A 72,089-nucleotide genomic window follows, 5' to 3' on the forward strand; every position below is an offset into this window, starting at 1 on the left:
CTTGTATGCGTTATCCCTAGGCTCTATTGCTTGCAACACTTTAGCACTTGTGTCTTTGTTTACAAAGATTGCCTGTTGCCAGTGTTGTTGCCGGTGCTGTTGCAACTGCAGCTCGGAGCGTTGGGGTAGGCCCGGTGCGTTGCCCGCTGGTAGCCAACTGAACAGTTGGCGTGGCTAACACTGGCGTATCTACGTCCATGGTAATCTACTATGTATAAGGAGAATGTTAATTATAAATCTGTCATACCATTAGATATGGGCAATCGTGCCACGATATGTGGCATAAATGGGTCGTCGTAATGATCGACCATTTGTATTGGTTTTCTTTGTTAATTGTTTACGGACTGATATTTTTAACGGTTGGTGTTAGCGTGTTTCTCTTTTTTATCGTTTTATTTAATTAGTTAAATGTATCGCGAGAACATCGGCTTATTGCTTGCGGTTTGCGGTTTCGCGATCATCGGAGGTTGGCAGAAAGCACAGCTTTACGAGCGGTCTGGTTAGCGTTCCGTTTTGCGTACGGAGATCAACGACTCGTATGGAGCCGTAATGTAATAGCTGCCATTCGGTAGGAGGAAGACAGTCATCATGGAAGTGAACGCTGTCTCCAAGTTTGGGCGCTTGTTCGGGACTTTTCCAACGATATCTTTTGTGGAGATCCTTTATGTATTCTTCTTTCCATTGACGGCTGAAGTTATAATGGAGAATTTTAATTCTTTCCCATCGATTTAATAGGGATAGCGACTCCACGCCTGGCTCAGGAATGGCCAGAATGGGTGCTCCTTTTAAAAAATGCCCTGGAGTTAAGGTGGTGAAATCTGATGGGTCTTGCAAAAGTACTGTGAGTGGCCGTGAATTGAGAACGGCTTCAATTCGATTTAACAACGTCATGAACTCTTCATAATTGAATTTGTAATTTCCAGCTACCCGTTTTAAGTGGGATTTGAAGCTTTTTACAGCTGATTCCCATAAACTACCCATATGAGGAGCGCTTGGGGGTATAAATTGCCAATTGATACCTTGAGGGGCGTACTTTTGTACGATGTCGGGTGACACTTATTTGAGAAAATCCACAAACTGCTTTTCCGTGGCTCGTTGAGCTCCAATGAAGGTTTTGCCATTATCGCTCATGATTTTTGATAGGTAGCCACGTCGAGCGACAAAGCGAGCAAATGCCACCAGTAAAGCCTCCGTCGTCAGATTACTACATAACTCAAAATGTACTGATTTTGTGGTGAAACATACAAAGACAGCCACATAGCCTTTCATGAGTGTGGGAGACCTTAACATGGACGCCTTTACCTGGAAAGGCTCAGCAAAATCAACACCTATTGTGGTAAAATGCAGAGCGAAATTGCAGCGTTCTGGTGGAAGTGCTGCCATAATCTGCATTCGCATCTTCTGTGTGTGCATAGTGCAAATCTTGCACGTGAAGATGCACTTCTTGATTTGCGGCTTAAGACGGGGGATATAATACTCCTTGCGTACCATATGTTGCATGAGGCGATGTTCGGCGTGCAGCATTAAGATGTGGATATAATTGAGGAATAATGTGGCAAATGGTGAGCACTCTGGAATTATTATGGGGTGGCGTTCATTGTATGTTAGGCTTGAATTAGCAAGCCGACCATTAGCTGAAGTAGCGCGGTTGCGTATATTGTTTTGGTGGCATAAAGAACTCAACTTCTTCTTGGCTCTTTATGTCAACTCTACAGTTAAAAATGAAAACACTGAGCTTCTTTGCTTAGGTCTAATCTTCGACTCCACCAATCTTTATTTCAATCTCTGCGACTTACTTTCTAACTTGATGTGCGCGCAGGCGCTTATACATTTGTTTATACTTACATACATACACACATCTGCATGCATGCTAAAAAAATTTGTTTTATCAGCAGAAAATGTGTAAGCAGGCTTCTCTTATTTCAAGAAAGAGTTCAGGTTTCGAAATCTTTCTTGGAGTGGATAATGTTTATTTATTTATTATTGGGTTTATGTATGTCAATATGTGACTCCTCCATCCCTAGATTCAATGGTCTCTATTGAATATCTAATATTGAATGTTGCCAAATTTTCTTATTATTACTAGTGATTATAAGACTTATTTATGATTATAAAATTATAGTTATTGTTTTGAGCTTGACATTGTACCAATTACTTTTCTTGTGTTTTCCTCATTTGAAAGAGGTTGAATTTGTAACTCTACATTTCAATTCGTATTTTTATTTCTCTTGCATATTATACATTTTACCAGTATTCCTATTGCTATTAATAATATTATTAGTATGCTTATTCCATAATTTACATTTTTGTGTATTTTTAATTCTTCCAATTTGTTATTATTTTTTTCTTAATTTATTATTATCTCTGAGAAATGTATTACTTTTATAAATACTGTAATAAATCAGTTTCTTATTCAGGGAAAATATATCTTTCTTCTACAATAACTTTTTGGTTTTGGAATGATTTATTTTTTATCTCAACTTTACAATTATAAAAATTTATTAATGCATTTCCTTCGAGTACAATTTCTCTATTGTCACAGTTTTGTTTCATTTTTATTTTATATGAATTTTTAATCAGGATAGTATCATTTTCGATCATTGTGTCAATGTTATATTCGTATTTACATTGCAGTAAATTCGATACGCTTAAGAGATACAAGATTACCGACACTCACCTTTCTTGCGAAATTGAAGCGAACGTGTACCAATTATGATATGGGATGCGTGTATGCGCGCGGATGAAGAACAAAAGAGACCTGGCGCCGTCCGTCGGTCCCTTTTGTTGATTATGTGTGGTGTCATCATTCGTATGGTGTGTTAAGGATGAGATGAAACGGATGGGGCGCATGATGCCGATGTGTTGAGTTGATGTGTTTTATTTAGAGGGGCCGCAGAAGATCATTTAACCATCCAGGGCCCCGTTGCTACAACGCTGCTCAGCCCCGTAGATCGACGAGGTGGTGGTCCAGCCTGCCGGGGTATGCGGCCGCGATGGATGGGTGGCCGATTCACTTCGCGAGCCGCGCTGCGATTTAGCAGCGTGTGATGCGGCCTGTGGCATATTTGACACAGCCCTCGTGACTCACACCCCGGAGTCACATGTGTATGTGACAGGCAATTGTGGCAATGCCCGTGTGCCTGGGCAACTTGTTGCCGTTGCATGGGTCGCATACCCCTAAAAATCCCACAATGATGCAGGCGATGTGGGCGCCGACAGATGGGGCACCTTAGAGACTCCGAAATCTGTGATGAGTGTGGTGGTGGTCGAGTGCCACCACGAGGTGCGGATGGGAGGACCGCTGCAGGCGCGGTTGCCGGTGCAGTTGCCGGCGTTGTTGCCAGTGCAGTTGCCGGCGTTGTTGCAACCACAGTTCGGGGCGCTGGTGTGGGCCCGGTACGTGGCGCATTGGTAGCCCGGGCGGTTGGCGTAGTTGGGAATGATGTATCTACATCCATGGTGATCTGTGGTAAAGGAGATGGTTAATTATACATATCTGTCATATAAGTTGATATGAGCAATCGCGCCACGATATGTGGCAGGAATGGGTCGTCGTATTGATCGATTTTCTTTGTTGGTTTTCGACCCTTTATTATCTTTTAGCGGTTTGTTATTAGCGTATTTCTCGTTTTAGTGTTTCTCGTTTAGTGTTTAATTTAGTGTGTTATTACTACGCGATATTATCAGTTCGGTTTTTTCGGTTTTCGGATTTGCGGTCGTCGGTGGTTGGTAAAAAGCACAGCTTCATGAGCGGTCTGGTTAGTGTTCCGTTTTGCGTACGGAGGTCCACGACCCGTATGTGACCGTCGGAGCCATAATGTAGCTTTTCTATGCGGCCTAGTCGCCACTCGGTAGGGGGTAGACAATCATCATAAATGAGGACACAGTCTCCAAGTATAGGCGCTTGTTCAGGAGTCTTCCAGCGGTATCTTTCGTGGAGATTCTTTATGTATTCGTCCTTCCATCGGCGGCTGAAATCATGATGGAGAATTTTAATTCGTTCCCATCGATTTAATAGAGATAGCGACTCCACGCCTGGCTCAGGAATGGCCAGGATCGGTGCTCCTTTTAGAAAATGCCCTGGAGTTAAGGCGGTGAAATCTGAGGGGTCTTGCGATAGTACTGTGAGTGGCCGTGAATTGAGAACGGCTTCGATTCGATTTAATAACGTCGTGAACTCTTCGTCATTGAATTTATAATTTCCAGCTACCCGTTTGAAATGGGATTTGAAGCTTTTTACAGCTGATTCCCATAAACCGCCCATATGAGGAGCGCTTGGGGTATAAATTGCCAATTGATACCTTGAGGGGCGTACTTTTGTACGATGTCGGGTGACACTTGCTTTAGGAAATCCACAAATTGCTTTTCTGTGGCTCGCCGGGCTCCAATGAAAGTTTTGCCATTATCGCTCATGATTTTGGATGGGTAGCCACGTTGAGCGACGAAGCGAGCAAATGCCGCCAGGAAAGCCTCCGTCGTCAGATTACTACATAGTGCAAGATGTTCCGCCTTTGTCGTGAAACATACAACAGTGAGCTCTTTTTATCAATCGGCTTCGATTCTCTTAGTAGTGATATATCGCGGCTGAAGTAGCGCGCTATTAGTGCGAGCTTTGCCTTTAGTAACTCTAGGTGCGTCACCGTGTGGCATGGAAAATTATGTGATCCCGTGACTTTGCTTTTGAGTTGTTCTATAAATTTGAACATGTAAGCAACTACTCTGAGAGCTCTTGGAAACGATGAAAATCGTTCGAGGATGTTGGTATCATCCAATAATGGGTGAAAGGTGACGATTTTTCGCCCTTCTGGGGCGATAATTTTGCGCATGGGGGAGTGTGGCCAAGAATCAGGAGATTCTTTCAACCATCGGGGGCAATTCCGCCAGAGGGTGGTAGTGGCAAGGTGCAGTGGCTTGCACTCTCTTGTACCTAGATCGGCAGGATTGTCAGCACTGGCTACGAGACGCCAAGTGTCTGATCCCACTAGGTCAAGCATTTGAGACGTTCGGTTAGAAACATACGTCTTCCATACTTGTGGTGGTTTTTCCAACCAGGCTATAGTTTGCATTTGTCATATTTAAATGCATTTGCACCATAGTTACTAATTTTGAAAGTAGTAGTGCTGCACATAATTCAAGTCGTGGGAGACTTATAGTTTTTAAAGGTGCCACCTTTGCTTTTGCTACTAATAAGTGGCTTGTGGTCGTGGTGTCACTTTGCGTGCGCACATAGATAGTAGCGCAGTATGCCTTTTCTGAGGCGTCACAGAAGCCATGTAATTCGACTTTGTGATCGGGGGAGTAATTTTCCCATCGCGGAATTCGAATCTGAGAAATGTCATTGCGAACTGGGACCATTTTTCAAAGCGAAGAGGTTTCACTTGTTCGTCCCAGTCGGTTCCATCTAGCCATAATTCTTGGATTAAGATTTTAGCTTGGATCATAATTGGCGAAAGCCATCCTGCGGGGTCGAAAAGTTTTGCCACCGAGGATAAAATCTGTCTTTTTGTTATGGCTGATAATGCGGATATGGATTCAGTCGTGTATGATAACTGGTCCGATATCGCATTCCATTGGATGCCTAGTGTTTCTGTTGTACTTTCCTTTTCGAATATAAGGAAATTAGTGTCCAACAAATTTTTGTTTGGAATATTTTTGAGTATATTTGGGTGATTTGCCGTAATCTGTTTTAATGGAAACCCTGCGGATTTGAGGGCTTTTATTACCTGTGACAAGGCCTCGCATGCTTGTGGCAGAGTGTGACTTCCAGACAGAATATCGTCTGCATACGTTTGAGTTTTCAACACTTCAGTTGCCAGAGGAAATTCTGACTTTGTGTTGTCTGCCAATTCGTGGAGGGTTCGAATGGCTAGATATGGTGCACAGTTAACGCCAAAGGTAACTGTTTTTAATTTGAAGTCGCGTAGAGGACTGGTGGGGGATCTTCGGAACATAAAACGTTGAAAATCTTGGTCGTCTTTATGTACGACTATTTGCCGATACATTTTTGCAACGTCCCCATTGAATACGTTTTTGAATATACGCCAATTTAATATCAGAAGCATTAAATCTGGTTGGAGTGTGGGATGTCATTTAGGGAATACCCTGAACTAGTGGTTTTCGAGGCATTAAAAACAACTCTTACTTTTGTTGTTTTTTTGTCTGGCTTCACTACTGCGTGATGTGGCAGATAAAAGGAGTAGTATTTGACGATTTTCTCCCCTGGAGTTACTTCCTCCATGTGATCTAAATGGAGGTATTCTTCTAACACACCATCATACTCTGATTTGAGTTCACCTTTTTTAAGTAGGTTTCTTTCCATACTTAGAAACTGCTGTATTGCAGAGGTGCGAGAGTGACCTAAGGCGAGTGTGTCAGGAAATTGTTGCTTTAGTGGGAGTCGTACGACGTGTACCGACCGTTTTCTGATCTAGTAGTTGTGGCTTTGTAAAACTCCTCACAATACTGATCTTCAGGGGTTGTAACTGATATGGGGCGGGAGTTCTTCTAATTCCCAAATTTTTTCAATTGTGAATTGAGGTACTCGTTTGAAACTTCCTCAACTCGAGTTTTCAATGTTGTGACTGGTTCCGCAACTAGTCCACTTAGGACCCATCCGAAAATAGTATTTTCGCCAGAAGCGTATTAGTAATTTTCTCAATACCTTCGAGTATTATCTATGGTATGAGATCGCTGCCTAATAGAATATCTATTTGAGCGGAGTTGTTGCAGTTTGGGTTTGCTAGCTATAGGTGGGAAACCTTTTGCCAATGCTTGCTATTTATATGATAGCTTGGTAGCATATTGGTTAATTGCGGTAAGACAATAGCTTCTGCTTGTATGCGTTTATCCGCTTTGGGGGAAAAGAGGGTAATCAGGCAGATTTTATTTGAGTTTTGAACAACTCTTCCGCCCATTCCCGTGATTTCAAAATTGGCCAATTTTGTTGGCAACTGTAGTCTGTTTTGTGCCCTATTCGCTATAAATGATCGTTGTGATCCTTGGTCTATTAAGGTTCTGAGTTTAAAAAGTTCTCCTCGGTGTTCGATGGAGACAACTGCTGTGGGTAATAGTGCCCTACTGTGATTTTCGCTATGTAGCGTTTGGGTTTTCAACGCCCTTGAGCAGCTTGATGCTTCTTGGCAGTTTTCAGAATTTGTTGTTGCAACTAGTCCTGTTGCTCTTTTTACATTTGCGCTGTTTGGGGGTGAGCTGGAATAATTTGTCATATGTGACATGAAATGATGTCTTTTATAGCAGTAAACGCAATTAAATTTGCTTTCGCAATCTTTAAGCGTATGCGCATGTGACAAGCAGTTGGTATATAATTTTTTCATTCTTACGAAATTGTTTTGATCGCTAATATTCATTTTTTTAATTTTTCGCACGATTTGAGCTTGTGTTCTCCTCTACAAAGTTCGCATGACGTTTGTTTATATTGTTCGGAAGTGAACAATTGATTCTTAAAAAAGCTTCTATTTAAATTATTGTGACTACTTGCTTGGGCTCTATTGAAGCTTCTATTGAGGTCGTTTTGAATGTTTTAAGAAATTCTTTCATTTGCTGCCACGTTGGGCACTTTCTTCGCGATGAGATTTTAACGATTTAACGATTTTTCTGGTAATGCAGCTGTGCATATATTTACCAGAGTGGGGTCCCAGTTATCTGTGGGAATATTCTGTGTCGATAAAATGGACAAACAATTTGAAACAGTGGATTGAGCTTTATAAATTCTTCACTGGTTTCTTTCTAAATTTTTGGCAAATTCATTAATATCTACAGCTTTTTGTCGACCAATATTCTCTCGTTTTCATAACGTGCTTTAAGAGCTTCCCAAGCAAAATTGAAATTTTCGTCATTGAGAGCGAACCTGATGGACCTTTGGTTTTGTATCTGAGGTGATACAATTTCTGCGCTTGAGATAATTTAGGATGGTTTATGTACACAGCTGTAAACATGTCCCGGAAGGACGGCCACTGTTCATAACCACCATGAAATACTTATATCTGTGTCGCATACTGGCACTTTAAGGTGAATGCCTAAACTTGCCTCTTGGGTTTGGCTTTGTGGCAGCTCTACCCTCGGTTGTGGAGTAGGTGCAATTGCTCTTAATAGCTTTAGTTGATCAGAAATCATTGCTTTTGTGTATTCGAACTGGTTTAGGCAGTGTTCATACTTGGTGTAAGCCGAGGATTTAAAATTCTCTGGTAGATCTGAATCATCGGATTCTACGATTGCGTCATATGCCGCTTGGAGCCCGTCCAAAATTTGTCTAAATTGTCTTTTTTGATTTCTATTTTAGTGAAGATGAAAATCGAGTGCAGTATCGTATCAAACTGTCACTCTCAGCAATGAATTTTGTATAAGAAATATCTTTACCCCTCTTTTGTTTTGTAGCACCTTGCTTTGAGCGTGTAGCTTCTGCCGGTGTACATGGACTTTTTTCGTCTGCAATCATTTTTGGAACTTTTAGCAACTGAATTGTTTTAGATTCCTTTGAGTCTGAGCTCATTTGAAATATGTATAGAATAAATTAAAACGTCTTAGTGAAAACGAGACGTGTAGATGTTTAGAAAAAGTTTCGTATATGAAGTGTTGAATAGAAGACTCTTTTGTGTGTAAGAGTTTCAAAAAGAAAAAAAATTAATAAAATCAATGACTTTTTGGTAAACCGAGATTTCAAAAATATTTTCGTATATATAAGTATATGTATTTATTTCATTTGACGAGAACTCTTTTATGTAAATAAGAGTTTTGAACGAAATTGATATAAAAATAAAACTTTACGTATTTGATAATATATGTAATCGCGAACTCTGTTAACTTAATAAGAGTTCTAAAATGTGATAAATAATTAATTGTTTAAATTTGATTTAATTATTTTTAATGACCGGAAATATTTTATATATTTTATTTATTTTATTATTCTATGTATATATTTTTTTTTATGTATATTTGATGTTCAAATGTCATTAGGGTATACCTATAAGTGGATATATTATTTATTATGTGCTAAAGAGCGCTTGTTTTAGAGATCACTGCACTTTGTACATACGCATGTATGTACATATGTATTACGCTTTGGTTTTTTACACAATCCTGCTTGGTTTTGTTAGCCAAAAACCAAGGGGTATCGCGGAATATATGCCAATGTGGACTTTGAAGTAGTGACACTACACTTACATATGTACAAATATTTTAGAATGTTATAAAACGTTGTATGTTATATACATTATATTGCTGTATATGATTTGTACCCGATGTCGATCGGGTATATTTTTCAGTATATATGGTATATATTTGTATGCGCCCGCATGCGCATATATATATAAATAATTGAGAAAAGTACCGGCGGTCGATTATTTCTCTTTTCGTGGTTTTTCTTACGAATATACATATACATGTACGAAAAGAGAATTAATCGACCGCCGGTACTTTTCTCAATTTCACTCGTTTTTATGTATGCATATATATTTTTATACTTGCGCCGCATATGTGTATGTATATACATATGTTCGCAGTGTTAAGAAGCCGCGAAAAGAGAATTTAATAATTTTTTAATTTTAGATATATGTATGTACATATATGTATTTAAAATATATTGATGTGAATATGATTAAACATACGTATAAATTTGGTTAGAATAATAAGTGAGCAAGTTATGCTCTCTATATGTAATATAAACATGCGATATGGGACATACATATATGTATGTATTTATAATAAAAAGGATGTTAATTGACATACATATGCTTTTGTTTTGGTTTTTTTATGATTGCCGTAGCTTATTTTAAGCAATCCTGATTATACTTGATTAAGTATGAGGGGTATTGCTGGAACTTTCTGCAAGTAAATACTTGAATATTTTATAGTTTTTGGGATAGATTTGTGTTATAACACAACGGTAAGCATTTACCGGTAATCGATAATCCGCTATATACAGTACCAAACTGCTTTGTTAGCGGTTTTTCGGTTTTTCCCGGAAAATAAACCGATTTTTTTCTTTTTTGATCGGTATTTTGGTCAGAATTGCAAATTTCATTTTGTGATTTTATACCATACGTACATATATGCATATAGAAAGTAAATATTTAACGGAAACGATACACTCACATTGATTTCCGCCAGGGGCTTTTGGGGATAATAATTGTATGAGTATATGTTTGAATTGGTGGGTGCCTGTCCCAGTTAGAACAGTGACCGCATGCCGGTTTAATTGCAACTTTTTCCTATCACGTTCTTAAGGGCGAATCAAAAAAGCTCCCAAAACTTTTGTATACATGTGATCTTGTATCACCTTCTCGCTCACATATTTTCTGCTGTAATAAAACTATATCCTTCTTTCTCACACTTTCATTAAATTTGGGATAATTCAACAAAATTGCTTTCAGGAAAACGTGACGGTGCATTCTACAATAGCCTAGTGGGTAAACCACTCGCTTGTCATTCCTTCAACCTAAAGTTCGAAACTCAAAAATATAAAATTTTTGTTTTTATAAAATATTTTTTTTTTTTATTAATTTTAATAATAAAATAATTTTATTTAGATTTACATTAATGCCCCTATTGCGGTTTTCAACCCAACTGTATTTCAGTCGAAGTTTAAAAATTCAGTATTGCCAATTTCAACTCAATCCGTCAAAAAAAAATTGCGGTTGAAGTATGATCGAACTTCAACTTTTTTTGGTATTGCGGTTTTCAACTCTGTACAAGTGGGATTGACTAGTATATATGTCAATAAACTTCAACTGCTTAATAGAAAATATTAAAGAAAAATATAGGACGGGTAAAATAACTATTTTAATTAATGTTGAATTAATTTTAATTAATATTTTTTATAAATTTTCAGAAAAAATAAAGTTACACCAAAAAAGCAATTCGAAAAATTGGTGGAGTTAATGGAGAAGTTTCCAGAAGTAGGAAGAGGAAAGCCACAATTTGGAAACAATAAATTCAAATTGAGGTGCAGCGCCTCAAAATTGCTAAATTAAAATCTTCGCAAAGATTTTAATTTTTTTTTTGGTTATTTAAAACACAAAGTAATATATTTTTTATTTTATTTTTAATTATTCTGGAATGAAGTGATGTTTTATATTTTTGTATCATAGTTTAAGTTTACAATAAAAAAATAAAGTGATATTGTTATTTAATGAATTTATTTAAATAAAATTTAAATTAATACCTGAATAAATAGCACATTAAAAATAATAAATGAAATTTAGTATTTTAATTATTTATAGGGAAGTAATAATATTATTGCGAATTATTCGAGCCGTATCCTCTTCTTCCCTTTCTATGTCCAAAATACCATTGGTCATTGTAGTATTTGAAGTAGATGGTATTTCTTCCGGAGATTCCAAATATTCCGGAAAGTGTTGGCAAATATTGTGCAATGCGCAACAAGCATTCACAATTTGCGTAGCCTTTTCGGGAGTGTAATGTAAACCTCGTACAGATCAAAGACATCGAAATCACCTCTTGAGTACACCAATTGTCCGCTCTACAATATTCCGGGCCTTTGAGTGTACTGCATTGTAGCGTGCTTGGGGTGAAGAAGCTTCCGCCAAGCGATAAGGCGTCATTAAAAATTTGTGCAGAGGATAGCCAGCATCGCCTAAGAAATTACATTACTCCAATTATTTAGCAATAAATACGATAAAGTCTTACCCAAGATCCAAGTGTTATTCTGTATGGTGTTCTGTAAATGCACTTTCAAATCGCTAACATTGAAAACAAAAGAGTCATGATTTGCGCCTGTATGCCTAGCATCCACATATCGAATAGACATTTTATAATCACAAAGCTAAAAATTTTAAGAAATTATACCATTTTGTTTCTAATATAATTCAGATTTTATACATTCAATCATCACGTTTAAACTGTAGTAGCCCTTTCTGTTAAGATCTTCTTTTCTTGGTGAAATTATGCGAACATGAGTCCCGTCGATGCAACCAACTGCTCCCGGGAAAGCACTCTTTGAATAAAATGAAACTTTTGAAGCGTTTTGCTTCTCCTCAGTCATTTGAATGTTAATCCATTGGGCACAAATACGTTGTTCAATTATATTTAGAACCTCTTTAATTACTAAACATATCGTAGATTGCGCCAACCCAATGTTAAAATCATTTCCATTGCATTTTTGATACCCATAGTCAGCAAGGAAACGCAGAGTTGCGCATAATTTTAATATAGGAGGTATGGCCGTTCCTCGCACACGTTTGTGGAAGTGTTCCTTCATCTCATTCAGTGAAAAACAAAATGCTTCTTTATTTAATCGAACATAACTTATGAATCTGCAACAAATATTATTAAAAAGCCACTCAATTGTGAAACAACTATGGCTTACTTTGCATTTGGAAGCTCCAATGGATTTGAGTGATCACGAAGGCTTTTTCGTGTACGTAGCACATCAATTTTGCCCCCAATATTTTCGTCATTGTAACATAAATCAAAACTTATATCCATTTTTTATTTATTTTAATGTTTATTCACTTTTTCGCGAGCGACAACTGAATTCAATTGTTTAAATATGTCGTCTAAAAAATTTAAGCTGTTTCACTATCTGTCAAATTTCCCTTTCTTAGGTTGGCAACGCCAATCATACTTCGACTGAACTAAGTTGAAGTTCGCAATACCGAAAAAGAGTTTTGTTGATCTGAAGTTGAATTGCCTTAACTTCAATTTGACCAAGTCGAGTTGAAAATCGCAATAGGGGCATAAATTAATATCATTCATCTTCACATTTTTTTTAATAATTTAAAAATTATTTCAATAAATTATTACATAGATACAAAAATAATATATACATATACATATGAACATACGTACATATGTATGTCTAAAAAAATATTACAATGTTATCATTTTTCAGCTTTTCGCTTTCTATATTTTTTTTTGCTTAAATCTATGGTGGGTCATTTCGATGGACTTCCGCATTTCTTGCTCGAAATTTGCAAGTCCACAAGTGATGAAAGAATCTATAAAAAATGTAATGAAAAATAAATTTAAAATACATATTTTTAGGTAAATATGTATGTATAAAATTAACCATATAATATGTTGGACAACAGAAACTTTGATAGCGGTTGCTTGCCTCCCCTACCGTCCCAGTTACACAAAGTCAGGACACCGTCGGGAGAATGCAATAATTACAGTGAAAAATACACTTAGGTTAAAAGCCTTTTTTTTCCTGGCTCATATATGCACTAAATGTATTTTTTTCATATTGAATTATTATTTTCTCTACTCACCTTTTTTTCCAAATATTATAGACACAAATAGTTCACAAATTTAACGAAACACAATTAGAATAGATTTAAATATTTATTTTAAATAATTTTGCATAAATATGCACAAGCACAAATCTGCACAATTCTCAATATCAACGCGTTTGTAACCGAATTTTTGGTTTCTTCGAATTCAATTTGTCACAACGAACAAGCAAACGTCAAATTCACGGTATTATGCTGTACGCTTTCACATCCATCGTTTTCAATAAGCGGTGACAGCTAAAAAATTTGTTTGTCTTCTTTTGTTTTATTTTTGCTTAACATCTGTTGAGTGAAGAGCTTATAATATAAAACAAACAAAAGACACAATAGATTGACTTCTTACTCATTTCAAAGATTTGTGAGGGAGTGCTAGTGACAAGTAAAAATTGTGCCAAAGTATTGGAGTTTCGGTCACGCAAGTTTTGCTGGGCGTGCTTGTGCTTGCGCCTGCGCTTGTGACTGTGCCCGTTCCTTGTTTTCCTTTCCCCCAGTTCTTCTGCTGCCGGTCTATTTATACTAACTAGTATGTTTACTTATTACTAGTTGATAGTTTGTCTAAATACAGATTGTATTATTTGTTTAGGTTTGTTTACACACTATATTTATTGTTTGCCTAGATATATTTGCTTTGTTTTAAGATAAGGTTGTTGTGGAATTAAACTCAATGTTGTTTTGATACTTGTTTGTTTAGGATTGTTTGTTGTAGTGATAGTGTATTTCAGTTGTTCCAACTCAAGGTTGTTTCTGCATTCTGTTTACTGAAAAAGGGTTGATTTGATGTTTGTTACTATTATAAGGAATACATTCCTTAACTCGCGATTTTGTCACTTCACTCTCTTCTGATGTAAACCTTTTTTTTTTGGTTTTGGTCACTCCACTGGCACTGTACCCATATACATACTTATGTGTATACCGTATAAGAATTATTGTTGCACTTGCGTTCACCTCACTTTTATTTTTGTAACTTTTTTCGTTCACTTGTTATGTTACATATGTATATAAAATTTTATGTACATATATATACGTATATGTATATACATATATACATATATGCATATATACATATATATATATATTTTTTTCTTCAGATTTGTTACCACCGTTTTTCTTACTTTTCACCATCGCTTAAGCAAGATTTTTGCCACAATATTAATATTTCACTTTTTTTTTGTTTTTGGTTCTTACGGTTTTGTCACCAACGGTTCTTCCCACTTTTCACAATTTTTCAACGTGTTTTTTTCTTTGTTAAATTATACTGTGTGTACATATGATTTGCTTGTTTCCGTATATGTACAAGTATATTATTTCACTTCACAACAATTTTTTGTAATTGATGATATTTTGAAATTTACCGCGTCGTCGCGTTACCGTGATTAATTTAAAAAGATTTTTTTTTTTGTTATCACTAGTGCCGTCCGGTACGGCTTTGAAGGACCATAGTAAATTCGATACGCTTAAGAGATACAAGATTACCGACACTCACCTTTCTTGCGAAATTGCAGCGAACGTGTACCGATTATGATATGGGATGCGTGTATGCGCGCGGATGAAGAACAAAAGAGACCTGGCGCCGTCCGCCCGTCCCTTTTGTAAATTATGTGTGTTGAGGATGAGATGAAACGGATGGGGCGCATGATGCCGATGTGTTGAGTTGATGTGTGTAGTGTGGTGTGTATGTGTGGGGTGTAGCTATGTTTTATTTAGAGGGGGGCGCAGAAGCTCATTTAACCACATTGGTTGAACGGACAAACTTTAATTTCGTTTAAGTTTTTGAAATGTGCTCCTTTTGTATATTTATATACTTTGTTTTCTATTGTAATTGCATATTTCTGTTCTCCTATCATTTCAAAATGTTGCCTATTAGGTAATGTCGTTATTAGTATTAGATCTGCTTTAACGTGTGTAAATGGTATTTTTATAGCTAAAAGTAATGCGTCATCTTTATATGAAAGGAGTCCTGTCTCTACGTGTTTTAATTTAAAAATGTCAATATTGAATTTTTCAATTTCTTCTGTTGATAATATACTAGGGTGTAGTAGATTATGCTTTGCTGAAGCTATGTTTTCTTGAATTTATTCAATTTTACTTTGTAAGTGCTTAAGTTTAAGCATTTGATCTGTATAAAACATGGGCTTTATAATTTTTTCGTTTGATTTATTTATTTTTTCAAAGGTATTTAGTGTTTCTGTCCTATCGTCTTCTATGATTCCTTTTAATGTATTAATGGATTTATTGAAGTTGTCATTTATATATATTTGTTGATTTACCGCTCCTATTATCTTATGATTGTTTTTATCTATTGTTTCTAATGTTGTGGTATGTTTTCCCTATCTTCATTGTCCATTTTTCCGAAGAGCCATTTGTATGTAGTTCCTACAATATTAAATAGTCCTCTGCGTTTTCTATTATTTCCTATAGGCATTAATGTGTTTATTTTTGCTTTAATAGACTTTATTTCTTCATATAATATTTCCCTGTCATTCCTGTTATATTGGTTGAAATTATTTTCTAAGTTATTTTCAATTTTATTATAATCTGCATAAATTCCTTGGGGTGTATTATAGGGATTACCGTTGTGATTTGATTCACTATCTCTAACTCTCTGATCCTTATTCTAGTGTATCCCGATTGATTTTCAAGCTTGTTTATTTGTAGAAGTCCATTGATTGCTGTTATTATCATTAAAAGTATTGTAATTTTCGCCATCCTGAAATTTAAATTTTCGTTTAACTTGAATCTTATATGCTTTTTTAAACTTTGAATCTTTAGATATTAAGTGATTTCCCTCTGCTTAAAGTTGTTTACTCCCTTGTATCTTGGTTGTGTTTTGTTAACTCTATGATTCTTTATATATTTATTCTGAAAATCTTGTACGTTTACCCTGTTTTCTTTTTTATTAATATTATTTATTATATTTTCTTTTTGCTTTTGTAATTTTTCCGCGAGTTTGTTTAGTTCTTGTCCGGAAAGTACATAAGTTATTTATGAAATCAATGGCCTCTTTTTTGTCGTAGAATGTATAGTATTATTATAAGCAGTTATTGCTTTGAATACTTTCTCTTTCAGATTGTCGTTGTTATTTGCATCGGCATAAAAAGTCTTATTTAAGTGTTCATTCAAAGTTAAGTGTAATCTTTCAACATCTGCGTTTCTTGTTTTATTATAAGTGGTAGTTAGGTGTAGGTTTATTTTATTATCTTTTAAGAATTGTTTTATTGGTACTGTAGCTAATTCATTGTCTGTTACTAAAGTTTCTTCTTCTTCTTAATTGGCGTAGACACCGCTTACGCGATTATAGCCGAGTTAACAACAGCGCGCCAGTCGTTTCCTCTTTTCGCTACTTGGCGCCAATTGGATATTCCAAGCGTAGCCAGATCATTCTCCACCTGGTCCTTCCAACGGAGTGGAGGTCTTCCTCTTCCTCTGCTTCCCCGGGCGGGTACAGCGTCGAATGCTTTCAGAGCTGGGGTGTTTCCGTCCATTCGGACAACATGACCTAGCCAGCGTAGCCGCTGTCTTTTAATTCATTGAACTATGTCAATGTCGTCATATATCTCGTACAGCTCATCGTTCCATCGAATGCGATATTCGCCGTGGCCAACGCGCAAAGGACCATAAATCTTTCGCAGAACTTTTCTCTCGAAAACTCGCAACGTCGACTCATCAGTTGTTGACATCGTCCAAGCCTCTGCATATAGCAGGACGGGAATTATGAGTGACTTATAGAGTTTGGTTTTTGTTTGTCGAGAGAGGACTTTGCTTCTGGCATTGCCTACTCAGTCCGAAGTAGCACCTGTTGGCAAGAGTTATCCTGCGTTTGATTTCTAGGCTAACGTTGTTGGTGGTGTTAATACTGGTTCCTAAATAGACGAAATTATCTACGACTTCAAAGTTATGACTGTCAACAGTGACGTGAGTTCCAAGTCGCGAGTTCGACGACTGTTTGTTTGATGACAGGAGATATTTCGTTTTGCCCTCGTTCACTGCCAGACCCATTTGTTTTGCTTCTTTGTCCAGTCTGGAGAAAGAGGACTAACGGCGCGGGTGTTAAGGCCGATGATATCAATATCATCGGCATACGCCAGCAGCTGTACACTCTTATAAAAGATGGTACCTTCTCTATTAAGTTCTGCAGCTCGAACTATTTTCTCCAGAAGCAGGTTGAAAAAGTCACACGATAGGGAATCGCATTGTCTGAAACCTCGTTTGGTATCGAACGACTCGGAGAGGTCCTTCCCGATTCTGACGGAGCTTTTGGTGTTGCTCAACGTCAGTTTACACGGCCGTATTAGTTTTGCGGGGATACCAAATTTAGACATCGCGATATAAAGGCAGCTCCTTTTCGTGCTGTCGAAAGCAGCTTTGAATTCGACGAAGAGGTGGTGTGTGTCGATTCTTCTTTCACGGGTCTTTTCCAAGATTTGGCGCATGGTGAATATCTGGTCGGTTGTTGATTTTCCAGGTCTGAAGCCACACTGATAAGGTCCAATCAGTTTGTTGACGGTGGGCTTTAATCTTTCACACAATACGCTTGATAGAACCTTATATGCGATGTTGAGGGGACTAATCCCACGGTAGTTGGCGCAGATTGTGGACCTTTCTTATGGAGTGGGCATAGCACACTTAAATTCCAATCGTTGGGCATGCTTTCGTCCGACCATATTTTACAAAGAAGCTGATGCATGCTCCTTATCAGTTCTTCGCCGCCGTGTTGGAATAGCTCGGCTGGCAATCCGTCGGGAAAAGCTGTACGTAAGGAGTTTGAAATGCCGTCCCACAGTCCCCTTATACCGAGTTGTTGACGAGTGCTCTCAGAGAGCAGGAGTGCAAGCCCAGTAGAAAATCGTTCGGCTGTCTGTTGTGATTGCAGCTTCTCGACGTCGAACCTTCCTTGTCTTTGGTGGCGCGCGTTGTTTGCTGCAAACAAGATAGTGGTCCGAGTCGATGTTAGGACCTCGGAGCGCACGCACATCTAAAACACTGGGGACGTGTCTTCCGCCTATCACAACATGATCGATCTGGTTGGTAGTTTTTCGATCCGGGGACAGCCAGGTAGCTTGATGAATCTTCTTATGCTGGAATCTAGTACTACAGATAACCATATTTCGGGCCCCGCCGAAGTCGATCAGCCTCAACCCATTTGGGGATGTTTCGTCGTGGAGGCTGAATTTACCGACCGTAGTGCCAAATATACCTTCTTTGCCCACCCTGGCGTAAAAGTCGCCAAGCACGATTTTGACATCGTGGCGGGGGCAGCCGAGTTCTGTCCTTTAATGATTTGGCTGTTGCGTATTTTGTTAATTTGTCGATTCTTGTGAGGTACATTATACCTCTTTGTGGGTACCAAATATCAAAATGAACAATTTCATTATGTTTTTTAGAAGTTTCCGTAATATTTAAACTATGTTTGATAGGGTTTCTGTCGAACTTCGCCTTATTGCATATTTCACAATTATTGATGTATTTCTGTATTTCTTTTTGTGATTTGGGATAGTAGTGTGTTTTTTTTATTTCCTCAAATATTTCATTTATTCCCCTGTGATTATTTTCCAGATGTTTCTCTTCTATCAATGCTAAGAGTTCTCCTTTATCTGTTACATCATTTAAAATTATTTTTGATTTCATTATTTTTAGTTTTGCATTATTTGCGAAAAATTTTATATATAACTCTTGAATTTGTAGAAATAATTTGTCATCTGGGCAGTAAATTACGATTAATCCATTTTCCGGTAGGTTCTCTTGCATTATTTTTAAAATGTCGCTTTCAAGTGTTACATTTATTATGTTTCTTATTTTCCTTTGATGTATTATTTTCTTTGTTATTGATTGCCTTTGCGCTCTTTGAATTATAAGTTGATTATTATATATAATATATTAATTGCATTTTCTGTTATTTTTGTGAAATATATACTATCCGTTTCTGCACTATGTACAGTATCTATGTCGTCATCATTGATTATTTCATTTAAATTTAATTCTACCATATTAGTATTTTCATAATTTAGTTTGCTTAGACCATCTGCAATTACATTTTCTTTACTTTTAATGTATAAAATGTCGAAATCAAATTCATTAAGTTTAATTTTCCACCTTTGTAATTTTGAATTAGGTTTCTTTATATTATTTAACCAAACCAGTGGGCGATGATCTGTTTTAATGGTGAATCTACGACCAAAAAAATATGGGCGAAAATATTTAGTGGCCCACACTATGGCTATTGTTATCTTGCATAAGGGCGGCTCCTAGAGCAAAATTACTCGCATCTGTCACAAGAGTAAAAATTTTTTGTGAAATCTGGGTGGATTCAAATGGGGTAATTTTTTATCAACATTTTTAATTTAAAGAAAGAATCTTTGTAATTTTGGTCATTAATGTTTATTTTTGAGCCTTTTTTTAAATATTTTATTAAATGGTATGCTATTTTAGAGTAATCTTTAATAAATCTCCTATAGTATCCCGTAATACCTAAAAATGCTTTTATTTCCTTAACTTTTCTTTTCTATTGCTTCCACTTTTTGAGGGTTTGGTTTAATACCATCTTTTGTAATCAAGTGACCTAGGAATTTTGTTTCTTGTCTTAGGAAATCGCATTTATTTAATTGGATCTTTAGATTTTTTTCTTATATTCTCATTAAAATTTGTCCCAATGATTCTAGGTGCTCTTCTACGCTTGTAGAAAATACTAGAATATCGTCCATGTACACAATGCAAATTTTGCGAAATATTCTTTTAATATATCGTTCATTAACCTTTAACGTTGCCGGCGCAATCCGAAGGGCATTCTTAGAAATTCATAATGTCCATTTGCAGTGGAGAAAGCTGTTTTGTGTATGTCGCGTTCGTCCATTTCAATTTGATGAAAACCTTTGGCTAAGTCGAGAGTGGAAAAATATTGGCATCTTTCCAATTTGTCAAATATATCATCTATATTTGGAATTGAAAATCTGTCTTCTGTAGTTACGCTGTTCAACTTCCTGTAGTCGATCACAAGACGACATCTTTGTTCATTGGTTGCGTCCAGTTTCTTTGATACCAGCCAAATAGGGCTGTTGCAAAGTCTAGAAGAGGCTCTGAATATACCTTGGGTTAACATTTGGTGTATTTGTTTTTCTATTTCCGGTTTGTGTATTTCTGGGTATCGGTAGATTTTAGAGTTAACCAGAATATCATTTTTGGTTATTATTCTATGTTTTGTTGAACTTGTAAATGTTAAATTATCATCTTCGTTGTAAAATACGCTTTTATATCTTTTTAGTATATTTATAAGTCTATTTTTGTCTATACCGTCAACGAATTCTGTGACACATTTATCTTTTATGTCATTACAGAAGATTTCCACCTCATTGTCTTTAAAGCTTTTGGGTAGTCTATTATCGCATTTATCTTCGTTAAGATATTGTTGCCAATGAGTCCGTCAAAGTTCTTGTTAAAATTACATTCCATGAATTCACATATAATTTCTTTTTCATTAAATTCTTTACATATTGGGAATCTGCAAAGTTTCTTAACTTCCGTTTTTCTTCCCATTGCTGTGACTTGTACATCTACTTCCATCTTCCATTTCGGGTTACAAACATTTTCGTTGATCAAACTGAACTCTGCTCCAGTGTCAATGATGAAATATAACTTTCTTATGTGTGTATCTATTATTATATATGGTAATTGTTTTTGGATCCCACTAAAAATTTGTATTTGCATTGCCAATATCCATAGGCTCTGGTTTATTGCGATTTGATATTGCGGACCGATTATAATTTCCTGATTGGTTGTAATTCCGCGTTTGATTCCCGTCTCTTTGTTGATTAAAGTTTATTTGTGGGTTGAAATTTCCCTGTTGGTTATAATTTGTGTTTGTTGTCTGGTTTGACATTCTAGTTTGGTTTGATCCGTTGCCACTGTTATAATTATTACCTACATTCCTTGGGATATAGCCACCGTTATAATTGTTGTTATTGTTATTTTTGTTTCTTGGGACATAGCCACCGTTATACCTGTTTTGAGACATATAATTATTATGTCTATTATAACCAGTGTTTAAAAAACTGCAGTCGAATTAGCAGAAGTCGCAATATTGTTGCTATTCGCTACTTCAACTGCGAGAGATATCGAAAAGTATGCAAGTGCTTTTGCTTCTGCTTCTGAAAAAATCAGAAGTCGCATGCTTTGACTGTCGCAAAAATCAAACAGCTACGAAAATCAGAAATCAGCATAAGTCGCCGTTATTCGTTTTTCTGCTTTGCTGTAGCTTTCGATCGTATACATAAGTTGCCGCAGCAGCTATCGACAATTTTCGACAATCGTCGGCCGTCACAGTCGCGAAAAGTAATGCATTCGACTTTTTACTACTTTTGATTTTTGTCGCTGTTGCTTTCGATCAGCAGCGTAAGTCAAAAAAAGCAAGAAGCGTCCGATTCGTGGAAGTCGGCCGTTGCGACCGTTTTTAATTAGCTACGACTTTAAAGAAATGTTTGGCAATTACTTATAGTGTACTTAATTTTTTTTATTATGTTGTTCATTTTCAACTTTTTTAATTTTTCTTAAGTTTGCAAAAATAAAAAACTAAATCAAAATTCGTTGGAATAAATAACATAAAAACATAACAGCAAATTAATTTTTCATTGCTTTACAAAGTTGCTCTTGTTCAAAAAGTGGCAACGTATCAATGGCCATGTCCAGAAAGCTAGGCTTTAATTTTACTAGCAATATGTTCTCAAGAACATCGTGGCTAAATCGATTGCGAGAGTCCGTAAGCACCAGTCTTAAAGTAGAGAAAGCTCGTTCAATCGACACCTGTTATAAAAATAATAAATAAATGAGAAAACTTTCCACGCTGCACTTGACACCATAGCTGAACACGTGTGAGTCTAGCAGCGTTCTAATTGCAAGTAAAAGCAAAAGAGCAAAAAGAACAAGACGGGGACTGCTGGTGACTTCCACGAATCGGACGCTTCTTGCTTTTTTCGACTTACGCTGCTGATCGAAAGCAACAGCGACAAAAATCAAAAGTAGCAAAAAGTCGAATGCATTACTTTTCGCGACTGTGACTGCCGACGACAGTCGAAAATTGTCGATAGCTGCTGCGGCAACTTATGTATACGATCGAAAGCCACAGCAAAGCAGAAAGCAGAAAAACGAATAAAGGCGACTTATGCTGATTTCTGATTTTCGTAGCTGTTTGATTTTTGCGCCAGTCAAAGCATGCGACTTCTGATTTTTTCAGAAGCAGTAGCAGAAGCAAAATCATATGATCTGAAACTTGCCGCAGTTTTTTAAACGCTGATTATAACTACTATTATAAGTGGTGATATTATTTATATTTTGGTTGGGTCTATCACTAAAATTAGTCCTACAATAGCTATTAGGGTTAGGATCTTTCCTTTGTTGCCCTAGCGCTGTGAAGCCTTGATGTCTAGCTTCTAATATTGTTTTGTATGCCTTTTCTAGACTATCCGAGTCTCTTGCTATAATTACATTTTTAGTGAGTTCTGGGCGATGTTCCTTAAATGATTTCAGTGCTAAACTATTAACTTTATTCGTTAAGAAATTTAGATCATTATGCGCTAATATTCTATTATGTAGTTTATTCCTAATTTTATTTATTTTAAAATAGTAATTTTCTATTGTTGAGTCGAGGCTGATGGTTTTCAACTCATCCATAAGTTCCGCTGAACTTCTCTTCTCCCCGAAATTGCTCAGAAGTATTTGTTTCAATGTTTCCCAATCACTAACTTGTCCATATTTGTGAATTATTTCTCTAGTTTTTCCTACGCATTTTCCTTTCAGAAAATTGAATAAAATTTTTTCATTACATACATCAAAAGTTAGTATTGTGGGTAATATGTCTTCAATTTGCTTAATAAAGTCTGTTAATATGTTCGGATCTCGTCCATCAAATTCTGCAGTTCCATTAATACAGTTCAAAGTGAGTTGAAAAAATGGTATGGTGGATGCTTCCATTTTGAGAAAAATTTATTTCAAGTGAAAATTATATAAAAAAAAATGTTCGTATTTATTTTGATTCAACTTAGATTTATGTAATAAGTTCCTACTGGGTATTTTAATTGCTTTTGTACAGTTTGAGAGGTACTGTCTACTCTTGTAGTGAAGCCGCCTATCTAACAGTTTCAAAGAAATCTAGTCCAGACAAATTAATAATTTTATTAATTTTGGAGTCACTGTTTTAGTGAAACATTATTATTTGACTTCGATTTTGCAACACTCTGTATACGCGCGATTGAATTTTTATTTTACACTATTGTGCGATAATTATTACACATTGTTTTGTATTTTGTTACTTACTATAAAAAATTTAAATATATTTTTGAAGTTATACTTCTTATACGAGTTCGGAAAAGGTTGCGATAGATTCAGGTTGCGCAACCTTGCTCAATATGAATCTACGCAACCTTGTCTGCGAAGATGTTCGAGCAGCAAGTGAAGCGGTGACAATCGGCGATCGCTTGTTCGTTTCTTTCGGCACAGCTCGGGCTTTCTACCAACAACACAATGTTGCCATGCTTATGCTGTTGTTGTTTTTGTAGAACAATGTTTCAATTTTTGGTTGGTGACATATTCAATTAAAAAAAAAATCTGTTGGGATTCGAACCTACGTGCTCGTCGTCACTTTTAAAGCGCTTACCACCAACACCACCATTGACACTTGAATTGCTTTGTCCTAACTATGGTTTGGTTATGCATGAAAGAAATATACAATGGATCGCCGATTGTTACCTCTTTCCTTGCTGCTGCTGCGCATATGTATGTTTGTATGTATGCTTGTTCATTATTGAAGTTATACTCTTTTTTCTTTCCTTTGTCTTTCATTTCTGCGAATTCTCAACTATTTTATGTGCCCTGTTATTGAAATACCCTGCGTTGGCCGTTGAAAAATTAAGGCTATACTTTACAGGATTATTTCTGTAGTTAGTCTTCATTTTCATTTTTTGGAAATCGACCCGCGATGACGAGGTATATCGTTTTATCTGACAGCGTGAGGTTTAAGAAGTTCATTTCTAATTTTGTCTTGTGGCATATTTGAAATGATGTTTCTTCGAAAATCGTTCGCTTACAACGGATAAAACGACTTCTGAGTGGTGATTTTAATGACTGAATTCCTTTTGGTTGAAATGCTCTGCGTTGGCCGTTGAAAAGTTAAGACTATACTTCTCAGGATCATTCATTTCTTCAAAGAAATTAATGACCTTTAGAAATATGCATATTTGCATTATTTCGTTGTCATTTCCATATTCGTAGCAATAGAATTGCTATGGCATAAGTAAAGTAATGGCCGCCGATTGTCACCCCTTGCCGTTGTAGCAGCTTCGCCTACAAACATGCGTAAATATGTATGTATGTATACGATGCAGATTTTTGCGAAAAGCACCAGAAAGTTGTGCAGTTTATGATTTTTAGCTTTTTCCATCGTCGCGAAAAGACGACTTGTTGGCAAAGGCATGCTCGGGGAGATAATAAATTATAATAAATTTATAAAATGTGAATTTAAGTTTTCTAGTCTTCTTTCAAACAAAATGATATGCATTTCTTGGAATATCACTAAGAAGTCAACTTCATCAGCGCGTAGGGACTCCACACACCTTTTTTATATATGTATATGTATTTTTCTTACTCTTATTTGTTCTGCTGTTGCTTTTGTTGTAATTGCTGTTACTGCTGTTGCTTTTATTGTAATTGCTGTTACTGCTGCTGCTGCTGCTGCTGCTGTATAGGGTGCATCCAAACTCAAATAACCGCTACCGTTGTACGAATGTTTTTCAGTAAAAGTCACGCTTTATTTATTTACATATATATTTTGAAAGCTCATTATTTGCTGATATTGTTTAAGGTTTTCTTGCTGTGCATTTAACACGACTTAAATGTTTTTATTGTATTTTAGCAATGTTTTTGTATAGTTCTTTTAATGTTTTTCTATAAATATATTATTATTTTCCAAAATTCTATTAACATTTACACTTTTTTCTTTGCACTATTAATGCCGTCGCTTTCACTAGCTTCCCAAAAATTGTTAGTTTATCCTTGTCGCCAGTTTTGGTGGCATAAAGAACTCAACTTCTTCTTGGCTCTTTAAGTCAACTCTACAGTTAAAAATGAAAACACTGAGCTTCTTTGCTTAGGTCTAATCTTCGGCTCCACCAATCTTTATTTCAATCTCTGCGACTTACATTCTAACTTGATGTGGGCGCAGGCACTTACCCAGTTAGAACAGTGACGGTCAGTGACGCCGGTAACGCGTGCCGGTTTAATTGTCACTTTTTCCTATCACGTTCTTAAGGGGGAATCAAAAAAGTTCCCAAAACTTTTGTATACATGTGATCTTGTATCTCCTTCTCGCTCACATATTTTCTGCTATAATAAAACTATATCCTTCTTTCTCACACTTTCATTAAATTTGGGATAATTCAACAAAACTGCTCTCAGGAAAGCGCGACGGTGCATTCTACAATAGCCTAGTGGGTAAACCACTCGCTTGTTATTCCTTCAACCTAAAGTTCGAAACTCAAAAATATAAAGATTTTTTTTTTATAAAATATATTTTTTTTTATTAATTTTAATAATAAAATAATTTTATTTAAATTTACATTAAATTCATTTCCTTCATCTTTTGACATTTTTTTTTTAATAATATAAAAATTATTTCTATAAATTCTTATATAGATACAAAAAATAATATATAAATATACCTCTATGCATTTTAACAATATATTGGATTACCATTTCCTTCCACAGCCAAATTGTTTTCTTGTTGTTTTGAGAAGCTTACCTCTGGGTTGTAGCAACCAGAAATGTTGAATTTCTTCCGTTTAAATGCCAATTGTTCTACAATAACAAATGCGTAAAAATGAATTGAAAACTAAAATGACGATTTTCCATGTACCTTTTACGAGAGTCGAAGAAGTTGTCGGGCATTCCTCCAAATAGGTGTCATCAAAAAGCGCCGGTGAATCCATCTGATTAAGAAATAAAAATTTGGCAGCATCAAAATTCATTTTAAATAACTTAACATCATATAATAAAATACGACCGGGCTACAATAATTTACATCTTTTTCTCAAATTTTCATAAATTTAGATGCACTAAGATTAAAAGCCTTTTTTTCCAAGCTCATACATATATGCACTAAATGTATATTTTTTCATATCGAATTAGTATTTGTTTTACTCACCCTTTTTCCAAATATTATCTTGAAAACACAAAATATTCAGTAGGTTTAAATATTTATTTTAAATATAATAAATATGCACAAGCACAAATCTGCACAATTCTCAACTATCGACGCGTTTGTAACCGAATTCTTTTTTTCTTCGAATTCAATTTGTCACAACGAACAAGCAAACGTCAAATTCACGGTATCATGCTGTACGCTTTCACATCCATCGTTTTCAATAAGCGGTGACAGCTAAAAAATTTGTTTGTCTTCTTTTGTTTTATTTTTGCTTAACATCTGTTGAGTGAAGAGCTTATAATATAAAACAAACAAAAGACACAATAGATTGACTTCTTACTCATTTCAAAGATTTGTGAGGGAGTGTTAGTGACAAGTAAAAATTGTGTAAACGTATTGGAGTTTCGGTCACGCAAGTTTTGCTGGGTTATACATTTGTTTATACTTACATACATACACACATCTGCATGCATGCTAAAAGAATTTGTTTTATCAGCAGAAAATGTGTAAGCAGGCTTCCCTTATTTCAAGAAAGAGTTCAGGTTTCGAAATCTTTCTTGAAGTGGATAATGTTTATTTATATATTATTGGGCTTATGTATGTCAATATGTGACTATATGCGATTAGTGCGACCTTTGCCTTTTGTAACTCTAGGTACGTCACTGTGTTGCATGGGAAATTATGTGAACCTTTGACTTTGCTTTTGAGTTGTTCTATTGAATATGTAAGCAACTGCTCTGAGAGCTCTTGGAAACAATGAAAATCGTTCAAGGATGTCGGTATCATCCAATAATGTGAGAAAGGTGGCAATTTTTCGACCTTCTTCGGCGATAATGTTGAGCATGGGGGATTGTGGTCAAGAATCAGGAGATTCTATCAACCATCGGGGGCCATTGCACCAGAGGGCGGTAGTGGCAAGGTGCAGTGGCTTGCACCCTCTTGTACCTAGATCGGCAGGATTGTCAGCACTGGCTACGTCAAGTGGCTGATCCCACTAGGTCAAGTATTTAAGATGCACGGTTAAAAATATACGTCTTCCATGCATGTGGTGGTTTTTCCAACCAGGCTAGTACAATTTCGGAATCGGACCACATATATAGTTTGCATTTTGTCAAGTTTAATGCATTTGCACCATGGCAACTAATTTGGAAAGTAGTAGTGCGCCACATAACTCAAGTCGTGGGAGACTTATAGTTTTTAAAAGAGCCACTTTTGCTTTTGCTACTAATAAGTGGCTTGTGGTCGTGGTGTCACTCTGCGTGCGCTCATAAATAGTAGCGCAGTATTCCTTTTCAGAGGCGTCACATAAGCCATGTAATTCGAGAGGGAGTAGTTTACCCATCGGGGAATTTGAATCTGAGAAATGTCATTGCGAACTGGGACCATTTTTCTAAGCGAAGAGGTTTCACTTGTTCGTCCCAGTCGGTTCCATCTAGCCATAATTCTTGGATTAATATTTTAGCTTGGATCATAATTGGCGAAAGCCATCCTGCGGGGTCGAAAAGTTTTGCCACCGAGGATAAAATCTGTCTTTTTTTTATGGCCGATAATGCGGATATGGATTCAGTCGTGTATGATAACTGGTCCGATATCGCATTCCATTGGATGCCTAGTGTTTCTGTTGTACTTTCCTTTTCGAATATAAGGAAATTAGTGTCCAACAAATTTTCGTTTGGAATATTTTTGAGTATATTTGGGTGATTTGCCGTAATCTTTTTTAATGGAAACCCTGCGGATTTGAGGGCTTTTATTACCTGTGACAAGGCCTCGTATGCTTGTGGAAGAGTGTGACTTCCAGACAGAATATCGTCTGCATACGTTTGAGTTTTCAACACTTCAGTTGCCAGAGGAAATTCTGACTTTGTGTTGTCTGCCAATTCGTGGAGGGTTCGAATGGCTAGATATGGTGCACAGTTAACGCCAAAGGTAACTGTTTTTAATTTGAAGTCGCGTAGAGGACTGGTGGGGGATCTTCGGAACATAAAACGTTGAAAATCTTGGTCGTCTTTATGTACGACTATTTGCCGATACATTTTTGCAACGTCCCCATTGAATACGTTTTTGAATATACGCCAATTTAATATCAGAAGCATTAAATCTGGTTGGAGTGTGGGATGTCATTTAGGGAATACCCTGAACTAGTGGTTTTCGAGGCATTAAAAACAACTCTTACTTTTGTTGTTTTTTTGTCTGGCTTCACTACTGCGTGATGTGGCAGATAAAAGGAGTAGTATTTGACGATTTTCTCCCCTGGGGTTACTTCCTCCATGTGATCTAAATGGAGGTATTCTTCTAACACACCATCATACTCTGATTTGAGTTCACCTTTTTTAAGTAGGTTTCTTTCCATACTTAGAAACTGCTGTATTGCAGAGGTGCGAGAGCGACCTAAGGCGAGTGTGTCAGGAAATTGTTGCTTCAGTGGTAGTCGTACGACGTACCGACCGTTTTCTGATCTAGTAGTTGTGGCTTTGTAAAACTCCTCACAATACTGATCTTCAGGGGTTGTAACTGATATGGGGCGGGAGTTCTTCTAATTCCCAAATTTTTTCAATTGTGATTTGAGGTACTCGTTTGAAACTTCCTCAACTTGAGTTGTCATTGTTGTGACTGGTTCCGCAACTAGTCCACTTAGAACCCATCCGAAAATAGTATTTTGCGCCAGAAGTGTATTAGTAATTTTCTCAATACCTTCGAGTATTATCTGTGGTATGAGATCGCTGCCTAATAGAAGATCTATTTGAGCGGGGGTGTTGCAGTTTGGGTTTGCTAGCTATAGGTGGGAAACCTTTTGTGATTTTCGCTATGTAGCGTTTGGGTTTTCAACGCCTTTGAGCAGCTTGGTGCTTCTTGGCAGTTTTCAGAATTTGTTGTTGCAACTAATCCTGCTGCTCTTTTTACGTTTGCGCTGTTTGGGGGTGAGCTGGAATAATTTGTCATATGTGACATGGAATGATGTCTTTTATAGCAGTAAACGCAATTAAATATGCTTTCGCAATCTTTAAGCGTATGCGCATGTGACAAGCAGTTGGTACATAATTTTTTCGTTCTTACGAAATTGTTTCGATCGCTAATATTCATTTTTTTGAATTTTTCGCACGATTTGAGCTTGTGACCTCCTCTACAAAGTTCGCATGACGTTTGTTTATATTGTTCGGAAGTGAACGATTGATTCTTAAAAAAGCTTCTATTTAAATTATTGTGGCTACTTGCTTGGGGTCTTTGCAGCTTCTACTGAGGTCGTTTTGAACGTTTTTTTTTCTGACTAGTTTTTTATCTACCCTTTCTGCAATTTCATATTGGGTAGTAAGAAGTTCTTTCATTTGCTGCTACATTGGGCACTTTCTTCGCGATGAGGGCGATTGCTCCCACAAAAGTAACGATTTTTCTGGTAATGCATATATTTACCAGGCTGGGGTCCCAGTTATCTGTGGGAATATTCTGTGTCGATAAAATGGACAAACAATTTGAAACAGTGGATTGAAGCTTTATGAATTCTTCACTGATTTCTTTCTAAAATTTTGGCAAATTCATTAATATCGACAGCTTTTTGTCGACCAATATTCTCTCGTTTTCATAACGTGCTTTAAGAGCTTCCCAAGCAAAATTGAAATTTTCGTCATTGTGAGCGAACTGTTTAACTATTACGCCTGATGGACCTTTGGTTTTGTATCTGAGGTGATACAATTTCTGCGCTTGAGATAATTTAGGATGGTTTATGTACACAGCTGTAAGCACGTCCTGGAAGGACGGCCACTGTTCATAACCACCATGAAATACTTATATCTGTGTCGCATACTGGCACTTTAAGGTGAATGCCTGAACTTGCCCCTTGGGCTGGGCTTTGTAGCAGCTCTACCCTCGGTTGTGGAGTAGGTGCAATTGCTCTTAATAGCTTTAGTTGATCAGAAATCATTGCTTTTGTGTCTTCGAACTGGTCTAGGCAGTGTTCATACTTGATGTAAGCCGAGGATTTAAAATTCTCTGGTAGATCTGAATCCTCAGATTCTTCGATTGTGTCATATGCCGCTTGGAGACGCGTCCAAAAATTGTCTAAATTGTCTTTTTTGATTTCTAATACCGATTCAGAATTATCTTGAATCGGCGGAGATGAAAATCGAGTGCAGTATCGTATCAAACTGTCACTCTCAGCAATGAATTTTGTATAAGAAATATCTTTATCCCTCTTTTGTTGTTTTGTAGCACCTTGCTTTGAGCGTGTAGCTTCTGCCGGTGAACATGGACTTTTTTCGTCTGCAATCATTTTTGGAACTTTTAGCAACTGAGTTGTTTTAGATTCCTTTGAGTCTGAGCTCATTTGAAATATGTATAGAATAAATTAAAACGTCTTAGTGAAAACGAGACGTGTAGATGTTTAGAAAAAGTTTCGTATATGAAGTGTTGAATAGAAGACTCTTTTGTGTGTAAGAGTTTCAAAAAGAAAAAAAAATCAATAAAATCAATGGCTTTTTGGTAAACCGAGATTTCAAAAATATTTTCGTATATATAAGTATATGTATTTATTTCATTTGACGAGAACTCTTTTATGTAAATAAGAGTTTTGAACGAAATTGATATAAAAATATTTTATTTATTTATTTATTTAAAAGAGAAATAATTATAAATAATATTTCCACTTATATATATAGAGCACTGGCTGCCAGGGCCTTCAGCTAATGTTATAAAATCTTAGTCTATTATGTTCTCATTTGTGATCGATTTATATAACGTAAATTTAGATACAATATAAAGATAAATTTCAAAGCAAAAGTAAATGGATGCATGTATGTATGTTAAATTGTTTGTAGTGGTGATCTTAATTACTCCATTCTCTTACTTGGATTTCATTTACGTATGTTTCAACAGGTCTGCGTATATCTTTTTCGGTGAAATAGTCAAAGAAGTGGAGTGGTTGTTTGGAAGCTTCTTTAGCTTTTTTATCGGCAATTTCGTTGCCATGAATTCCGATATGGAAATATCCCACATTATTTTTGTACAGTTATTGCTTTGCAATAGCATGCTACGAATATTGGATATTAAAGATGTATTATTGGTATTAAATATAGCTTCAATTGCCGATCTACTGTCGGTACATATAATGCATTTATTTCCCATTCGGGAAGCAAATTGTACTGCCTCAAATATTGCGGCTGCTTCGGCAGTAAATACCGAGCAGTAGGATGGTAAGGAACCGACCATAATAGTAACACCTAGCTGGTTTGTCACAGCAAACGTTGTGCTAGTGTCTGACTTGGATCCGTCCGTATAATACAAGTTCCAATCATCATTTAAGGACTCTAATACAGCATTAAACATTTGTTTGTATTCATTACTGCTGGTAGAATATTTTGGGTACTTAAGTAGGATGTTAATGAGTGATGAATTTGGAAGCGCACTTGGAGGATACTCTGAAGTTTTAGGAGTGATGGAGTGGTTACGATTTTCAGCTGTTGAACTAGACTTAAGCAACGCATAATAGTAGACGGCTTACGGCTAGTCTTAAGATTTCGTATAGAACAATTGATTTGTGAAAAAATCAATTCATTTCTGCAGTGAAGTAGCCTCGGTATAAGCATCATGGTGTTACGCATGGTCCGGTAGTTTATATGTGGCAATCCAGCTTCAGATAGAATTGCCTTAATTGGTGACGTTGGGAAGGCACGAATGCTTCTTCTGACTGCTGCGTGGTAGGGTGCGTTCAAGAGCTTAATGTTTGTATTAGCGCAATGTCCGTAAATACAAAGTCCGAAGTCAATTTTAGATAATATTAAAGCTTTTGTTATATTGACAAGAGTATTTGTATGTACAGTATTTAGAAGATAAGAATTTAATTATGTTCAATCTAGAAAAAAGACTTACAATGCTCTTTGAAAGTTAATTTGTTGTCGAATATAAGTCCTAAGATTCTTACTTTATTAGTATGTGGGAGATCAACGTTTGAAAAGGATATATTAGGAAAGGAGCACTTTTGTTTCCGACATATGTGAAAAGTTTTACATTTGCTAGGCGATATATTAGCGCCTGAAATTTTTGACCAATTACTTATTTTATTCAATATATTTAAAAATATGTGTTTAACTTGGTTTAGATCTTGAGTTTGAGAAAATATTAAAACATCATCGGCATAGATGCAGTGTTTGACAGCTCCACTAGAACTTATAATTGTACTTATTTTATTGAACGCAATGGTAAATAACGCAACAGAAAGAGTTGATCCCTGTGGTATACCATTGAACAGATCGTGTAGACCGGATTTATGCTTATTGGCAATAACAAAAAATTTGCGGTGGTTCAAAAACGATTTTATTATATGATATAGTTTTTCGCCAACATTCCATTTTTTAAGTTCCCTGAGTACCATGTGAGGTCCAATCCTGTCAAATGCTTTTTCAAAGTCTAAACTTAGCACAGAAACGTGATTTCGGTTTGACAAAGCCGTGGAGGCATAGTGTTCGAAAAATAACAGAGCGTCAGTTACTCCTAAACCTTTTTGGAAGCCAAATTGTTGGGGTTTTATAAAAGCGTTTGCTTTGGCAAACCACATAACTCTTACAGATATTATTTTCTCCAGAATTTTGGACATGCAAGGAAGTAAGGAAATGGGTCTATAATTTTCTATTTGAGAAGTAGGTTTATTGGGCTTGGGGATGGGAAGGATGGAAGCTGTCTTCCACTCCTGTGGATAGATTCCCTCGTTGAGGATTTTATTGTAAAGAGAAATTATAGGTATTTTAAGGGATCGAGGGAGATTTTTAAGGATGGGATAGGAAATTTTGTCCAATCCTGGAGTTTTACCAGTCATCGATGCAATTGTTACATCGAATTCACTTAATGTGATGGGAGCATCTGCTTGGACGGCTCTGGGTGAGGGAAATGGGTTATTGTAGTTTTCAGAGATTGTTTGGCTTTTTAAGGTGTTGAAATCATTGTGAAAATTATGACTGTTGAAATTATCTGACCATGTGTTCGCAAACTTCTGAGCAATGTCTTGAGGGTTATAAATAGGACCTTGGGCTGAATGTATAAATGGTATGCTGGATCGTTGTGAGGAGCCTGTAAGAATTTTAATGTCTGACCAAATTTTTTTTGTGCTCGAAAATGGGTTGATATTGGCGGTGAGTGTTTCTAAAGCTTTTCGTTTGGTAGATTTTAATTCTTTTGTTTGTATTTGGACCATAATTTTTGTTTATTGTTCCTTAAAATTGTTAGGAGATTTGACCAATATGGCAATTTAGCATGGAAATGCTTGGTACTGGACTGGGGTATCGCGTAATGTGCTGCTGATCGGATGATTGTTTTAATGGCGGCAGCTTCAGCGTTTATGTTTTTTGCCAGGGGTTTGTTGTCCGAAAATGAAACAGAAAGACGATGAAAGTTTGCCCAATCTGCCTTCTCCGTTAAGAACTTTGATGTGGGTCTTACTTTATACCAATTAGGGATGGAAATGGAGGTTATAATCGGAAAATGGTCGCTATTATGGAGGTCTTGAAGTGTATTGGAGGAAAGTTTGGGTGCAATTGGTGTGGAGGCAAGGGTGATGTCGGGATGGGTAAACGTTTTATGAGTGGAGAAGTGAGTGGGTGATCCATCGTTAAGGACGACTAGGTTGTGAGAAAGTATTATATCCTCAATGATTTCTCCTCTTTTATTACTAGCAGGAGAACCCCACAGCGGGCTCCAAGCATTAAAATCTCCTAACAAAACAATTGGGGCAGAAACAGTGTTGATGATATTACTAAGGTCCCTATTAGTAAAGTTCTGATGAGGCGGGATGTAGCAATTGACAATAGTGATTTTGAAGCCTATGTCTATTTCCAACGAAAAGCAGGAAATGCACTTGCTTACAGGAAGTGTTTTGACTGCTATTAGAAAAGTAACTTGTGTAGTTTTTAGGAGAATACGCTATCTTATTAGCGGGGAGATGCGTCTCTTGTAAAGCAACGATTTCAGGAGAAAATTCATTAATTAAAATATTTAAATCAGGGTAATTATTAAATAATCCGTTTATATTCCATTGTAATATTTTAATCATATTTCATTTGTACTTGGAAGTCTGTAGGTAGGTAGGATAAGGGGGGAAAAATGGAAGCGGGAGTATCAGAAGAGGTATGTTGGGAAATAAAATTTGCGATAGTTGTTGTTGTTGTTGAGTCATCGACTGGAAAAGTGGTTTGACTGGTATTTATTTTGTTTGTTTGCCTTGCGTTGTTTTCTTTTGCTTCGTCGTTCGTTATATTAGTATCGGTGTTGTTGTTGCTCGAACGTATTTGTTCTGCTTGGGTTTCATTATTGTTTTGATTTGGTTGTGTATTGTTTGATTTTTTGATAACATTAGAAAAGGAAAGAGGGGTCTCGTTAAGAGGTGATGGTATTTGCATTTTTTGCATTTTGATCGCTTCGCGCATAGAGCACTTACTATTTGTTTTAATCTTTATTACTTGTTTCAATTGTACAAACTTTGGGCAAGATTTACTGGAAGCGGGGTGGCTGCCAGAGCAGTTTGCACACAAAGTGCGAGAGCATACTTCTGGAGAGTGAGGAGGGAGAGCGCATGAGTCGCAGGTGGATGTTTTATTATATCGCTTTGCTGTGTGGCCGAACAATTGACAATTTTTACACCTCATGGGATTTGGGTAGTATGGGCGTACTTTAGTTGTATACCATGATACTTCCAATGTCTCAGGCAATTGATATATATCAAAAGTGAGTAAAACTACTCCGCTAGGTACTTGTTTGCCATCAACATATTTTGGAAATTTGTAAACTGACACAACACCCTGGGCTTTCAGGTTTTCAATAATTTCATTTTCTGAAATATCATTAAGACATGGTGCGTAGATTGTGCCTTTGGAGTAATTCAGGTTGTTATGCAGCTCAATTTTTACATTACATATCCCGTGTAAAGTGGTTGTTTTACAAAACTTGTTTGCGATATTATCGTTTTTTACAAAAATTAATAAATTTCCGTCTTTTAGTTCGGATATATTGATGATTTCTGAACTAATAGCTTTTAAAGCTTTATGCACAGCAAAGCAAGAGTCCTTGTTTAAAGGTTTTATTGAGTTTGATGCACTTGCCACTAAAAATCTTGGGTTATCTTTCTTAATTAATGGTAAAGCGGGAAACAAGTCTTTAGTTATAGATTGAGGCTTTTTTCTTTTTGCTTTTGGGCTTGATAACAGGGCGAACCTGTTTTGCCCGAGAGGGGGGCCCTCAAGGGGCATTATTGCTTATGAAATATATGTACACAATTAGTAAAAGCACACGTGGCTTACCAATGGAAGAAAATTTGTAAATGACTTTGCTGACAACACAGGAGAGAAAAATTACTCAAAAAAGACTGCGAAACACTGAAATCACTTTAAGCACAACCGTATGCGTTGGATATCAGTCGATGACTGTGATATAAAAATAAAGCTTTACGTATTTGATAATACAGTGGAACTTCTCTAACTCGAATGTCCAAGGGACAGAAAGTAGAGTTCGAGTTACGGAAAATTCGAATTAAGGAAAATACACTAAGTTGAGTTCAAATATATTTACATATGTATGTATGTACATGTTTATTTAAAAAGACAGTTTGTAATACATATGTAGTATATAAATAAATGTATATAAATTCTTATTGGAAAAAATTGGTTTTTTTTTGTTTAAATACGGACCATTTCTCTTTCTCTATAAAATGTTTCTCTTTTGACGAAGTAAAATTTCTTAGGGTCTGGATAGCAGACTACGCTTGATTAAATGTGGGTATAGTTTCAGTTGTTGTTTCAACCTCGCTTTCACTAGAGACTGAAATAATAGATTATTAGTGTTGAACAATGCTACATTTTACAAATTTTACTTTAGACTTACCTTTTCCAGAAGGAACTAGATTTTCCATGACGCTATCTAAAATGTCTTCATCTGTTGGGAATCCCATTGTTTGCAGACCATCGTCAATATCGGCGTAATCATGAAAAGACACATTATCGGTTCCCTTTGCCGTTCGATATGTGGTCCAAATTTGTTTCAATTCAGACAATGGAAGATCGTCTTCTTCATCCCAGTCATCCGTAGTAGCATTCTGCATTAACACACCTTTAGGAAAACCAGCCTTTCTAAAACAATTGCTGATTGTTTGTGGTTTTACACCCAAATTCCAGGTTTTGTTTAGATCCCTGATTGCATCAAGTAACGACACAGTCGTAGGAGTTGGTTCTTCCACTTTCATCACAATTCGTTTTCTATAATGTTGCTTTTGAATAATCCCATGGTCCATTGGTTGTAGAACAGACGTCAAATTAGGAGGAAAATATTGCAGTTTAATGTTTTTTAAATTTGCTTGTACATTTTTAGGATGTGCGGGACAATTGTCAACGAACAGTAGTATTTTCCTGTTTTGGGCAACAAAGACTTTATCTAGATTTTTGAGCCACTTATCATAAATTTCACTTGTCATCCACGCTTTTTTGTTGTACTCATAGTCCACATCAAGTGATTTTATACCCTTAAAACAACGTGGGTTTTTTGACTTGCCGATAACTAGCAATTTCAACTTTTCTGAACCACTCATATTGCTTGCAACCATAACGGTAATTCTCTCCTTGCTGTTTTTGCCACCAAAGCATTTTTGACCTTTAAAGGCTAATGTTTTATTGGCTAAACATTTAAAAAAAATGCCCGTTTCATCTGCATTAAAAATATCGTTTTCGTGGTATTGTCTAATTAAATCTGGCAAAACGTTTTTTTTCCAATCTTCACTAGACTGTAAATCGGCTGAAGCACTTTCTCCACAAATCGCACACATTTGTGCGATATTATGCCTTTTTTTAAATTTATCTAACCACTCTACACAGCAGAAAAATTTTCGCGACCCAAAGCAAACGCAAATTCTTTAGCTTTTTCTCTGATTAAGGTTCCCGAGAGAGGAAGATTTTTCTCACGTGCGGTAGTAACCCACTCAAGCATAGCTTGATCAACATCATTAGTGACGCAAGCTGTAATCCTTTTTCGTTTGGAGTTAAAATTATAGTCACCTTTTTGTTCTACAAGTTTGTCTTTATTTTTCAAAATGGTTGATAACGTATTAGGAGGAGTCCCAAATATTTGTGCAATTAGTTTTAACTTTTCCTTAAGCGTTAAACACTTTACACTTCGTTTTGATGTCCTTTTAGTCCAATATCACTACAAAAATTGACAATTTTCACCACCGTTCTAACAACAACTAATACAATCGTATCTAAGTGCGTGCGACGCTTGCTAAGAAATTTAAAATACAAGTCGTTATCTGTCGCCGACTCGCAGCTCGGTAATTCCCCGAAATTGCGGTAGGTGTTTCCCCGAAAAATTCGAGTTGCGCTTGGTTACCGCCGCAGTTTCTGTGACATTTTAGTTCGTGTTTTAGAAATATTCGGGTAACAGAAATTCGACTTATAGGGAAAAAATTACATAGTGATGTTATAAAAACGTATTTTGTTCTTAAGGAAATTCGATATAGAGAATATTTCGAGCTACGGAAGTTCGAGTTAGAGAAGTTTCACATCATATGTAATCGCGAACTCTTTTAACTTAATAAGAGTTTTAAAATGTAATAAATAATTAATCGTTTAAATTCGTTTTTTTGTTAGCCAAAACCCAAGGGGTATCGCGGAATATATGCCAATGGGGACTTTGAAGTAGTGAGCGTATCTACATATGTGACACTACACTTATGTACAAATATTTTAGAATGTTATAAAACGTTATATGTTATATACATTATATTGCTGTATATGATTTGTACGCGATGTCGATCGGGTATATTTTTCAGTAAATATGGTATATATTTGTATGCGCCCGCATGTGCATATATATATACGTACATACATGTGTATGTATATACATATGTTCGCAGTGTTAAGAAGCCGCGAAAAGAGAATTTAATAATTTTTTAATTTTAGATATACATATGTTTGTATATGTATTTAAAATATATTGATGTGAATATGATTAAACATACGTATAAATTTGGTCAGAATAATAAGTGAGCAAGTTATGCTCTCTCTATGTAATATAAACATGCGATATGGGACATACATATATGTATGTATGTATTTATAATAAAAAGGATGTTAATTGACATACATATGCTTTTGTTTTGGTTTTTTTATGATTGTCGTAGCTTATTTTAAGTAATCCTGCTAATACTTGATTAAGTATAAGGGGTAATGCTGGAACTTTCTGCAAGTAAATACTTGAATATTTTATAGTTTTTGGAATAGATTTGTGTTATAACAAAACGGTTAGCATTTACCGGTAATCAATAATCCGCTATATACAGTACCAAACTGCTTTGTTAGCGGTTTTTCGGTTTTTACCGGAAAATAAACCGAATTTTTTCTTTTTTGATCGGGATTTTGGTCAGAATTGCAAATTTAATTTTGTAATTTTATACCATACATACATACATATATGCATATAGAAAGTAAATATTGAACGGAAACGATACACTCACATTGATTTCCGCCAGGGGCTTTTGGGGATAATAATTGTATGAGTATATGTTTGAATTGCAGTTAGAACAGTGACAGTCATGTTACCTAGGGACATGCCGGTAACGCGTGCCGGGTTAATTGTCACTTTTTCCTATCACGTTCTTAAGGGCGAATCAAAAAACTCCCAAAACTTTTGTATACATGTGATCTTGTATCACTTTCTCGCTCACATATTTTCTGCTGTAATAATACTATATCCTTCTTTCTGACACCTTCATTAAATTTGGGATAATTCAATAAAACTGCTTTCAGGAAAACGTGACGGTGCATTCTACAATAGCCTAGTGGGTAAACCACTCGCTTGTCATTCCTTCAACCTAAAGTTCGAAACTCAAAAATATAATTTTTTTTTTTATAAAATATTTTTTTTGTATTAATTTTAATAACAAAATAATTTTATTTAGATTTACATTAATGCCCCTATTGCGGTTTTCAACCCAACTGCATTTCAGTCGAAGTTTAAAAATTCAGTATTGCCAATTTCAACTCAATCCGTCAAAAAAAAATTGCGGTTGAAGTATGATCGAACTTCAACTTTTTTTGGTATTGCGGTTTTCAAGTCTGTATGTACAAGTGGGATTGACTAGTTTATATGTAAATAATATTTATTTCTATTAAGCAGTTGAAGTTCACCATTCGTGCAGTGAAATACAAAAAAATATTAAAGAAAAATGGAGGACGGGTAAAATAACTATTTTAATTAATATTGAATTAATTTTAATTAAAATTTTTTATAAATTTTCAGAAAAAATAAAGTTACAACAAAAAAGCAATTCGGAAAATTGGTGGAGTTAATGGAGAAGTTTCCAGAAGCAGGAAGAGGAAAGCCACAATTTGGAAACAATAAATTCGAATTGAGGTGCAGCGCCTCAAAATTGCTAAATTAAAATCTTCGCAAAGATTTTAATTTTTTTTTGTTATTTCAAACACAAAGTAATATATTTTTTATTTTATTTTTAATTATTCTGGAATGAAGTGATCTTTTATATTTTTGTATCATAGTTTAAGTGATATTGTTATTTAATGAATTTATTTAAATAAAATTTAAATATATGCCTGAATAAATAGCACATTAAAAATAATAAATGAAATTTAGTATTTTAATTATTTATAGGAAAGTAATAATATTATTGCGAATTATTCGAGCCGTATCCTCTTCTTCCCTTTCTATGTCCAAAATACCATTGGTCATTGTAGTATTTGAAGTAGATGGTATTTCTTCCGGAGATTCCACTTGAAAGTGTTGGCAAATATTGTGCAATGCGCAACAAGCATTCACAATTTGCGTAGCCTTTTCGGGAGTGTAATGTAAACCTCGTACAGATCAAAGACATCGAAATCACCTCTTGAGTACACCAATTGTCCGCTCTACAATATTCCGGGCCTTTGAGTGTACTGCATTGTAGCCTGCTTGGGGTGAAGAAGCTTCCGCCAAGCGATAAGGCGTCATTAAAAATTTGTGCAGAGGATAGCCAGCATCGCCTAAGAAATTACATTACTCCAATTATTTAGCAATAAATACGATAAAGTCTTACCCAAGATCCAAGTGTTATTCTGTATGGTGTTCTGTAAATGCACTTTCAAATCGCTAACATTGAAAACAAAAGAGTCATGATTTGCGCCTGCATGCCTAGCATCCACATACCGAATAGACATCTTATAATCACAAAGCTAAAAATTTTAAGAAATTATACCATTTTGTTTCTAATATAATTCAGATTTTATACATTCAATCATCACGTTTAAACTGTAGTAGCCCTTTCTGTTAAGATCTTCTTTTCTTGTTGAAATTATGCGAACATGAGTCCCGTCGATGCAACCAACTACTCCCTGGAAAGCACTCTTTGAATAAAATGAAACTTTTGAAGCGTTTTGCTTCTCCTCAGTCATTTGAATTTTAATCCATTGGGCACAAATACGTTGTTCAATTATATTTAGAACCTCTTTAATTACTAAACATATCGTAGATTGCGCCAACCCAATGTTAAAATCATTTCCATTGCATTTTTGATACCCATAGTCAGCAAGGAAACGCAGAGTTGCGCATAATTTTAATATAGGAGGTATGGCCGTTCCTCGCACACGTTTGTGGAAGTGTTCCTTCATCTCATTCAGTGAAAATCAAAATGCTTCTTTATTTAATCGAAAATAACTTATGAATCTGCAACAAATATTATTAAAAAGCCACTCAATTGTGAAAAAACTATGGCTTACTTTGCATTTGGAAGCTCCAATGGATTTGAGTGATCACGAAGGCTTTTTCGTGTACGTAGCACATCAATTTTGCCCCCAATATTTTCGTCATTGTAACATAAATGAAAACTTATATCCATTTTTTATTTATTTTAATGTTTATTCACTATTTCGCGAGCGACAACTGAATTCAATTGTTTAAATATGTCGTCTAAAAAATTTAAGCTGTTTCACTATCTGTCAAATTTCCCTTTCTTAGGTTGGCAACGCCAATCATACTTCGACTGAACTTAGTTGAAGTTCGCAATACCGAAAAAGAGTTTTGTTGATCTGAAGTTGAATTGCCTTAACTTCAATTCGACCAAGTCGGGTTGAAAATCGCAATAGGGGCATATTTTAGTTTCATTCATCTTCACATTTTTTTTAATAATATAAAAATTATTTCAATAAATTATTATATAGATACAAAAATAATATGTACATATACATACATATGTACATATGTAATTATTTAGCAATATGTACATATGTATGTCTAAAAAAATATTACAATGTTATCATTTTTCAGATTTTCGCTTTCTATATTTTTTTGCTTAAATCTATGGTGGGTCATTTCGATGGACTTCCGCATTTGTTGCTCGAAATTTGCAAGTCCACAAGTGATGAAAGAATCTATTAAAAATGTAATGAAAAATAAATTTAAAATACATATTTTTAGGTAAATATGTATGTATAAAATTTACCATATAATATATTAGACAACAGAAACTTTGATAGCGGTTGCTTGCCTCCCCTACCGTCCCAGTTACACAAAGTCAGGACACCGTCGGGAGAATGCAATAATTACAGTGAAAAATACACTTAGGTTAAAAGCCTTTTTTCCTGACTCATATAATTAAGCTTTCTCTTGTTGAGAAAGCTAAAAAAACAAAATTGTTTTTTCGTTTAACAACGGTGCTGCATGGATGGCAGCGCGACCGCGTTACTTTATTGATTGACATAAAATGTGTCTAAAATTAGTGCTTAACATAATTTTATACCTAAATTCCGTCAAGCCTGCAGTGTGGTGGCGTAATGCACTTCCAGGAATTGGCTTGTGAAAGTGCATAAGCATTTCGGGTGCGCGTGCCGGAAGTCAAGTCGTTGTTACTGAAGCTGCTGCGGCGATTTGCTTAAGTCAGTAAGTTATGTAGTAGTTGCGCAAGTTATGTTGTCGAATTGTTGATAGGTGTTGTATTAACTCTTCCCCTCTTAGTTCGATCGTCCGCGATCGGTGTTATTGTTGGGCTGCGATGTTGTAATTTGCAGGAACGGGCCTTTCTGCACGTTTGCAATAAATTCTGCTTCTGGGCTAGGCGAAATGTACATTTTTTGTTTTTCTTTGATAATAAAAAATAAAATTGCAGTAGTGACTACTATAATTAAAACAATTGAAATATCAGAACTTAAGCTAATTATTGAGGATACACTGTTTCCATTCTTTAGTAATTTAAAATTATTTTCATGCTGAAGCTGTATTATGTACAGTGCTTCAATCTCTTTTTCTTTATTAATTTCGTTTGTATCATTTATTTTTGTTATTACATTTGGTAATACAAATGTTTCAAATATCCTCAAGTTTACGTTGAAATATGTTCTATTAGAAATCTTTATCTCACAATTTTCGAACCTTAATAAAAATGTGCCTTTTTGGCTTATCTTTTGTTTATTACAGTTTTGGGTTATATTTGAATTAAAATTCTTAAATACAAGGGTGCCTGGTAGCACTTCTATTACATCAGGTTTATTAAAATTTTCAAGCTTACAGCTCGCTTCTTTAAACATTAATATATTGCCTATATGTACATGTGTCTTTAATTATCCTTAATTTCTAATTGGTACATTTTATTGTCCTCGTCTACAAGGATTTCTAAATGGCTTAGTATTACTGATTTATTATTAATGTTTGGGATGGGTTCAAACTTTATTTTGGATAATGTATTCTGGGAATATTGTGGTATGAGGAGGGATAGGATGATTGTATTTTCCCGAAATAGTACGGCTGTTCTAATATTCTAAATTCAGTTCAGTAGGGGTTAGATCTTTATTATGGTACAAAAGGTCGATATTCTGTTTAGTTAATAATTTCCTAGCAGTTTCCTCTCTATCCTTATATAGTAATTTTGGGTCACTACAAACTCTTCTGCCAAAGAAAGCTTCTACGGGTTTCATTGCGGTAGTGGAATGAATTGAATAATTGTATTCTTTTACCGATTTCTCCAGTAATTCGTTAAAAGAATTATGCGTTTTTTCGCTTTGCAAGCAACGCATGATCTCCTGTAGAGTTGAATGAAACCGTTCAACCTGTCCATTTGAGGAGCTGGTGTAAGGGGCTGTTCGAAATATTTGTATGCCGAACTCATTCTCTATCATAAAATTTATTGACTCAGATTTAAATGATCTTTCATTGTCAAATACTACCGTTTCCGGTATGAGGGAAAGTAGTATATCTCTCAGAGGTTGCCTGATATCCTCTGCCGCTTTAGATTGTATGGGTTTCGCGACAGCAAATTTTGAAAATTTATCTACGGCTGTCAAAATCAACTGTTTTCCTATTATGAGGATATCTAAGTGAACTATTTGACCAGGAAACCGTGGAATTGGAGTGGCCTGTATTTGCGGCTTTGGCGGATGCCGTTCGTATTTATTAACTTTGCATGTTTCGCATTTTTATACTCTCGCAACAATGTTGCTAAGGAGAGTATTATAGTTTTGTTCACATAACGGTTGTTTGTAAGTCCTAAAACTAAAAGAGTCAGATATAGGGTTATATATACCAAAGTGATCAGGGTGACGAGTAGAGTCGAAATCCGGATGTCTGTCTGTCCGTCCGTCTGTCCGTCCGTCTGTTCGTCCGTCCGTGCAAGCTGTAACTTGAGTAAAAATTGAGATATCATGATGAAACTTGGTACACGTATTTCTTGGCTCTATAAGAAGGTTAAGTTCGAAGATGGGCAAAATCGGCCCACCGCCACGCCCACAAAATGGCGGAAACCGAAAACCTATAAAGTGTCATAACTAAGCCATAAATAGAGATATTAAAGTGGAATTTGGCACATAGGATCGCATTAGGGAGGGGCATATTTGGACGTAATTTTTTGGAAAAGTGGGCGTGGCCCCGCCCCCTACTAAGTTTTTTGTATATATCTCGGAAACTACTATAGCTATATCAACCAAACTCTATAGAGTCGTTTTCTTCTGGCATTTCTATATACAGTTCAAAAATGGAAGAAATCGGATAATAACCACGCCCACCTCCCATACAAAGGTTATTTCGGTATATAATATTTTCTTAACACCCTGATGACACGTACGAAATATGGGTGAAATCGGTTCACAACCACGGCTTCTTCCAATATAACGCTATTTCGAATTCCATCTGATGCCTTCTCTGTATACATAATATATACATTAGGAACCAATGATGATAGCGGAATAAAACTTTACAAAAATACGGTATTTGAAAAATATATAAATGACGTATAATGAAATCTCGATTATCACTTTATCATGCGAGAGTATAAAATGTTCGGTGACACCCGAACTTAGCCCTTCCTTACTTGTTTCATAATTTTTTTAATTTTATTTGCCATTGCAGGAAAATAATATTTTTCTAGGATCTGCATTCTATTTTCCCTGCAATTCTTATGTGCTCTATTATGGGTGCTAACTATTATTTCTTCTTGCTCTTGTTCATTCGTTATGTCCTTTACCATTATTTGGGTAAACCTAACTTTATATTTGTTAAAGTGTTAGGGATATAATTACTGAATTTTTCCCATAATATGCTCATCCGTTTTTATGCAATTTATGACGGACGGATTGAGGTATCTTTTTAAAATATCTATCAAATTTTCATCAGTATATTCGGGTTCGGTGATTAGATGGCGATGATACGTTGGAAATATAATTTTGAATTGGTAACTCGAGATTACGTCTTTATTTAAGAATATTTGATTTTTGAATGCGTTAATAGGTGCTTCAACGCTATATCTTAAATTGTGTGATGAACTTCCATCCGAATGAGTCGCTGTAGAGAGCGAATTCAATGGTGTATCATGAGGTATTCTAGATAAGGCGTCAGCTACGACGTTACCCTTGCCAGGTCTGTAGTATAACTCATAGTTATATTCTTCAAGGATCGCCTTCCACCGCTTCATTTTACTATTGCCATTCTTGTTGCTTAGCGCATAGGTTAAAGGTTGGTGGTCGGTCGTGATTTTTACCTTGCGTGAACCGTATAGGTAATTTCTGAAGGAGTTTAATGCCCATATTATTGCAAGCATCTCCTTTTCGTTTGTTGCGTAGTGCTCTTCGGCTCTACTCAACGTTCGCGATATAAAAGCTATCGGCTTATCGTTTTGCGACAAAACTGCGCCTATGGCGAAGTTTGAGGCATCAGTAGCCAGTTCAAATTCCTTTTCGAAATCTGGGAAAGCAAGGATAATGTCCTTGGACGTTAGGGAATTTTTAATTTTGATAAAAGACTCGATTGCATTTTTATCGAGGTCAATCTTAATGTTGGCCGATTTGTTTTTAGACGTTCGGCCCTCTTCCCTTCTTAAAAGGGATGTCAAGGGTTTGGCGATTTTTGCGTAATCTCTAACAAATCGCCTGTAATATCCTGACATACCTAGAAAGCTACTGAGTTCTTTTAAATTTTTGGGCTGTGGAAAATTGGAAATTGCCTCCACTTTTGGCGGATTGGTTTTTATGCCATTTGGTGTAATGATGTAACCTAAAAATTCCGTTTCCCTTTAAAAAACGTTGCATTTATCCAACTGCACCTTCATGTTGGCTTCATCTAGGGTCCTAAAAATTGTTTTAATGTGTCCGAGATGTTCCTCCTCGGTTTTACTAAAGATTATTATGTCATCAATATAGACATAACAACATTTCCCGATATATTCTCGCAATATATCGTCTAATGTGCGCTGGAATATTGATGGCGCATTTTTCAGGCCAAAAGGTAAACGCGTGAATTCGTATTTTCCATTGTTTATGGAAAATGCGGTTTTTTCAATGTCAGATTTTTTTAGTGGAATCTGGTGAAAACCACTTTTTAGATCAAGTACAGAAAAAAAATTGCTGTTGCTCAGCTGGGAGATAACTTCTGTTATCTCGGGGATAGGGTACCTATCCGCAGTCGTGACTGCATTGAGCTTTCTGTAGTGGATGACCATGCGGTACTGTTTGTTTCCCGCTGAATCCGCCTTTTTGGGTACAATTCAAACTGGAGAGTTGTACGACGACCTTGACGGCCTTATTATACCATCATTTAGAAGCTTTTTTACTTGGTTTTCTACCTCGCCTTTTAAAGCTGCGGGGTATGGGTAGAATTTCGTGTAAACTGGTGAATCACTCGTTGTCCTAATTTGGGCAACAACTTTGGTTGTATATGTAAGTTTCTCATCGGGTTCTGAGAAAAGATTTCTGTAGGAGTTGACAACGTGATTCATTTTTGTTTTCGTTTGAGGAGCCAACGTTTCCTCTTTTATATTTACTGCATTGACTGCTTTAGAAGGCAGCTGCTTTAATCTTATTGCCTTACCATTTCTTATTTTCATGTAGTTTTTGTTTGTGTAAATTACGGCCTCTAACTCCTTTAGAGTGTCGTTACCTAGTATGCCATCAAAAGTTACTAAAGAAGGCATGAGGTAGAATTTTATCTCCTCATTCATATCAAACAACTTTGCTTTTGTATGCTCGCATATTTTTATGCAACCTACAACGGATTTTGCATAGAAGGGCACCTCGTTTGGTATACGCTTCCTTGCAAGTTCGGGTTTTACGTAATTCTTGCTTGAACCCGTATCTATTAAAAATTTAAGGATTTTTCTGCTCTCCGCTTTTACTTCAAAATAGGGTAGCGAAGAGCCTATCATGCTAAAAAATTAATGCTCGTTTTTTCAACGATATTCTCATCTTCCGCCTGTTCTGTGGCTAGATGAAAAGTTCTTTGATATTTATTTGGTTGATGATGAGCGGTCGGCTGAGGTCTTTTGCCATAAGCCTGGTTTTGGGTGGGTCTATTCATATAATTTATCCTAGGGGAGTGGATTCTTGGGTCTACATCCATCGATTCTGGCCGCTGTTGGGGTTTGGGTGGTCTAGGGGGGTAATTGCCGTTATGCTGCCCTATTTGACCAAGAAATTGTGGGCGTGGTTGCCAAGTAGGTTGGTTTGGCTTGGGAAAATGCGCCAGTTGGGGATAAAATTGTTGTATTTGCTGCTGCACAAAGTTTCTTCTTGGTGGCAGCTGAGGGGGTTGTCCTTTCCTTGCGTTAGTCGCATGATTTGTGCCAAAAATTTGGTTCTTTAGTTTCATACACAGATGAAGAGCCTGTGGCAAGACCGCCGGTTCCCGTATTCCTAAGAGTCTGGGTAAGTCCCCATTTAGTCCTCTTATAAATGTGTCTAATGCTGTGTCCCTGTATGCCTGTGTCAGGAGGCACAAGGATTCATTACCCATTTCGAGGCATCCTCACTTGTTTAAAATCAGCGAAAGATGTGTATACACCTGCTGGTAGAATTCAGGGACGGGTCTGTTCCCTTGTATCAATGTCGTCATTTGGTACTCGAGAGTGGACAAGTCTCTCTTGTCGCCATAATGCTTCGTTAGACATTTTGATATGGCCTGCCAATCAAGCGGCGTGTTGTAAGATTCTAAGGCGATGTCGGCGTTGCCGACTATTTTATTTCTTATCACACTTAATATGCCAAAATACTTTGGTTGTCCTTTTAATGGCTGGTATATGGCCAAAATTCAATCAACACCTTTCTTCCAGGAGTTGTATTCTCCTGGCTGTCCCGAAAAATCCTTAAGGGATTTAATTTTTGGTTTCTTCGAATTCAATTTGTCACAACGAACAAGCAAACGTCAAATTCACGGTATTATGCTGTACGCTTTCACATCCATCGTTTTCAATAAGCGGTGACAGCTAAAAAATTTGTTTGTCTTCTTTTGCTTAACATCTGTTGAGTGAAGAGCTTATAATATAAAACAAACAAAAGACACAATAGATTGACTTCTTACTCATTTCAAAGATTTGTGAGGGAGTGTTAGTGACAAGTAAAAATTGTGCAAAAGTATTGGAGTTTCGGTCACGCAAGTTTTGCTGGGCGTGCTTGTGCTTGCGCCTGCGCTTGTGACTGTGCCCGTTCCTTGTTTTCCTTTCCCCCAGTTCTTCTGCTGCCGGTGTTGTTGCGTTTTCCTCGTTCCTTTTATTTTCCAATTTGGTTATTAATCTTAAGACATGTTATTACATGTTTCTTACTTCTATTTATACTAACTAGTAATTTTACTTATTACTAGTTGATAGTTTGTCTAAATACAGATTGTATTATTTGTATAGGTTTGTTTACATACTATATATATTGTTTGCCTAGATACATTTGCTTTGTTTTAAGATAAGGTTGTTGTGGTATTTAAACTCAATGTTGTTTTGATACTTGTTTGTTTAGGATTGTTTGTTGTAGTGATAGTGTAATTCAGTTGTTCCAACTCAAGGTTGTTTCTGTATTCTGTTTACTGAAAAAAGGTTGATTTGATGTTTGTTACTATTATAAGGAATACATTCCTTAACTCGCGATTTTGCCACTTCACTCTCTTCTGATGTAAACCTTTTTTTTTTTTGGTTTTGGTCACTCCACTGGCACTGTACCCATATACATACTTATGTGTATACCGTATAAGAATTATTATATACATATATAGGGGCAGGGGGAATCCCGGGCCAGCGCGATATTTTTTTCCCTAGTATAGGTTGACAGCTGCAACCAACTGTCATCGGCTCGTCTCATACTAAGCTCAGTTTCTATATAGCACTCGAGCTGTAAACACGTGTTATAACCTCTCTGCGACAACAAAATAAATTCGACACTCCAAAAGTTTTTTTTCAACTCTGTGTACAGTTGATTTTTTTCACATTTTCCAATAAATTCATCCAGGTAAATATGTTTATAATATTAGTTGAGCCTTTAGCCTTCGACACACAAAAGAAATTTTGCACGAATTTACATTGTGTTCATTATCCACCGCCATTTTGCAAATATGAGCGTTTGGGGAACGGGCTTATTACGGGGAATGTCGGGCCACATAGTTTTTTACATTTGACATGCTAACTTCATATATTTGACATGTATAAGTGATTTTTCGTGCAGAATTTCAACAGCACAATAGTTTTTCAACATTTCCTGATAGTTTCGTGCTCCGAAAAATTTTTTTTAGTCATTATGCCGCGGTACTATCCCAAACAAGAGAAAATTGTTGATTTGGACAACATTTTGGAGGCGATCAAGTCGGTGAAAATACATCACAACAGCGTTCGACAATCTGCGACGGCACACAAAATTCCGAGGACCAACCTGATGCGTTATATTGCAGCATTTGATGGTGCGAGCATCGACGTTACTACTGCCAATGCCGATGTAATGAAGAATTTGCTGGCTGAAAGCACGACGATGGGCACAAAAACAGTGAGTTCTGCTGGTTTCTTTCTTTTTCTTTCATCGAATAATAAATATTTTTTTTTTTATTTCAGATCTTCAACATCGAACAAAAGAAGGCGCTGATAAGCTACATTCTCCAGGCCAGCGACATCAACTATGGAATTAGTTTGATGGAGCTTCGTAAGCTCGCGTATGAATTTGCTCGGAAAGTTGGCGCGTCGTATCTGGATCCATGGAACGACAATCAACAGGCGAGTAAGGATTGGCAGTTGGCGTTTATGAAACGCCACAAAAATTTGTCACTGCGAACACCAGAGCAAGTAAGCCAGAGCCGTGCGAAGCGATTCAACAAAGAGAATGTCGATGCATTCTTTGCCAACCTTTCATCCGTTCTCGGTAAGACGCCGTTTGAACCTCACCGAATATGGAACATGGATGAAACCGGGTGCCCGACCGTGCCAACCAGACCTGTCAAAACCATCGCGCGCAAAGGACAAAAGCAGGTCGGCTCATCAACATCTGCCGAAAAAGGCACCAATGTGTCTTTGGCTTTGGCCGTCAGCGCTAGTGGCCAGTCTATACCGCCATTCTTCCTCTTTCCCCGAGTCAACATGAAAGAGATTTTAATGACTCATGCGAGTCATGGCGCAGTTGGTGTTGCGAACGGTTCTGGTTACATGAACTCTGACGTATTCCCTCAATTCATGCGTCATTTCTAATGCCGATTCGCCAACCATGTTGCTGCTGGACAACCACGGTTCGCATTTATCGATCGAGGCGATAGATTTGGCGTTGGATCATGGCATCACGTTGCTGTCTTTTCCACCGAAATGCACGCACAAAATGCAGCCGCTAGATGTTGCGGTATTTGCACCATTTAAAGGCATGATGACCGTGAAGCATGATGCATGGAAAAAGTCCAACATTGGTGTCACTTTCGATCTGCATCATGTGCCGCTCCTTGTCGATCAGTGCCTCGATGTTATGTTAACCCCGAAAACCATCAAATCCGGCTTCCGAACAACTGGCATCTACCCGTTCAACCCGCAAATTTTCACTGAAGTTGACTTTGTCGCTTCGGAACTGACGAAGAAAAAGACGCCGACAATCAACGTCGAGTTCTTGCCTCTGGTGATGCCATTGTGACTGCTGCGAATGAGGAGGTGTCAACGTCGGAGGCATCGACAAGTGCCCCAGCTTCAACAAGTGATGCTGCATCATCGTCGTTGTCTCCTGTTTCGGCTCCACAGCTCCGTGATGCATTGAAATCGGTTGGCCCGTTGAAATTCGGCACACCTGCGCCGAAATCAAAACGTGGCCGCAAGACAATGGAGTCAAAACGATTTTTGACATCGCCTGAGGTTGTCGCAGATCTGCGTGACAAGGCCGAAAAAAGCGGCAAAAATTGACGAAGGCTGCCGATGAACCAGCAGCCAAGAAGCAAAGGCCGTGGCAAATCGAAGACGCCACGGAAGAGAAGCCCGTTCCGACCGAAACCGACATCGAAGAGGACTTCGATTTTTGCACGATTTGCAAGAGAAAGAAGAAAAAGATGCCGAAGCACGAGAATCGTCAAAACACGGCCCATTGCATCGTTTGTGATCGAGGGGTTCACTTGAAATGTGCCGGACCGAACCCGAACACTTACACCTGCATCCACTGCGAGTCGGAATAATTTTTTTCGCCAATTCCTATTTTAATTATTATTTATGAATCTCTCTTTCATTTCCATTGATAAATAAACGTTTTTCATCGGTAACAATCATGTTTTAATCGATTTTCCCCACCTTTTTTTCAAAATCGCAAAATCAGGTTTTTTGCGCCAATGGCTATAACTTTTAAATTTTTGTAGAATTTTATCAAACCAATGTTATCAAAAGGAAGGTTACGACTCGCACTACAAATCCATTCTTTGGAATTTTAACAAAAAATAACTTTTATGTGACTTTTTAACCGAAATCAAAACGTGGCCCATTCCCCACCTTGCCCTACATATATATATTTTTTTTTTTCCTTAGGATTTTGTTACCACCGTTCTTCTTACTTTTCACCATCGCCTAAGCAAGATTTTTGCCACAATATTAATATTTCACTTTTTTTTTGTTTTTGGTTCTTACGGTTTTGTCACCAACGGTTCTTCCCACTTTTCACAATTTTTCAACTTGTTTTTTTCCTTGTTAAATTATACTGTGTGTACATTTGATTTGCTTGTTTCCGCATATGTACAAGTATATTATTTCACTTCACAACAATTTTTTGTAATTGATGATATTTTGATATTTACCGCGTCGTCGCGTTACCGTGATTAATTTAAAAAGATTTTTTTTTTTTTTTTGTTATCACTAGTGCCGTCCGGTACGGCTTTGAAGGACCATAGTAAATTCGATACGCTTAAGAGATACAAGATTACCGACACTCACCTTTCTTGCGAAATTGCAGCGAACGTATACCGATTATGATATGGGATGCGTGTATGCGCGCGGATGAAGAACAAAAGAGACCTGGCGCCGTCCGTCCGTCCCTTTTGTTAATTATGTGTGGTGTCGCACGATTTGAGCTTGTGACCTCCTCTACAAAGTTCGCATGACGTTTGCTTATATTGTTCGGAAGTGAACTATTGATTCTTAAAAAAGCTTCTATTTAAATTATTGTGACTACGTGCTTGGGCTCTAATGAAGCTTCTGTTGAGGTCGTTTTGAATGTTTTTCGCTCTGACTAGTTTTTTACTACCCTTTCTGCAATTTCATATTGGGTAGTAAAAAATTCTTTCATTTGCTGCCACGTTGGGCACTTTCTTCGCGATGAGAGCGATTGCTCCCACAAAAGTAACGATTTTTCTGGCAATGCAGCTGTGCATATATTTACCAGAATTGGGTCCCAGTTATCTGTGAGAATATTCTGTGTCGATATAACGGACAAACAATTTGAAACAGTGGATTGAAGCTTTATGAATTCTTCACTGATTTCGTTCTGAATTTTTGGCAAATTCATTAATATCGAAAGCTTTTTGTCGACCAATATTCTCTCGTTTTCATAACGTGCATTAAGAGCTTTCCAAGCAAAATTGAAATTTTCGTCATTGAGAGCGAACTGTTTAACTATTACGCCTGATGGACCTTTGGTTTTGTATCTGAGGTGATACAATTTCTGCGCTTGAGATAATTTAGGATGGTTTATGTACACAGCTGTAAGCACGTCCTGGAAGGACGGCCACTGTTCATAACCACCATGAAATACTTATATCTGTGTCGCATACTGGCACTTTAAGGTGAATGCCTGAACTTGCCCCTTGGGCTGGGCTTTGTAGCAGCTCTACCCTCGGTTGTGGAGTAGGTGCAATTGCTCTTAATAGCTTTAGTTGGTTTAGGCAGTGTTCATACTTGGTGTAAGCCGAGGATTTAAAATTCTCTGGTAGATCTGAATCACCGGATTCTACGATTGCGTCATATGCCGCTTGGAGCCCGTCCAAAATTTGTCTAAATTGTCTTTTTTGATTTCTATTTTGGTGAAGATGAAAATCGAGTGCAGTATCGTATCAAACTGTCACTCTCAGCAATGAATTTTGTATAAGAAATATGTAATTAATATTTAATTATTTTTTAATGACCGTAAATATTTTATTTATTTTATTATTCTATATATATATTTTTTTTTATATAAGTTAACACAATATTTTATGAACTTCTACATAAATTTCATTCCCACATTATATGCTAGAAACATACAAACCGTTTGCATACTTTGGAGTCCTATTACAACCAAAAGTGCAACTGCGCTAAACGCGCATCCGCTAAATTCTTAAGTGAGCGAAACACGCGCAACCATGTCTTCTCCCCCAAAACCAAATAACTGCAGGTGAGCGCTACACGCGCAAACCCTTTAGCTGACCAAGCATCTTTGGTCACGTAGGCCGGCTCAAGCATAGGTTAGATTATAAACCTTAAAGTTAAGTGTAGTTAGTTTTGTAATAAAGCTCAACAGAAGCACATAGTGCTGCTTATAAAAACGCATTGTTTTATTTTTTATGTGGCGCCCGAGCAGGGGACCGTGAGGAAAAAATAATAATATTTTTATACTCGCGGACGAAACCTAAATAACATTTCGTACTCGGCCCCTTAGTACCTTTCGGAAAAAAGGACGGGCAGTATCAACCCAGCCAGAACGAAAAGCATAAGCTAAATACAAATACATTGAACAAAAAGTGCGTGACGGGGAAATTTAGAATAAATTAAACAAGTGTAAAATAATACAACTATAAAAGGAAAGATTTAAATTAATTCATCAAATACAACCAATACAACAAATACAACTCCTAGAGGAAAGATTTAAGTTAATTCATCAAATACAACCAATACAACTACAAGAGGAGAAATCTAAATTAATCACACAAAGGAGGAAACATTATCAACACAGGAAAATGCAAATGATATTTATGTAAGTTTGATATTAAGATTATTAGTAAGTAAGGTTATGTGAAAGGAAATAATTATTGTTATTACAAAAGAAAAGTTAACACTGTAAAAAAAAAAAAAAAAAAAATTTAATTTAAATAATCAGAAACAAGTGAACAAAATGAGTCAGGAAGAACAAATAGCATCGACATTGTCGAGATTAAATCTGCACTCATCCAGCACTAACGTTTCCCCTCCTAACATCCCTTCCACTTTCACTCCTAATCAAAAAAAAAAATCGTTTCGTTAATATCGGAAATCGATTGCCTGGAGTTAGGTGAAGAAGCTTTGTATGCCATGACAACGACATATAGAGAAAAGGCACTCGACACATTTATAAGAGGTCTGAACGGTAACTTACCCAGTCTGTTAAGTGTAAAGGAACCAACCAGTTTACCACAGGCTCTCAATATGTGTCTCAAATTAGGCAACATGAATTACAGGACGAGCCATACAAATAGTATCAGTCGCTTGCCGACCAATACCAAACCTATTAGCCACAATCAACCCATTAGCCACAATCAACCCATTAGCCACAATCAACCAAGGTCATACTCATTCAAACCCCAAGTAAGACCCTTTTACCCAGAACTTACAAATGTTCACAACCAATCCCTTAGACCAAATTCGTATCAACAGTACGGACAAAACCGACACTACGTCACAGTGCAACCAAACTTTAGACCACCTCTTCCTCCAAAACCTCCTACACCAATGGAAGTTGATCGCTCTGTTCAAACGAAGCAAATAAATTATCAGAATAGGCCTCAGTATCAACAAAATCAAACATTTTATAATAGGCAGCAAACATTCAGTAACAAACCACAAGCATTTAGTAATGGACCAGCGCAGGCTAATAATAATCAAGCTAGTAAGAGACCACCATCACAGATAATACAGACTCCTAATAAAATGCAACGGATCTACAATACTGAAGTTACAGAAACTGACCCAATAGAATACAATAATGAAATATTAGAATATCCTGAAGGGTACTACGAGTCTTCACAGGACTACCAACCCGAATACAACGAAGAACAAGAAGAGATCGAAGCAACCCCTAGTGACAATATCAATTTTTAGACTAAACTCCTCATTGCCATACTATCGTTTCAAAATGAAAATGGCAATGAACTAAAATTTTTATTAGATACCGGATCGAACAAAAATTATATTAGTCCAACTTATATTAGGAACCCCATTCCGAACAAACCCTTCATTGCAAATTCTGTTGGTGGACCCGTCAAAATTACTCATCATGCTAATATCAGTGTTTTCGGTGATGAAGTAGGTAAATTAAAATTTCACATTTTGCCCAAGTTAAGAACCTTTGATGCCATAATAGGTAACGATACAATGAAAAGTTTAAACGCAGTAATTTTTACTAAGGAGAACTATTTTACATTACTCAATAAATATGAATACCCCATCCACCAGTTAGCAATTAACTCTATTGCACACACTACATTAAGGCTAAATCATTTGAGTCCCGAAGATAACGAAAGATTAAAACAACTCTTTAACTCTTGCCCAACATTATTTGCTGAACCAGATAAAAAATTAACATATGTCACGAACGTTAAAGCCGAAATTAGGACTAAAAGCGATAGACCAATATATTCCAAAACTTACCCCTATCCAATGCCTTTAAAAAGAAATAGACAAACAAATTGAGGAATTACTTAAAGATGGCATTATTCGACCATCGAAATCTCCCTACAATTCTCCGGTATGGGTCGTACCGAAGAAAGAAGACGCCTCAGGATTAAAAAAATTTCGTATGGTTATCGACTATCGTAAATTGAACGAGGATACCATACCAGATAAATATCCCATTCCAGATATTACCACTATTCTAACTAATCTAGGATCAAATAAGTATTTTTCACAATTGACCTTAAGAGTGGATTCCATCAGATTGCTCTCAACGAAGCAGATATTGAGAAGACCGCCTTCTCTATTGCCAATGGGTAATTCGAATTTACTCGACTTCCATTCGGCTTAAGAAATGCGCCTGCCATTTTCCAACGCACTTTGGATGATGTGCTACGGAAACACATCGGCGTTCGGTGCTACGTTTATGTTGACGACATAATTATCTTTGGCAAAAGTAAATAAGATCATTTTAGAAATCTTGCAATTATATTTGACACTCTCGAAAAAGCGCCTTTAAAGGTACAGTTCGATAAATGTGAATTTATCAAAAAGGAAATCGAATTCCTCGGTATAACAGGTGGCCAAAATGGAATTCGCACTACACAAAAAAGATAGAAGCCATAATAAATTTTCCACGGCCCAAAACTGTCCATGATTTACGCTCCGTTATCGCAGATTTATAGGAATGACCGGACATTATCGCAGATTTATAAAGGCGTACGCACAAATTGCAAAACTCCTGACTGAAATACTGAGAGGAGAGCTTGGAAGAGTTTCCAAGAATCAGTCTAAAAGGACACTTTTAAATCTAACAGCACAACAAGTAGAAGCTTTTAAAGACCTGAAAAATTGCTTGACGTCAGACGATGTTATACTTCACTATCCAGATTTCGAAAAAGCTTTTGAGCTTACCACGGATGCTTCAAATTACGCTCTAGGAGCCGTACTTTCCCAAGACAGTAGGCCAATATCCTTTCTGTCAAGAACTCTAAGCAGAGCAGAGGAAACTTTTGCCGCCAATGAAAAAGAAATGTTGGCAATAATTTGGGCACTACAGTCCCTGAAATGCTTCCTATACGGATCAAAAAGGTTAAGATTTACACTGATCACCAACCATTGACCTTTGCTCTCAGCAACAAAAATACTAATGCAAAAATGAAGAGATGGAAGGCACAATTGGAAGAATATAACCACGAAATCATTTATAAACCAGGCAACACAAACATTGTCGCAGACCTACTCTCACGACCACCAATCGCTAACTTAAATTCAATGACTGTCCACAGCAGTGACAGCTCTTCCGAAAATTTAATTTCTTCGGTAGAAATACCCATTAACGTCTTCAATAACCAAATTTTCATATCAGAAGATTCCAAAAATTCATAAAAATTCGAAATAGTTTTCCCTACGTACCATAGGCACTTAATAACTGAAACAACCTACAATGAAGAATCGCTAAAATCGCTTCTAAAGAAATATCTTAATCCATCGGTAATCAATGGTATAAAAACCACAGAGCACATTATGCTAAAAATCCAATCAATCTACCTCTACATTTCGCAAATTACAAAATTCGTTTCACACGAATAGTAGTTGAAGATATTACTCAGACCGAGGCCCAAGATAAAATAATAATCGAGGAACATAATCGTGCTCACAGAAACGAAAAAGAAAATAAGCTACAGATTTTGGAAAAATATTATTTCCCCGCTATGTCGAAAAAAATAAAAAAAATAACAAAATTATGCAAAGTTTGTAAAGAAAATAAATATGATCGCCACCCAAACAATGTAAAATTAGGAGCTACACCCTTACCAGAATATTCAGGGCATACTATTCACATAGACATTTTCTCAACAGACAAACATAAAGTACTGACTTCTATTGACAAGTTTTCCAAATTAGCCATTATAAAGAAAATAGACGGGAAAAGTATAGACAGTATAAAAAAACCCTTAAGAGAAATAATATTTTATTTTGGAATTCCGAAGGCTATAGTTTTCGATAACGAAAGGACATTTAATTCTCAACCAATAAAATTCATGTTAGAAAACGAATTCAATATAAAAATATTCACTGCACCACCCTATAAAAGCGAGGTGAATGGACAAATAGAACGGTTCCATTCAACAATATCAGAAATTATGAGATGCTTAAAACAGGAACACTCTGATAAAAATTTCGACGAATTAATGGAATGGTCTGTAAACGAATACAACCATTCTGTTCATTCTGTTACAGGAAAAAAACCCGTTGACATATTCTTCGGTAGACCTACCTCAAATGCCACTAACAGAGAAGAAACTATGAAAAAAATTCTAGAAAAATTAAAAGAGAAATAGGAAAAGGACCTGCAATATCATAACAAATATAGAAAGGAAACTATTGACTATAGAACAGGAGACAAAATTTTTGTTAAACAGAATAAAAGATTAGGAACAAAACTTTCAAAAAGGTACAAAGAGGAAATAGTTAAGGAAAACAGACATTCCACTGTAAAAACAGAATCAGGCAAAATAGTTCACAAGGACCGCATACGAAACTAACTCAGAACATTTTTATTATTTTTAGATCTCTCTTTTTTCTGAACTTTATTTTAAGCGATGGTTCGGTTGAGGTGTTAGATTACACTCGAGTCAGAAATCGTAATGATGGAGGAAGGAATTGGCAAAATTCAAACAGGAACATACCGGATTATCCACATGACAAACATAACAGAATACTCTACAATACCCATTTATAACAGACGAAATCAGTAATATCAACATAACAATTAATAACATTTTACCTAAATACAAAAACAAAAGATCACTAGACTACATAGGATCAGCCTGGAAATGGATAGCTGGCAACCCCGACCATGACGATTTAATAGCCATCAACAGCAAATTTAAAGAAGTAATCGAGAATAACAACCAACAATTAATAATCAACAAAACATTTTAGAAAGAATAAACAATATAACAGAAATTAGCAACTCAATAATAAAGTCTCTAGGAAGTAGTAACGAATTTCAAACCGCCCTAATACTTAAATATAAATTTAAAATTGACATAATCAAAGATGAGTTAGAAAATATTAAAAGAGCAATTCATTTAACTAAAGCGAATATTATTAACTCAGTTATTATTAACAATCAAGAAGCGCATAGAATAAATAAAATTTTTATCGAAGAGAATCTGCAATTTGGTTCGTTAGAAGAATCTCTGAATTTTGCAGATGTTCAAATTGCTGTAAAACAAAACTTACTAATTTATATGATAAAAATACCGAAAACCGGTAAAGAAATTTGCAAATCTATTATAATTAAGCCTTTAAGTAAAAACGAAACTATTTTAAAGATAAATTTTGAAAAAATACTGAAATGTAATGAAGAATATTATGGTATAGAAAAAGATTGTAAAATAATAAATGAAATACAAATTTGCAAACAAACCCAAATTGTTAATTTGGAAAACGAAAATTGTATAAAAAATTTAATAAGGAATAAACCATATAAGTGCACCGTAACAAATACGGAACATGTTAAAAATATTGTAGAAATAAATAATGGATTAATACTTTTAAATAATTTCGAAGGAAATATTACTGCAAATAATAATACTAGAAAATTAAGAGGATCATATTTGATAAGAATCTTTAATGAAATTATAAGAATAAATAACATGAATTTTACAACTTTAGAACAACATAGCTTGAGACCACTGCCTGCTTTAATCCAAATTCAAACTCAAATTCAGAGTTCGAGGAAGTTCTATCCTTAAAACTTATGAAAGAGCTTAATATAAAAAACATTAAAAAAATAACTTCTCTGAATCTTTTAGTGAAATCCAGTTTATTCACTCATTTTGGGCTATTAGCCCTAGTACTTACCATAATTGCAATTTTCAGATGCAAAAAGCGCGTAAAGCCTGAAATAATTATTAGCAAACCGGAATCATTTCAAATGCCAGTAATTAAAAGGACGCAGCATAGAAGTCTTAACGACATCCCATTTTTAATTAATCAAGCGGGGACGCTTGATATTTCGGAGGAGGAGTTAACACAATATTTTATGAACTTCTACATAAATTCCATTCCCACATTATATGCTAGAAACATACAAACCGTTTGCATACTTTGGAGTCCTATTACAACCAAAAGTGCAACTGCGCTAAACGCGCATCCGCTAAATTCTTAAGTGAGCGAAACACGCGCAACCATGTCTTCTCCCCAAAACCAAATAACTGCAGGTGAGCGCTACACGCGCAAACCCTTTTAGCTGACCAAGCATCTTTGGTCACGTAGGCCGGCTCAAGCATAGGTTAGATTATAAACCTTAAAGTTAAGTGTAGTTAGTTTTGTAATAAAGCTCAACAGAAGCACATAGTGCTGCTTATAAAAACGCATTGTTTTATTTTTTATGTTATATATTTGATGTTCAAATGTCATATAGGGTATAACTATAGGTGGATATATTATTTATTATGTGCTAATGAGCGCTCGTTTTAGAGATCACTGCACTTTGTGCATATGCATGTATGTACATATGTATTACGCTTTGGTTTTTTACACAATCCTGCTTGGTTTTGTTAGCCAAAACCCAAGGGGTATCGCGGAATATATGCCAATGTGGACTTTGAAGTAGTGAGCGTATCTACATATGTGACACTACACTTATGTACAAATATTTTAGAATGTTATAAAACGTTATATGTTATATACATTATATTGTTGTATATGATTTGTACGCGATGTCGATCGAATATATTTTTCAGTATATATGGTATATATTTGTATGCGCCCGCTTGTGCATATATATATATACGTATTAGGCCGGGTCGATTTGTGGTGAGGCAAAAAAATCAACTGATCTTACCGTGCGATTCTGTAACTTGAGACAGTCTCAAGTCTCTAAATTTGAGATTTTAAGTTAGAGACAATTTTTGAGACTTCAGATGATATTGCTATTCTGTAAGTGACAGTCACAAAATCTATTACATTTCATTATTCAGAGATGTTTTTACACTTGAATGAAAATAAATATGTCGATAACAAATATTAAATTTTCTATAACATAGTCAAAAAACATAATTATCAATGAAAATAAAAATATATGTTGACTTTGTTTCATAATATTTACGAAATTTATGTAAAATTGATTTATTTTTAACCTTTTCGTGTTTGAGTTGCTTACAAAATATAAAGAAACGACAATCGATTAATATCTATGATGATCTCTATTCAGTATATTCAAAATGGCAGACGGGAGTTATTTTTAGTTTTGTGACCTGCTAACTACCAGGTCTCAATATTTTGAGACTACCGCTAGAGACTGTTTAGTGAATAGTACCTAGTCTCAAATTGAGACTTTGCCTCAAAATCAAGAGAAGAAACAACACCCAAAAATTTACAGAGTATGTAAAATCTCTGGAAACAATTTTTTACATTGGAACATGTAAATGCGATTTGAAGGGTTTGGCTGGGTTCCCGAACGCCTCAAAAAGTTCATGCACGATCAACATAATCAGAGAAGACTAACAATGAATGCATTTATGATGGAAACTGAAGAGCAAGGAGAAAGGCCTATGTCATCAATGCCAACATACCAAGATCCCGATGATTCAACATACGCACCGCCACCGGTTCAAGAAGATATGGATAGAAGCACAAGTTCACAATACACAGAGAGATACGATTGTTTTAACTTTGCCTTGGTATGTGACAGATTTGGTGTGCTTGACAGAGTAGCATCAGCATTGGGAACCGCTCTTTTGCAAGATTTTAAAATTAAAGATAAGCATGGGAAACCTCTCATCATGGATAAATCGAAAGTTCGCAGAGAAAAGGAGAAATGCAGACAAGAAGTGCTTCGCAAACGGTTAGATGATACCAATTTGTTAGCGTTTCATTCGATGGCAGAAAAGATGATACTTTAACGATAGATAAAATTGATGAGAAGTATCATACTAGGATGGTAAAAGAACCTCATCTTGTTATTTTGAGAGAACCCAATTCTGAATTGATTGGTTACGTAAGACTGGAACATGAAACCGCTGAATACAAAACAACCAAATTAAATGGTTTTTTCAACGATAAAAATATATCACTGGATACATTAATTGGAATATGCACAGACGGTGAGCCAACAAACACTGGCCCACACGGTGGAATTATACGACGATTCGAATTGCTGTTAAATAGACCATTGCATTGGTTTGTTTGCCTTCTACACTTCAACGAACTTCTGTTTCGGCATTTGTTTGAAGCTTTGGATAAATCAACCAGCACTGGACCAAAATCGGCAACCGGAAAACTGAGCCGTCAAATCGAAACTTGTGAAACTCTTCCGGTAAGTTATTGCTATCACTCATTTATTATAATTGTCAACCATTTTTAATTATTTTATTATTATATATTTTTAGGTGGTGGACGGCTTCCATAAAATTGAGTTACAAAATATGCCCCCTGCTCCAGAAAAATAAGAATTTTCCACTGATTCGAAGTATTTATACGACATGGCACATGCAATTTATAGCGGCGTGGATCCGGTAGATCTGGCTAACATCAAACGAGGGAAAATTGTACATTCTCGGTGGCCCACCAAGGCCGCTAGATAATTGCGATTATATGTGGAGGATGGAGACATGTGTAGAAGTTCACGCAAGTGAGGAAAATTCTCTGATCGCCATTCACTTGGGAGTGGCCAGAAACAATTCTTTTACACATGGCTCAAGCAGCTCACTACTTCCGGTCTTTGACCAAGTATCCTCTGGGTGGCCTAAGAACATCCGTTCGACGGCGAGCTAAAGTGAGAAGGCGAAACATTCCCTACAAGGGTTGTGCGCTGGGTTTGGGACCCGCCACGTAAAAAACACCCCCAGTGAAGAGCTACAACCAGCCTCGGATGAGAGACCCCCCTTTTGATGACGACCATGGCAAACGAAATAAGGACTACGAATTGAGGGCATGCACCTGGAATGTCCGGTCCCTTAATTGGGAAGGTGCCGCTGCCCAGCTGGTTGATGTCCTCGTAAAGACAAAGGCTGACATCACCGCCGTCCAAGAAATGCGATGGACGGGACAAGGACAGAGACGAGAAGGTCCTTGTGACATTTACTACAGTGGCCATATAAAGGAGCGCAAGTTTAGTGTAGGATTCGTGGTGGGAGAGAGACTCCGTCGCCGAGTACTATCATTCACTGCGGTGAATGAACGTCTAGCCACAATCCGCATCAAAGCGAGGTTCTTCAACATATCGCTGATTTGCGCCCACACCCCGACGGAAGAGAAGGACGATGTGACCAAAGATGCCTTTTATGAGTGCTTGGAACGCACTTATGAGAGATGCCCCAGCCACGATGTCAAAATCGTGCTTGGCGCCAGGGTGGGCAAAGAAGGTATCTTTGGCACTACGGTCGGTAAGTTCAGCTACCACGAGGAAACATCCCAAAAAGGGTTGAGGCGTCAACAACTCGATATAAGGGAACTGTGGGACGGCATTTCAAACTCCTTACGTACAGCTGCAACCGAAACCATTGGTTTTCGGAAAGTGCAAAAGAACAGCTGGTACGACGAGGAGTGCCGTGTCGTAGCGGAGAGAAAACAGGCTACCTACCTCGCAACGTTACGGTCGACCACTACACGTGCGGGATGGGATAGATACCGAGAGTTGAAGAGGGAAGCGAGACGCATTTGTAGACAGAAGAAGAAAGAGGCTGAAATGCGTGAGTACGAAGAGCTTGATAAGCTGGCCGACAGGGGTAATGCTCGAAAATTCTACGAAAAAAATGCGGCGGCTTACGGAAGGTTTCAAGACCGGAGCGTATTCCTTTAGAACCCCCAAAGGTGATCTAGTCACTGATGCCCAGAGCATACTTAAATTATGGAGGAACACTTCTCCAGCCTGCTAAATGGCAGTGAACGCACAACACCAGGAGAAGGAGAACCCGATTCCCCAATCGATGACGATGGAGCAGACGTTCCATTACCCGACCATGAAGAAGTTCGAATAGCAATTACCCGCCTGAAGAACAACAAAGCGGCAGGGGCCGACGGATTGCCGGCCGAGCTATTCAAACACGGCGGCAAAGAACTGATAAGGTGCATGCATCAGCTTCTTTGTAAAATATGGTCGGACGAAAGCATGCCCAACGATTGGAATTTAAGTGTGCTATGCCCAATCCATAAAAAAGGAGACCCCACAATCTGCGCCAACTACCGTGGGATTAGCCTCCTCAACATCGCATATAAGGTTCTATCGAGCGTATTGTGTGAAAGATTAAAGCCCACCGTCAACAAACTGATTGGACCTTATCAGTGTGGCTTTAGACCTGGCAAATCAACAACCGACCACATATTCATCATGCGCCAAATCATGGAAAAGACCCGTGAAAGGAGAATCGACACACACCACCTCTTCGTCGATTTCAAAGCTGCTTTCGACAGCACGAAAAGGAGCTGCCTTTATGCCGCGATGTCTGAATTTGGTATCCCCGCAAAACTAATACGGCTGTGTAAACTGACGTTGAGTAACACCAAAAGCTCCGTCAGGATCGGGAAGGACCTCTCCGAGCCGTTCGATACCAAACGAGGTTTCAGACAAGGCGATTCCCTATCGTGCGACTTTTTCAACCTGCTTTTGGAGAAAATAGTTCGAGCCGCAGAACTAAATAGAGAAGGTACCATCTTCTATAAGAGTGTACAGCTGTTGGCGTATGCCGATGATATTGATATCATCGGCCTCAACACCCGCGCCTTTAGTTCTGCTTTCTCCAGGCTAGACAAGGAAGCACAGAAAATGGGTCTGGCAGTGAACGAGGGCAAGACGAAATATCTCCTGTCATCAAACAAACAGTCGTCGCATTCGCGACTTGGCTCTCACGTCACTGTTGACAGTCATAACTTTGAAGTCGTAGATAATTTCGTCTATCTTGGAACCAGCGTAAACACCACCAACAATGTCAGCCTAGAAATCCAACGCAGGATAACTCTTGCCAACAGGTGCTACTTCGGACTGAGTAGGCAATTGAGAAGCAAAGTCCTCTCTCGACAAACAAAACCAAACTCTATAAGTCACTCATAATTCCCGTCCTGCTGTATGGTGCAGAGTCTTGGACGATGTCAACAACGGATGAGTCGACGTTGCGAGTTTTCGAGAGAAAAGTTCTGCGAAAGATTTATGGTCCTTTGCGCGTTGGCCACGGCGAATACCGCATTCGATGGAACGATGAGCTGTACGAGATATACGACGACATCGACATAGTTCAGCGAAGTAAAAGACAGCGGCTACGCTGGCTAGGTCATGTTGTCCGAATGGACGAAAACACTCCAGCTCTGAAAGTATTCTCAGTACCCGCCAGGGGAAGCAGAGGAAGAGGAAGACCTCCACTCCGTTGGAAGGACCAAGTGGAGAAGGACCTGGCTACGCTTGGAATATCCAATTGGCGCCACGTAGCGAAAAGGAGAAACGACTGGCGCGCTGTTGTTAACTCGGCTATAATCGCTTAAGCGGTTTCTACGCCAATTAAGAAGAAGAAGATATGTGACAACGGAAAATCCAGATGCAAATTTAAGAATTCTGGTTGAATTTATAATTAAATGTTATGTGCCAATGTACTTCAATATCAAGTATTACAGCTCTGTCGTGTACGGCAGTGCATTATTTTTCAAGTTCATTGGTTGGTCACGATTTCTAGAACCTCGTTTACGCAAAATTATCAATCAAGTAATTAAAGATAATTCATATTATGCGCATTCGGAAAATATCTTGTTATCAATGTTGTTTGATGATAGGAAAGAAAAGCGCGACTATGCCATCAAGAAAACACTACGCTATCGAACCGATGTTGACGAGCAAATGGAACTTAGAGTTTATAAAAAACCAGATATAAACTTTAATTGCACAAGTTATACGGAAATGATCAATTTGAATGGTATAAATATCGTATTTGAACCACCATTCACTCGAAGCATTCCGTACGATGCATTGAAAGAATATTTAAATCAAGACGATCCACCGTTTAATGATCCAAAAATTCTATCACACATACAAGGAACGGAACGACATGTTCAATTGCTAGCTAGCGTTTCCAAACGGGTAACGCCGGAAAATGTAGAGGCTGTTATTGCGACGACATTAGAGAGCCGTGCGAAATTGCCCAGACTTGAAAGTAAAACAGACTTCAAACAATATTTTTTTTAGTTTCTTTTCTATAACTTACTTAAATTAGTTTTTTCATTTACATATGTTCTGACTAAATAAATTTCTTAAGAGAAAAAATAGATATTATTATAAATAAATAAATAAAAATGAAGAAAAAACATAGCCATTTAGCTGATTTTTTCACATAAAGGCCAAAAATGGTGATTTTGTGAAATGATTGTATGGGGAACCCCCCAGTGGAGTTCCAGGGGGTGTGCCACTGGCATGGGTGGATCGGCCGTCCAAAGTTAGTGGGGGTCGGTCATACATTTGGACTCGATTGGAGCACTCTAAATGGGTCAAAGTGGGATTTTGCAAAATTGCCCCTACCCAAAAGTTCGACCCAAATTGGGAGACATCAAAATTCGTTTTAGAGGTATGGTTCCTTCAGCAAAGTTTCTTATTTTGATCCCTAGAATATGATTTTCATAGAGCAATGGGCGATTTTTAAGTCGACCCGCCCTAATACGTATATATATGCATATGTATATTCGTAAGAAAAACCACGAAAAGAGAATTAATCGACCGCCGGTACTTTTCTCAAGTTCCCTCGTTTTTATGTATGTATATATATTTTTATACTTGCGCCGCATATACATACATGTGCATGTATATACATATGTTCGCAGTGTTAAGAAGCCGCGAAAAGAGAATTTAATAATTTTTTAATTTTAGATATATGTATGTATATGCATTTAAAATATATTCATGTGAATATGATTAAACATACGTATAAATTTGGTCAGAATAATAAGTGAGCAAGTTATGCTCTCTGTATGTAATATAAAATGCGATATGGGGATTTTATTTATAATAAAAAGGATGTTAATTGACATACATATGCTTTGGTTTTGGTTTTTTTATGATTGCCGTAGCTTATTTTAAGCAATCCTGCTTATACTTGATTAAGTATAAGGGGTATTGCTGGAACTTTCTGCAAGTAAATACTTTAATATTTTATAGTTTTTGGGATAGATTTGTGTTATAACACAACGGTAAGCATTTACCGGTAATCAATAATCCTCTATATAAGTTAAGATAGCAAGTGTAGCCCCATCTGCAATTTCCTTGACTGCAGTGAGCGGCTCGATATTTCACCGGATAATGAGAATCATCACCACACAGCGCATGCGCTCTCACAACAACAGGAAATAATTGTTGCCTCGCTCACTAATCCAATTCAACCCGCAATGCGTCAATCGGTATATTTGTAAAATGCTTGGTTGGTTGATCGTGAGATTGGAAGGAAAGATCAGAATCTCACAACGACAAGATGCCTTGATCCGATGGAGTATCAATACATCGCGCTCTAACCGCAATGCGGCGCTTAAGAAGTAAGGAAATAATTGTTGCCTCGCTCACTAATCCAATTCAACCCGCAATGCGTCAATCGGTATATTCGTAAAATGCTTGGTTGGTTGATCGTGAGATTGGAAGGAAACAGAAGAATAAATTTGACTTGTGAACAATTAAGTCGAGGGTTCTGTACTATTAACTGGCGCCCAACGTGGGGCCCGTCGCTTAGCAATCACCTTAATTCGGCAAGCAGAATTGCCATAAAGGCAGAAGTGGACGGGACTCCAAAAATTACAGGACATCAGCATCCGTGACATCGAGGGAACATTCGCAGCATCTATCCCAGGATAAATTTAAGTTACATCAGAGTAAATTTGTAAGTAAAAAATTAAAATTGATAATGTGTGACTTACAAGCTGTGCTTAAAATTAGATTTTGAAAATAAAAAGTTTATATTAATATTGGAAGTTTATATTGAGCTGTGTGAACTTGCGTTCGGAAAATTACACGATCTCGTTTTTATAAGTTAATCGGTTTTCACTAATTTAACTAAATTAACTAGAATACTGGTGATCAGGATAACGTTTTCACATCTAAAATTGCTTTATAATTAAGAAAAAACTAAAGTTCAAGTTTAAGGTATCAAATTATTCCCAGGGGTCCGAACACGAAAATATCTTGTTCACTGTGAAGTTATATTAATTAAAACTAAATTGCATTTTTTCATGGTGAAAAGTTTAAAGTTATCTTAACTAAAGCTATTTTTCAAATCACAAAATTAGTGAAGGTCATAGTTTTGCTTTTTTACTAGAATTTCCGGGTGAACTTCGCTCACCATTCTCGATTAATTATTTCAAGAATTTTCGTAAGGAAGCTAACCTAGTTAAAAAAACGTGCGATTAAAAAGTTTATATAAAATACAAAATGGCGGTTTCAATGGATCAAGTGCTACAGGCAATAAGATCCGTTAATGAAGAAACTAGGTTAGAACTAGCAGAACAAATTAACAACCTTACTTCAGTTTTGAGACGACTCGAGCCACCACGTGTCGAACCATACTTACCGGTTTCGATTAACCCAGCAATAGAATCGGGAAATTTCAGTCTTGACATAATAAAATCTCTGCCTGAATTTAACGGTGAAAATTCCTCCTACCCAGCTTGGCGTTCCGCGGCAAATTTTGCAATTAACTATTACCCCGAAGGTTCGGAACGGTATTATGTGGCAATGGGTATTTTTAGAAACAAAATTACTGGATCAGCTAACACGACTTTATCGTCATTTAACACTGTATTAAATTTCAAAGCAATAATTGCTAGGCTCGATCAAACTTACGCAGATAAAAGACCAATTCATGTCTTGGAAAACGAATTAAGTATTCTAAGGCAAGGGAATTTACCGATTTCAGAATACTACGATATGGTAGATGGGCACTTAACACTTATCATAAATAAGCAAATGATGAGCGTGCAAGGGAGAATGCACTACGCATTTTTATTTCGGGTCTTCGTCGCCCCCTTTGCGATATTTTGTTTTCTTCAGGTCCGAAAGACTTGCCTTCTGCATTAGCTGCTGCCCAGGAGCTCGAGACGAATCATAAGCGTTACGATTTTGCGCAAACATTTGCTATGGGCAACTTAGTAAGACCAGCAAAGCCCCGGTACACATTTTCCCAGCCCTATCGTAAGACTCTCCCACCGAATATAAATAATAGACCAACTGCGATGGACGTCGATTCTTCCGTTTACCGAAATCAACCAGCGCGTCAGAACAACCTGTCATTCCATAACCCAAACAACTACCAATCTCAGCCTAACGTTATGTTGCCACAGCAGCCACACATACAACCTCACCAAGTAGTATTTAAACGCTCTCGGGACCAGTCTGGCTCTTTTCAAAAATCACATCCCAAGGTTCAAAAAGTAAACTATATGCCAGAAGAAGTAAGTTCAGATTTTGACGAACCCGATATTTGCGATGACCATTACAGTCTTCATTCGCATATTGATAGTTGCCACCGCGACAACTCAAGTAAAACACGCGCCTCCATCGATCGTTTAGAAAGTGAAATTAATCATTTAAACTAGAATCGCTCCTACCATTCGTCATTACAAAAACAACGAGTGGTCGGGAGCTGAAATTACTAATCGATACAGGGGCTTCGAAAAATTTTATCAAAAATCTCCCATTCCTTAACGGAATTAAGGTAATGGGAAACCCATTTACATTAAAATCAATAAATGGGGTCAATCTTATAAAAAAAAATGTTTGATTAATATCTTTAATCATACCTCGACGTTTTATCTGCTTGCGAATATAACCACATTCGATGGTATAATCGGTTACGATTTCCTTAAAGAGATTAATGCGAAAATCGATATCGATGCTGGATACTTACGTCATCGCAGTGGGGAAACCAAACTTCAGCATCTCCGTTGCAATCAAATTAATTCAATCACAATAGAAGCAGATTCTGTCCCGGTCACTATTAAAGCAAAGTTTCATGAAATGATTGATAAGAATTCAAATGCATTTGCACACCCAGATAGAGCCCTACCATATAATACGAACGTAGAAGCAACAATTCGCGCCATCAAAAAAAAAAAAAGCTACCCCTATCTAATTTCAGCAGCGGAGTTTATCAACACAGAAATCGAATCTCTTTTGAAAGATGGCATAATTCGAAAGTCGTGTTCTCCTTATAACTCACCGGTCCATGTCGTGACTAAAAAGGGTCTGGACGAAAACGGAAGGCAAAAGCTGCGTATGGTCATAGACTTCAGAAAAATTAACGAAAAAACTATCCCCGATCGGTACCCCATTCCCGACATATCTGTCATTCTGGCAAATCTAAGCAAGTCATTATACTTTACCACTTTAGATCTAAAAGCGGGTTTTCACCAAATTAATTTGCGAAATAAAGATAGACCAAAAACGGCTTTTAATATCAACAATGGCAAATATGAGTTCTGCCGCTTGCCGTTCGGCTTAAGAAATGCGCCAAGTATTTTTCAGCGCTCTATCGATGACATTCTCCGCGACGAGATAGGAAAAACTTGTCACGTCTACATCGATGACATCATCATCTTTTCGCCCGACGAAGAATCGCATTTAAATCATATAAACCACATTTTAATGAAACTAGAGACAGCATGTATGCGAGTTTCACCAAAGAAATCCAAATTTTTTCAGACAGAGGTTGAGTTTTTGGGATTTTTGGTTTCTCGAAATGGTATTAGAACATGCCCTAAGAAAATTAATGATATTATTAACTATGAAATGCCAGCAACTCTACGCGCTCTACGGTCTTTTCTAGGCCTTGCAGGATACTATCGTAGATATGTTAGGGACTACGCTGCTATAGTTAGGCCATTAACTAAATATTTGCAAGGCGAAATATTGCAAGGCGTCGCAGCTAGTAAGTCAAAAAACGTTCGGATAATACTCGATTCGGATGCAAAGCACGCTTTCAAAAAAATTAAAACTATTCTGGCATCTGAAGACGTTCCTTTACTGTACCCAGATTTTAATAGGCCTTTTGAGTTGACTACTGATGCTTCATCGAATGCGTTAGGAGCTGTATTGTCTTAGAATAATAGGCCTATTACGATGATCTCGCGTACGCTTTCCAAAACTGAGCGAAACTACGCAAAAAATGAACGCGAATTGCTTGCTATAGTATGGGCGCTGAAGACCCTTCGGCATTATCTTTATGGTGTTAAGAATATTCACATTTTCACAGATCACCAGCCCATTCGCGCCTACATTTCATTATAAGCCAGGGAAGGAGAATAAGGTAGCTGATGCTCTGTCCAGACAGTTTATTAATAACTTAAGCGAATCAATAGAAACAGCGCATAGCGAAGAGTCTTCCACCAACTTCATAGAAACAATAAAGTATCCCGTAAACCAATTTAAGAACCAACTAATATTAACAAAGGGTCCGTCGTTAAACAAAAGTAAAACAATTGTATTCCAAAAATACGTTCGTCATAAAATGTGTTATGATAAGCCCGAGAATCTAATACAATGTCTAAAAAGTGTAATAAATCGAAATACCATCAACGCAATTCACTGTGATCTGACAATCCTAGGGGAAATACAAAACCGTCTAGTTTCTGCCTTTCCTGGTATAAAATTTCGACATACCGAAATATTCGTAATTGACTTAATCAACAAAACCGATCAACTTGAAACGCTCATTACATAGCATAACCGAGCACATCGCTGCCTACAAGAAAATTTCAAACAAATAATAAGCGATTATTTTTCCCGAATAAAAAAAAATTGTTAAAATCCATAATTTCGAATTGCAAAATTTTTTTTAGAAAATAAATATCAGCGTAAACCGTCCAACCTCGAAATCGGCAAAACCCCTATCCCTTCCATGCCTGGTGAGATTTCACGTCGACATTTTTTTTACTGATAAGCAGCACTTCTTAACATGTATCGACAAATTTTCCAAATACGCGGTTGTTAAACCTATCTCCTCACGATCCACGATAGACATTAAAGAAGCACTGCTTGAAATATTACCGATATTTAAAAACACTAAAACAATTATTTCAGATAACGAAAAAGCTTTTCATTTCATGACAATAAAAAGTTTCCTCAGAGATAGTTTTTCAATCGAACAATTTTTCATCCCGACGTTACACAGTGAAAGTAATGGGCAGGTTGAAAGATTCCATTCAACGTTAATGGAAATAGCCCGTTGCATCAAACAGCAACAGCAGTTGTGCGAGACTATAGAGTCTATATGTTGCTAATAATATGAGGTCTATAGTATAGACTAGTCTATAGTATAGACCTCATATTATTAGCAACACATAAGTACAACAACAGCATTCACTCCAC

The 72,089-nt window shown here is 36.7% G+C and overlaps 1 protein-coding gene and 1 pseudogene across 1 annotated transcript; both read left to right on the forward strand.

The window, feature by feature from the left end:
- Positions 1 to 24,160: 24,160 nt before the first annotated feature.
- LOC120781014 lies at positions 24,161 to 24,363 on the forward strand (annotated as a pseudogene).
- A 20,534-nt stretch (positions 24,364 to 44,897) lies between these two features.
- On the forward strand, positions 44,898 to 50,365 carry LOC120780873. Its single transcript, XM_040113107.1, has 2 exons — positions 44,898 to 44,918; positions 49,739 to 50,365. Exons 1-2 carry the CDS (start codon positions 44,898 to 44,900, stop codon positions 50,363 to 50,365), a joined length of 648 nt encoding a protein of 215 aa, XP_039969041.1.
- Positions 50,366 to 72,089: the final 21,724 nt, after the last annotated feature.

The sequence above is a fragment of the Bactrocera tryoni genome, unplaced genomic scaffold (genome assembly GCF_016617805.1).
Source record: "Bactrocera tryoni isolate S06 unplaced genomic scaffold, CSIRO_BtryS06_freeze2 scaffold_25, whole genome shotgun sequence".
NCBI classification, from domain to species: domain Eukaryota; kingdom Metazoa; phylum Arthropoda; class Insecta; order Diptera; family Tephritidae; genus Bactrocera; species Bactrocera tryoni.

What these genes read in the sequence shown, in the direction of transcription:
- LOC120780873 (XM_040113107.1), top strand. Translation starts at nt 44,898, where the DNA reads ATGTCCTTTACCATTATTTGG. An exon ending in TGTCCTTTACCATTATTTGG is followed by an intron (nt 44,919 to 49,738) that starts GTAAACCTAACT and finishes TTTTTATTTCAG; the next exon opens with ATCTTCAACATCGAACAAAA.